This window comes from Scomber japonicus, chromosome 8 (assembly GCF_027409825.1).
Source record: "Scomber japonicus isolate fScoJap1 chromosome 8, fScoJap1.pri, whole genome shotgun sequence".
NCBI lineage: Eukaryota > Metazoa > Chordata > Actinopteri > Scombriformes > Scombridae > Scomber > Scomber japonicus.
The window spans coordinates 30,655,978-30,728,066 of NC_070585.1; the positions used below are offsets into that span (position 1 = coordinate 30,655,978).

The 72,089-nt window shown below is 38.4% G+C and overlaps 2 protein-coding genes and 1 long non-coding RNA gene across 3 annotated transcripts; 1 reads left to right on the forward strand and 2 right to left on the reverse strand.

The window, feature by feature from the left end:
* Positions 1-7,277: 7,277 nt before the first annotated feature.
* On the forward strand, positions 7,278-26,221 carry slc25a48 (solute carrier family 25 member 48). Its single transcript, XM_053324168.1, has 7 exons — positions 7,278-7,541; positions 10,832-10,875; positions 11,482-11,553; positions 12,596-12,848; positions 15,096-15,383; positions 19,683-19,816; positions 23,413-26,221. The coding sequence occupies exons 1-7, from the start codon at positions 7,487-7,489 to the stop codon at positions 23,515-23,517; spliced, it is 951 nt and encodes a 316-aa protein (XP_053180143.1). The 5' UTR covers positions 7,278-7,486; the 3' UTR covers positions 23,518-26,221.
* Positions 26,222-27,959: 1,738 nt separating this feature from the next.
* On the reverse strand, positions 27,960-32,629 carry LOC128363239 (uncharacterized). Its single transcript, XR_008321654.1, has 3 exons — positions 32,461-32,629; positions 32,278-32,360; positions 27,960-28,993 (listed from the first exon to the last, which is right to left on the reverse strand). It is a non-coding gene; the product is annotated as an uncharacterized LOC128363239 (long non-coding RNA).
* A 7,316-nt stretch (positions 32,630-39,945) lies between these two features.
* Positions 39,946-41,722, reverse strand: LOC128363234 (complexin-2). The gene is made up of 2 exons (XM_053324187.1): positions 41,552-41,722; positions 39,946-40,143 (listed from the first exon to the last, which is right to left on the reverse strand). The coding sequence occupies exons 1-2, from the start codon at positions 41,711-41,713 to the stop codon at positions 39,946-39,948; spliced, it is 360 nt and encodes a 119-aa protein (XP_053180162.1). The 5' UTR covers positions 41,714-41,722.
* Between the last annotated feature and the right edge of the window lie 30,367 nt (positions 41,723-72,089).

The window sequence follows — 72,089 nt, forward strand, 5'->3', positions numbered from 1 at the left end:
CTCACTTTTATACTCTATATATATTATTATATTATTAAATATTACTTGAATACTGAATTAGAAAATATCACTTTATTCATCTTCACTTTACCAACATGTTAAAAGTATCTCATTTTGAGTAAATAAAGAGGTTTTGTGTAAATATGGAGTTACTTTAAGTTGTAATCTACACATTTTTTATTTTAATTTGTTATGCATAGGAGAGAAAAAAATACATAATTCAATTAAGTGATGTAATACATGCAGGACATTGAAATAAGGAGAAGAGAGCAATAGGAGCCAATAAAACCCTTCAGGGCTTTTCAGGTGGCCCTCTGATTGTAATCTACATATGAAAGCAAAAACAAACGTGTCTTCCAGAGCAGCTTCAGCACTCCTGGTAATATATTCCTCAAGTCCGTGGAGGAATCGAAACCACTCTTTAATAATATATTCCCTCATTTAGTGTTTTCCTGATGGAGTTGGACAACCTGCGGGTGTTTAACAGAGTTGAGATCAGGTGATTGTGACCATATCACATCATTTATTCATCAAACTACTCAGACACTCCTCACACCTTGTATGGAAGCATCAGCATTTATTATCTTCCTCTTCTCTTTTATTCAGGTTTTATATGTAAAGTTTAGGAAACAGCAGGACGGCAGATTGTTCCCTGCTCAGGCAGATGTTGAGGAGCTGAGGAGCTTTTTCCTGAACTATCGCCAAAACACAGCTGGTGTCTTTAAGATATTGTGGCAGAATTTAAAGGATTAGATATTAGTTGGGTATTTGATATTATTCTAACTTTATTCAGTCCGTGTAAAAAATAAATATGTGTTCTGAGTTTGACATACCACAGAAAAGTGTGTTGTTAACCACCCTGCCAAATTTGAATGATTAAAAAAAATCGCCAAATATATGAAATTAGGCTTCAAAGTTGTGTAAAAATCAGCCTCTTTCTCTGCTCCCAAACGCTGTGGGCGTGGCCGCCGAGTCCACTGAAACCCCGCCCCCTACCAAGTGTCACCTGTCAATCAAAGTCACTACGTCGACCAGAAACATGGACGCTACGTCTGAGAGCTTTCTGCTGCAAGCTCGGTGGCTAGCTCAGCTGCTAGCTCGATGGCTAACTGGCTAACTGTAGATTGTAGTAGTAGTAGTGTGTACTGAATTTATTTATACCTCTACAGCAGCAGTGGCGGGTTTATGCTAATCACCGCTGTGTTACGTAACGCGGCACAAGTATTTAAAAAAAAACTTGTGCTCTCAACAGTTTTGTGCTTTATTAATTTTACTACTTGATGTATTGGTGTGAATAATGATGACACACCAACAAAGCATGGGAAATACATTTTACTAGTAAATAAATAAATGTTCTGAAACAAAGAAAGCAAAAGTGATTATCCAAGTTCAACTAGCTCTGGTGCAGGGTGAGATGCTTTACTGAGCGTTTTGGAGAGTGACATGAGACATGTTTGGCTTATTATGAAACTGTGGTGGCACAAATTAGACTATGCTAGGCCGCCACAGTCATTATAATTAATGACACTGGGCTCTATCTGAGGATCCTAATGGCCAAAAAGGCACATGCTATACCTGGCCAATAAGTCAGAGATGTGTGTAGGTGTGAGGCTGTTTAAAGGCTTTAAAGATGAGCTATAAGAATTTAAAATCAATGTGAAAAGACAAGTACATGATCTGGATCTGTGCAACCCTTCCTACAAGATCAGTTTTAAACTGCTCATTTATAGCCGTCTACAGTCTGCGTGAAACATTTTGAAATGTGATACAGAAACATACGAGACGAGGACACACACACACACACACTCGGAGTCACGCTGCCTATGTATAGATATGCAGGTTATCTGTCAGTATATATTGTTTTTACTTTGGGATGTTGTTGCTATGCACCCTTCATGTGGGGGCAGAAAAGAGTATGTTGCCCACTATCATTTTACCAGGACTTACAAATGCCTCTCTCTCTCTCTCTCTCTCTCTCTCTCTCTCTCTCTCTCTCTCTCTCTCTCTCTCACCTGACATCTATTCAGGTAGCCCGGCTTCACGGCTGCTGTCCATGGTGCTCGTGGACTCGCATGCTGCTTAATCAAGACAAGCAAGGCACAATAAGCAATATAATTACATGGAAAATAACACACACTGATAAATAGGCAGCTCAGTAACTAGTAAAGCTGCACACAGAATATTATAGTAGTGCTTTTTACTCACTCAGTTTTCTTTTTTTTTTTATTTAAGTTTAAGTTTAGTTTAGTTTTTAGCTAGTTTAACAAGTGATTAAGTAGTTTTAGTTTAGTTTTTATTTAGTTTTAGTTTTAGTTTGTTCAGGTTTTTTCAGTGCTAGTTTCACTTTTAGTCTTAGTTTTGGTGCTAAGCTAGTCTAAACACCTCCTGTATATATCTCTGCGCTGGGCAACTGAAGTGAAACTGATCTCCATCTTCTCATCTGACTCTGAGGAAACAAGCAGATGAGAAAGGAATCCCCCAAAATGTGAGACAGTTTCTTATCTAAACGGCAATGACTGCTACATTTCCTCTACATTAAAGTCACGTGAACTCAAGGCAACATTTCTGTAACACATCCTGACATAGTGCAGGAAATAACTCTGCCCGGTTGTCATGGTGATTTATGGATTCATGCAACTTGTCACCATACAGTAGTGCAGTTAATTCATTTCTACACAATAAAAAGTCACGTTTCTTTCATCACTTTCATCAGTTTTGCCTCCTCCTTTATATTTAAGGATCCATTCTTCCAGTTTACTTCCATTCTTCTGTTATTTCTATCCTACAGTATAAATGATGGTCTGTCTGTGGTAGCCGTGGTGATCCTGCAGCTCCACAGATCTATGTATAGCAGAACAGATGAGCTGTGGTGTACGTTTCCTCGCCATAATAAGGAAACCCCTCTAAATGCATAGTGTAAGGTTTCAGTGTGTAGGTTGATTTCTATTTACACTGTGATCCTGTTACAGAGACTTAACCCATCACCCATATGTATGTGTGCTATGTGTTGTATCTGAATCACTTTCACTATGTTTTCAAAATGACGGCAATGTTCACAGATATAATAATTTAATCTGTGCTTTTAAATGTTCATATATGTTAACCCATATATACTGTTCATATTCTGACTCATAATTAGTCTCTATGCCAATTCACTCATAAATGTTAGACATTCACAAATCACTATGTTTTGGTCCAGAAGAACATTTTATAGAATAAGACGAAATAAAACATGTTTGAATGGTGTTTTTTTTAATTTATTTATGCATTTGCATATGGAAATGTGTCTCAGCTGCACAGTCATTTTAAAACATGATGCACTTTATTTCTATTTTTGTATACTGTGGGTCACATTAGGAAAAGTCCAGCTAACAGAAATGTGTATATGGTGTTTTTACAACTCTGAAATGTAAAAATGGGCCCTGAACGTTCTGCGCTGTGGTTTAGGTCCAGAATACATGAATGACATGTTAGTAGAATATAAACCCAGTAGAGCTCTGAGATCTACTGACTCAGGTCAGATAGTTGAGCCCAGAGCTCTGAGATCTACTGACTCAGGTCAGATAGTTGAGCCCAGAGCTCTGAGATCTACTGACTCAAGTCAGATAGTTGAGCCCAGAGCTCTGAGATCTACTGACTCAGGTCAGATAGTTGAACCCAGAGCTCTGAGATCTACTGACTCAGGTCAGATAGTTGAACCCAGAGCTCTGAGCTCTACTGACTCAGGTCAGATAGTTGAGCCCAGAGTTCAAACTAAACATGATGAAGCAGCTTTTACACAACTGGAACAAACTACCAGCAGAACTGAAATCATGTTTAAATCCAGGTTAAAGACACTTCTCTTCTCCTGAGCTTATGATTGAGCTCTTTATTTTAAAGCACTTTACATTTTAATCTTTCATTTGCACTCTATGTCCTTTTAATGATTCTAAAGCTAATCATTATTTTATGCTGCAATCTTGTATTTAATGCTCTATTCTAGCATTTTATTTCTCTCTTTCTATGTTTCTGTACTTTGTTTTTATTATTGGTTTGGGGGGAGGGGGGGTTAGGGTTAGGGGTTAATTATATGTTTTAATGTTTCTCAAATTGCATGTTTTTCTGTTTTATGTAAAGCACATTGCGTTGCCATTGTGTATGAAATATACTATATAAATAAAACTGCCTTGTCTGAACAGTATGTAAGGGGTCAGTAAATGACTATAGGATAAATAAAGTCCTAATTTGACAGTACAACAATAGAATAAGCTGAAAAAATGTCTGGTTTAATCCACCGCAGATGTTAACAGTGTGTGTGTGTGTTTATATGCTATAGAATGACATCTCAGACTTTGACCAAAAAAGTCAAAACAGAAAGCAAAATGCAAGAAACTGTGTCAACCAACAGATAAAAAGCCTGTGGGAAAAAAAACACATCAGTCCTGTTTAACTGCCAGTTCTTCTGCATGATAGAGATTGTGCAGACTCCAGTGAGCGGAAACTTGGTTTGGACGCTACTGTACATGCATGACAATACTTCTATACTTCTATTTAAGTATGAAATTATATGTACTTCCACAGATAACCTTAGACTTTCAATAGTTTCCTAGAGAGCTGGGAGGATGATGGCTGCATTAAAATAGATTTCCAGATTATTAAAAAGGGAGGAGGAGGCACTTTGGGGAAAACATAGAAAACAGCCAACCTCTGTATTGTTGATGGCAAAGACCCAACAAAAAGCATGAATCAAAGAAATGTTCTGTTGGCAGTTAAAAGAGGGGATATTTCTTATTTCTTTGTTCTGAAGCAGAATAAAAGAAAAGATAGAAAAGGCGATGGGAAAGGAAGTATAGCAGCCACAAGATAAACAGCTGTTCATGGCAAGGGTTTTTTTTTTCACTTGTGTTTTTCTCTGGTAATTTTCCACAAAGTGTTAAAGTGTGCATCACCCGTTATCAGCGTCTTATCACAGGGTGGAGTTCAGTTAATGTAAATGAGTAGAGGAGTGGGAAGAGGAGGAGGAGGAAGAGGAGGAGGAGGAAGAGGAGGAGGAGGAGGATAACGACAGAGCATATCCTCTAAAAAACCTCTGAAACATTAACTTAGCAGACCAAGTATCATGATAGTAGGATCATGGAAAATTTTAAGCTTTTATATAGTTGGAGCTATATAGCTGCTTTAATGCAGTTCAAGGTCCAACATGAGACATAAAACTGACATTAAAGCCACACAATGTTTGTTTTATGCTATTTAAATGGTTATAATGATGAAATATGAATACAAATGTATATTAACTAAAGGAAATGTCTACTTAATGGGTCATAAGATTATTAAGAAGCCCTTATAAAATGTATTCGACTGTTCTGGGACTTTCTAAAACTATTGTTATAAACCACAGAACAGCAAAAGAACAATATTACAATAAAAACTGAACTGAAAGATGAGAATTAGTGGATAATAAAGCTGTTAAAAGTTTAAAGTTAAGTAATTTGACTCCTATTAACTACCAACTCCACCTCTGAGGTCGTCGTCTTGGTCAAGGACAGCCAAGGAAGGAAGGTTCCTGAGAGCAAATATAATACTTAACATATAATATCTAAACTGGAGTAAATGGAGGAGTCTCACACACACACACAAACACACACACACACACACACACACACACACACACACACACGCACACACACACACACACACGAGCAGAACAATGCATGCTAGGTTTAAGACTCAGGATAGTGTTGACAGTGACTGGCTTTACTGACCTGAGCTGCTTCATGTGTTATAAAAGTAAAAAAACTAAAACAATAAGAAGTCAGATAAATGTTAGTAAAGTCAAAAGTACAACATTTTCTTTGAAATACAGAGTGGTAAAGGTGAAAAAGATTCAAGTAAAGTACCTCAATACTCTATTTAAGGAGAGTATTTCAGTGACTGAGGCATTTATCAGCTCATCATGCAAAACTTAAAGCTCCTTCAGAAAACTATAATCTGTGTAATCTAATTTTAGAGACTCGTGCTGTGAAGTTTAACAATGTTCAAAAACTCCAGTGGAGATTTCAGACATACCAGAGATACCAAATATGTCAGGAATGTGTCCAAAATGATGCAGAAGACAGGAAGAATATTTCTATTTGTTGCCATAAAAAAATGAAATAGTTTAAATATGCGGTATCACTCGATGAATGTAATCTTGTAATCTTGTCTTTTTGTTACTATACTTCCACCACAGCTCAACAGGAAACACTAAGAGGGAATCTGATGCTAAAAAGACTGTAAATGTGTCAGATATCACTTGATATGACTAACTCACACTGCTGAAGCTCAATAGAAGCTTCATATTGCACTGAATGGATGTGGATTCTGGCCCTTATTTACATTGAAAGCACACCTGAAGGAGAGTGAGAGTAGTCAGCATGAACAGGAGGATTTTGGCAAGGGAAACATCTGTTAGTGTTCATATGGACACCTGACTGCTGTTTTAAGACACTTATAACTCATAAACCTATCCTAATAATCCTTTAATATATCATATAGTCTTACTATGACAAAGAATACAAAACTTTGGAAACCCTTCAACAAAACTAAGCTATTTCCAGCCAATAAAAGCAAGATGAGCAATTTTCCTGTTTTTCTTTTTTTTTCTCAACATCAGTTTAAACCAGAGCAAGCATTGATAAGCTTTTATCTACTTCTGTCCAGAAGACTGCTGGAAAGTTCCAGAAATATGGATTCAATTATCGAGTTTATCCACAACATGCAAAAATCAGATGAGTTTAAGTCAATTTGAAGTGTTGATGGAAGAATATAAGAACTATATTTTGCTTCCAGAGGTGAATGACATCCTTAAATATTTCTCCCATTGGCAAAGAGTTTGATTATTAAAAGAAAACAGATATGAGAAATGTAAATATGCACAGCTATATGTTAAAATACACCATAAAATATCATTAAACCCTGTATACAGTCTTCCACAGACAGGATTTAACCTCATATAGTAATAATAATAATACAGTGTGTGTGTGTGTGTGTGTGTGTGTGTGTGTGTGTGTGTGTGTGTGTGTGTGTGTATAGCCAGGGTTCACATTATCAGCAGCTTCCAGTTTACAGTAGAGTCTGTGTTCATGCCTGCTCTGCTTTACTCCTCATGGCTCATTTCCATGACTCTGTCTCTATAGGCTGTTGCGCCTTTTGGAGAGCTCCCACATGATTGGCCAGGAGAGCCATCCCGCAGATCTAAACCACGCTCCTATTGGCCATTTGCTCCAACCTGGTGTGTGTCCCTCTTATCATAGCAGACAGTCTGTAAGATCTCTTTTTCTTTACGCACAAACAGACCTGCCAGCTGCGCGCGCAAAGCTTCATAAGTCTTATTATCTGTTGTGTTTTTCCATACCTCGCTTTGACTTGAGTGTGTGTTTTTTTTTTTTTTAATATTTATTTATTTAATTCATTTTGGAGTCTGACTGATGAAGTTTGGACACCGGGAGCAGCTCTGAGTTAAAACAAGATGCAGTCCTCAAAGAGTTTTCGTTTGGATGATTTTATCGCAGGATGGATCGGCGGTGAGTGCCACAAAGTTATTACAAGCCTTTTTTATTCAGAGTGAGGCTCCCTGTTAGTGTTGTGTGGATCTGTGTGGAGGTTTTTCAGGGGGTTAGGGGGAGGTAGGAAGGGCAGGAGGGGGATAACTGCACTCAATGTCCTCTCAAATCTGCATGCTTGTTGTTTGTTTGGATTAAATCAGGTTTGCATTGAAGATTGAATAAATCAGAATATATGTTAAAAACGCGCACAGCTGCTTTGCTCGTGCTAGAAGTGATGTTTTGCAGAAAAAAAACTGCTGCGGACACATGCATCCAGATGCTGAGTAAACAATAGAGGGTCTGCAAAGAAATCACCCCCACCTCCCCTTACGCCTCCTTTCCCCTCACCATTGGAAAAACACTTCCACCTCCTGCTTTAACCTCTTAACTCAAACAAAGCATGGAGTTAAAGGTGTATCTTAGTAGTTCAATGAAGAGACAGACATTTAGAGGCTGTGGTTGCAGGTTTTGTTTAATTCAAATAAGAGGAAAAAAAAACGTTTTTTAAAGGGGATTCATGCATGCAGATCCCACCGCTAGGGGCGCTGTTGCAACATCAATTTTAGTTGCATAAACAACAAGTAGGCCTCCCTAACCCCTTTATACTGAGCTCATGTTGTTCTGTTTACTCATGCAGGATGGTCCAGTGGAAACAAAGGCTGAAGTGCTGCATGTGCAAGCCAAATTAACAAAAAAAAGGATGAGCTCAAACTGTTTTAAATAGACTAAAATATAAATAAAACACTGAAGTAATGATACTAAGAGATGAATCTGAAAGTGGTGCATTGTTAGAATAATCTGATGATGATGGTGTTTTTTGATGACAGTTGCAATCTTAAAATCAGAATATGTTTCACCAATCCTACAAAAAAAAAAGACCCATTCCTAAAGAAAAATAACAACAAAACACATAAAGCATCTTTCTCTGTGCTGTTGAGCCCCAGGGAGCCTCTAAAATGACCACAGAAAGCATCATGAAGCAATCCAGGCCAGATGCAGCCAAACTCAAAAGTTTCTAACCCCCAACACCCCCAAACTTCCTTCTTTCTTAAGAGTTTGAGGCTATGTTGGTTAAAAAAAAGAAATCAAACTCACACACAGTAATTATCTTGTTGTTCTTATCCGAGTCAATTAAAAAGGAATGTTTTAGGAATACATTGCAGGGAACCATTTAGAGGATGGTTTGAGGGCATAAAACAAAATGACGGAGAATGCAACTAGAAAACAGATCCAGTGTGTCCAATGTTACTTTTTCTCTCTGATGCTTTGCAGCAGTGCAGCCAATCAAGAAAAACATGAATAAAAAAAGTGTATTATTTAAAAGGATTGAAGTAAAATTCAGTATTAGATGAACACTTTGCATTTCAGCTGCAATTAACTGCACATATACAACAGTTTGAACCAAAGCTGCTCACTCAACTACAGAACTGATGAGCAAGATTGGAGATGTCTTTAAAAAAAACATTGTCTTTTCTTGCTTCACTACAGAGATTTAATATTTTAACACTGCAAACTAGACAAAGTTACACCCTAAAAACCATGCTGTGAGTGCTGTTGAGGGATTTAAGCAGCAAATGCAGAATAAAACTCTTCTTTTTTTTTCAATCTGTTGTTCCTCTAACTGTCACCAGAGGAAGTGAGTTGGTAAAATGTGTCACTGCATGTCAGCTGCTTTGTGTTAGTCATTCTTAACGGTTAATTTTGCTGAGCAAGTTTTAAAAATATCAAAAGCAAAACTATCATCAGGAAGGATTTGGGTCCTGCTTTAGTACTTATTTGTGAGGTTTTGTTTGGCAAAGTGCCCAGAGTCCAAATCTAGCTTTAATATTATCATTTAATTATTGATATTGAGAGCTGTATAGTGGTCTGTAGTCCTAAATAAATTAATAGACTATCACATTACTTAAAAAAACCCACAATAAATCTGCAACCAGGGAGTCAAAGATGTAGGTGTGTGTGTGTGTGTGTGTGTGTGTGGACCGTTACTTCAGGTATTTCCCCATCAGATATAGAAACAGGTGAGTTTCCTGTTCTCCCTGAAGAGGAAAGAGTAGGGTTGGGCAATTAATCGAAAAATAATCGAAACTGACATTTAGAAAGTCTAATCGACTTAATCTTGCTCATGTCAATTAATTGTGCTGTTCACTGTTGCCATGACAGCATTATTATTGAGTAAAATGTGCTTAATTTCCCTTTTTTAAGATTTGTTATTACATTGTTCTACTACAGTCGTCAATGCATGGAAATTAGACAGCACACTTACAGCAGGGCATAAACAATGAACTCCATGATACATAAATAATATACATGTGACTTGGATGCATGCATTAACTTATCTGCTCATGCTATCTGTATGACGTTTCCACCTGACCTATAATCCTGTTATCATCACATGACTACTAAGCAAAAAAACAACCTCTCCCATGAGATCTCGCTAATGTTAATCAATATTTCCTTCTAAGAATAAAAAATGCACACCAAAAAAATCAATATTAAGTCAGAAATGTGTTAAATCTATTGATAAGTGCAGGTGAATGTGCCTCATTTCTGACTAGTTTTTCTGGATGTTGTGTTTCAGGAAGCTGTTTATTTGATTAAAGTACAGAAGATAAAGATATTTACTTGTAATATTTTAATGTAATTTAATGTAATATAAGGACTTGTAAGAAGAATGTGTTACTATATTCAACAGTTTTTTGTATATCAATATGTGCTGGGTGCTTGTATTGTGACATAACTTACTAATTAGTAGTTGCTCACTGGCTATCCAGGCATTAATATACTGTATAAGCTCAGTGTGTGTGTGTGTGTGTGTGTGTGCTAGATGGGTACTGGAAAGTGACGGGACACCCACACAATGCACAGAGAGCGGAGGGAACAGGAGGCACAATGGCTCATTTTTGCCTCTGGGCCTCATGATTACAGCCCAGTTTGACCAGTATCCTGCTGCATCTTTATAATAAACTTCATCACAAACCATAAGAGAGGGAAAAAAGGACATAACATTGGTTTTAAAATGGAAAAAATGAGTCTAATCTTTGGGAAGATTTGAAGAATATGGGTTTTTTCTGTCACAATAACAAGTTTCAGTTGTCTATCAATGACAAATTCACAGTTATTGCAGCAAATGTAATATTTCAACAACCTTTCCTTTGCTTCTTCCACAGCAGTTTCACTTTAACATCATCTCTTTATTCGTCATCTGGTATTTCATGCATTCATTTCCCCCCCTCTTGTGTCTGTTTTTCTTTCCTCTCTTTTGGCTGCAGGAGCCTCCAGTGTTGTTGTGGGCCATCCATTGGACACAGTAAAGGTATTTCAGACCCACAGCATGATTTTACCTCACATGTCCCATCATTTATAACTGTGACTGATTAAAGTAGTTATATAAAAGAACAAAAATCTGCAGCTGAAAAGGTTCAAAGGTTTGGCACTTAGTCCTGTAAGAACAATCAAGGTCTAATTACCTTGTCGAACAGTTGATGATGTTATTCACTCTGAAAACATGTATCCATGTATTCTGCTGCATGAAGTTTTAAATGGGGAAGCTATGTAAGTTTTTGAGAAATATAGCATTAAGTGGTTTGTAATTTTATACTAAAAACATCTTCTAAAAACTTCAGAGTCTCTTCTATAAAGATTGGAATTCCAGATTAGCTCATTTTCTGTTTGCTTTCAATGTATCTTGCAGGCATTTGTTGTAGAAAGCAAGACGACAAAATCATTGTTTTATGCTATGTAAGAAGGTGTACTCACATTTTACTCTCCAGTAAAGAAGTAGATGTGTGAAGTTTGGTGTTTAGAGAAAGGATAATGATACTTAGTTCATCTGATGCTAACGGACAGATTAGAGCTACAGCAGCTTTCTATTCTGTTTGATTCATTTCTGTTGTGACACTGTTTGGTTTCTCTCCTGCAGACGCGGCTCCAGGCGGGGAAAGGCTATAAGAACACTTTACACTGCGTCCTCACCATCTACAGGAAGGAAACGGTAAACTTTCCAGCTTCAAACAATCCATCTCTTTGTGCTGAGAATAGTATGAATGTGTTCTTTCAATTCACTGTCGTCTGGAAGCTTTGTGCATATTCATACATTTGTTAGACTTTGGAGTCTAGTCCAAGACTATACTCGTCTTTCAATGGAAAATTTTATAGAATCTAGTCTTTAGATTAGTACCATAGTCTTAAACTGGACCTTTACATTTAACAAATCTGGGAATCCAACCCAGCCTTTTAAAAGATGTAAATGTACAACGTGGCTGCTGAGTTTTGTCTCAGTATGTTCACATCTTTTCTACATTTTTTCCGTAGATGCATTATATTCATCTCATTCCAACAACGTGATTTATGGCTTGCACATGTTTTTTTATACCCATGTTTTTTTTTAGCTTGCTTCAGCTTCTCAGCAGGAATCCTAGAAGTTGCATTTGACTAAATTGAGTTTGATCGGTTTGGAAAAGCTTAAAAAACAATGACAGATGACCAAATTGTCATAATTTGTGCAATATGAATGATTATAGTTTTGTTACATTGTGCAACATGTTTGATTCAAACTGCTTTAAGTTGGTGGGAAGTGAAGAAAAGTGTCCACTTGATCTGGTATTAGAGCGGTATGAATCTTTGTGGTGATAATTTTGTAACTTTTAGTCACACTAACCGCTCCAAACATGCATTGTCAGCCCAACACTCCCTGTCCGAAACCAAGGGCCTCCTCCACTCCAGTGGTCAGATGTCTTGTTATTCAGTAGACAGCTGTGTTTAAGTTTCAACATGTGTCTCCCAAATTCCCACCCCGCTAGGAGAGAATGTATTCTGCAAAGCAAAAATATTTGGCAGCAACTTCGGCTCATTTTTCAGTCTGTGCATTGTTGGCAGAAGGCGTCACTGAGTACACTCTGAGTTTAAAATATGCTCCTTTCAATCCAAGGTTTCACTCTCTTTCCCCCCCCCCCCACAAGGAAAACTCTTTATTTTTGAATTCATTACCACAGAAATGTAGTAACTGTATCCCAACCTGTCCTCTTGTTTCTCAGGCCATGGGGTTCTTTAAAGGCATGTCTTTCCCGCTGGCCAGCATAACAGTTTACAACTCTGTGGTGTTTGGCTTCTTCAGCAACGCACAGAGGTTCATAAGCAAGTATCGCTATGGCGACGGGCGGCATCCCTGTGGTATGCTGGACCTGACCGTGGCCAGCATGCTGACTGGATTGATGTCGGTGGGCCTGGGAGCCCCGGTGGATCTGGTCAAGATCAGACTGCAAATGCAGACGCAGACGGTTCTAGCAGGTAAATCAGGGTGTTTTTGTCCCCTTTTTTTGTGTGGTGTCTTTGATTTCTTTTTCCTCCTTGAAAGGTGAAAAAAAGAGAAACTGTTTTTGTTGTTTCTTTTGTTAACAATGTCTTTGCAAGCACAGTCTGTGCTGGCAGGCATATGTGTTGTTTTAATTTGTCTTTGGAAGCTCGAATAATGGTTAGATCTACAGGTTAATATTTAGGCAAATTAAAAATGATATGAAAAATATAGAAGAAAATATAGATATTAGTCAAAGCAGCAAAAAGAGGAAAAAAATGTGCTCCGTGTGAAGAAACATACTTGATGTGTTCAGTCGTCATCAGTCAGCCAATCAAACGATCAATCTTCATGAGGCAGTTCAAGGTCGATAAAGAGCCGGCTGTTAATGTGACCTGACTTCCTGACGCTGAGACTGAACAAACATCATTGACTGTTGAAAACTGTGTCAGTGTGTCTGGGTGATATTGCTGCATTCAGTGATTTTGAAACATTGAAACATTTCTACCGTATCGCGCTGTTTACTGTGAGAACAGCAAAGTCACTATTTGACATTTAGACTTCATCCACAAGTTGCAGTTTTGGTGCCAGACTGTCACCTAATGTATCCTCTCTAACACTCTTATGATTTAATTGAGTTACTGGAAGCAAATACCACTAATTCTAAAAAGCAATCATTTATATCAGAAACCTAAAGGCAACACTTCTTCTACATGTGAGATAGCCTAAATGTCTCTAAATGATTCTTTGAGGATTTTGTATTATTGCATCTACTTGTACGGCCATCAGTACTAAAGCTGAAGTACTGGAAGAACTCGAAGTAGGAGTTGAAATAGCAGCTCTGAATAAAGTTGAAGTGGAAGCAGCGAAAAAAGCTGAATTGTCTCATGAAATGAAATGAAAGCAGTAACAATGTTGTAGTGTCAGATGAAACGCAGGCGCTTGAAGTTGAAGTTGAAGTGGCAGTTATATTAAAAGTGCTGAAAGCAGCTGGAGTTTCAGTTGAAGTGCCCGTCAAAGCAAAGTTAAAGTGTTGAAGTGTCACTGACAAAAGAGTTGGAAGTGTCTTTTTTTTCTTCCAACAATTGGCGAAGCATTGATTAATATCTGACTCTCATCTAAAAATAATAGTTTCTTTGGCATGTTGATCATACTGAGCTCAACAGGAAACATTTAATAAGTGATAGACACCTTTCAAAACTGCGAGCCGAGCGTATTTGATAGTTGTGCTGTCTCAGTCTAACAGTAAAGCCATAAAACTGAGGTCACGGCAGTGTAATTGAAAGATGAACTTGCACGTGAAATCTTTTTATTTGTTTATGGCGGCCATTAAACTCACAGCCTTTTTGTTTTTGGCATGTGATAACTCACAACTTCCGTTAAGACTCATTTTAGTTCACACAATCCCTCTTGCCAGATTGTTTATATGATGGTGCAAAGTGCCAGAAGATTCAGTCGGTGTAAGGTAACAGTTTGATTTGATAATCCTGACAATAGCTGATTCATGGTTATATAAGAAACTGTTTTATTTCACAGTGGTTGTGAATGTGTGTTCATAATAGCAGGAAACATTAATAATGCCCCATATATTTTTTAATAAGTAAAGCTCGGCATTAACAAGTTCATAGTTGGTGGTCCCACTCCCAATGTGCAGGATTACAGATACTTCACAGTGTTTTAGACAATCTTTTTGCAAGCTCACCCAATCATCTCAGCTCGTCAAATGATCACAAACACTCACAAACTGGCTTCAATCATCATTTATATATTGTTTGAAGTTTTTTAAATTGAGGTTTATGGCAGTTACGGCAAAAAAACCCTGTCAGTAACACAAAATCAAAGTGGTTCTTTCACCGATTTTTAACAACCATACGAGCAGAAATCTATCAGAAGAGGAGACAGATTAGTTAATACACCAACAGGAGCAGGAAATTCAAGTCTTGATTTGTATAGCTCAATATCACAAATTTGCTGATTCAAATAAGGAAAAACCTCAAGAAGGGCTACAAAGGAAGCATATCTCTTTCAGGAAAGACGGATATGCAATACATGTTGTACAGAATACACCAAGAGAGTAAAATACATTATGGACCTTGAGCAATTTCCAGGTGCCACAAAAACAAATTAGACCTGAACCACACAACTTCCATCACACGTAACCATGAAACAAAGAGTTAAGCACTTTGGTTAAACATTGTATTGATATCACTGATCTTGTTTATTGTCCTCTCTACTCTCTACAGAGAACTTGCACCTCGCTGGAAACGTATCGAACGGCACCAACATCCCTCTGCGCTCCATCGACATCCCCAACCAGAGACTTTACCGTGGCCCCCTCCACTGCATCAGCAGCATCCTGCAGACCGAGGGCCTCCAAGGTTTATACAGGGGGGCCAGTGCCATGATCCTGAGAGACGTTCCTGGATACACGCTCTACTTCATCCCTTACGCCATCATCTGTGACCTGCTGAAGCCCGACGCAACGTCAAGCCCTCATCCATGTTCGATCTGGCTCGCTGGAGGACTGGCAGGTAAATGTGGCTTCATACTAAAGATATTTCTGTTGTGTTATGAGAGTTGGATTTGCCTTAAGTTGGGTTTTCAGCAGGCGGGGAGTTCCGGTCCTCTGAAATGAGGCCAACGGCGGAAGTAACTTAGAACTGCATTCTATCAAAAGGCCACCAGGGGGCGACCCTTTGGGGGCAAAATGACTTCCGTCTCTATACAAGTCAATGGAGAATTCACCAACTTCTCATTTGATTTCTAACCTCAGTAAACGTTTTCAAAATGTGTTTATGGTCTCAATCGCTAGTTTAAAGCCTTCTTCAATGCAGTATGATGTTCATTTGGGGCGGCTGTGGCTCAGGAGGTAGAGCGGTCGTCCTTCAATTGGAAGATTGGTGGTTCGATTCCCGGCTCCTCCAGTCCACATGTCGATGTGTCCTTGGGCAAGACACTTAACCCCTAATTGCTCCCGTTGCTGTGCCAACGGTGTATGAATGTGTATGAATGGTTAGATTCCCCCTGATGTGCAGGTTGGCACCCTGCGTGATAGCGAATGTGTGTGAAAGGGTGAATGACATGTATAATGTAAAGCGCTTTGAGTGGTCGCACAGACTAGAAAGGCGCTATATAAGTACAGTCCATTTACCATTTACCATTTGTGAAATTCTGGCCTCCCTGATTTTATATTTGACGATAAAGCAGGGTATGCATTAGGACGTGGCTACGTCCTGATTGACAGGTTGATTGCCCTATGTCCTCGAGATCCAGCCGTCGCAACCATAGCAACCTCCCCGCTCCGCCCATGGCTCTGCTCTGCCCATGGCCCCGCCTCATGCCCGTATAAGTAGAATCTGTGTTTTTATTTTTCCCAGCATGCACCTGAAATTTTCAAGATGGTGCTGCCTAGATTCAAAACTATTGGCTTCCGAGCAGCAGTCCACAAACCAATGGGTGACGTCACGGATGTTATGTCCATTTCTTTTATACGGTCTATGGTTTTCGGCAGTGTTGGGCTTCTGTTTAAGTGTAAGCCATTTTGTGCATAGTCTGCTGTTATGTGGTCAGGAATCCAAAAAAGGAACCTTCAGGAACATTGTGCACATAATGAAATATTACAGGCTGGCTTCTTAAATATGTGTGTGGAGGTTTGGTATTCACTGGTTACTTCCTCACCTATGGCTCATCAAGTTGAATGTCGGGTCATGGGGCAGGAACTGAGGAGCTGAGGATTAAATTGGTGGTTTTCCTCCTTTGGGTTGCATCCAGAAACCAGTTGCATAACTGTACTTCCCAAGTGATTAAACTTTTAACCTGTGCAGAGTAATGTAGTAAAACTTCCTTGAGATATATAAGTCACTGCTGATTTACCCAATTTGCTGATCTGTAGCTTTCTGAATTAGGTATATAGTTTGAGAAATGTTTGCAGTTGTTGTTCTTGGTGTCTCTGGGTTTCATGAGGGTTGTGGATTGACGTTTTTGAGGGGTGAGGAAGAACTACAGGCCATTTCAGCTGGGACTTCTAATCTCTACCTCATGGTAGCCAGTGAGCATGCAGCTCAAAAACAAAAATGTCTTGTTCTCTTTACTTGTATTGCAAACTAGCTACAGTGAAAAACGACATCCCAAAATATGAGTCCAGATGATGTTATGGGTATTTTATCCAGAATCTGAGCTGCAAGAAGCTCAGGTTCTGTGCAATGCATCCTGGTACATGTAGGCACTGCTGGCATGGCTCCACGAACAGAAAAACGTACTAATATGGCATGCACTGAGGAATTTATGGCTCCATTTGACTACATTTACCATCAACTCTGCACATCCTCATAAAATGCTAAAGTTTCCCTTTAATACATTGACGGAGTTGATGTGTGTTTCATTGCATTTAGAGTGTAAAATGTAAATTAATCATGATTGCATTCATTCTTGAAATCGCTCCATGGACTAAGCTTCCACAACATACCCGTTAAAATTGCCCTCTATGCAAACATACGATAGATGTCATCAGATTAAAGGGGTTTAATGTATGTGAAAGCTTATTGTTGAGCGTGCTTCTGAATGGATGAAATGATGAGTGCTTAAAAGACAATATCTGCTTGCATATTTTATCTATCTTCAGTAATAATCCTCTTGAATGGTGTAACGGTAGAGAGAGGGGCAAGACACAGTGCTTGTCAAACACAGGAATCAGAGTTGTACACACCAAAAGTGATAAATAGCTGCGTTAACAGTGGAAAAAAGACAGCTGGAGCGTTTGCTTTCTGTCTCTCCTCCACACAGCTGGTCAGTCACTGCATGAAAATGGGTGTGGATGTCAGATTATTATCTTTTGGAAAGAAGGATGCAGCCTCCTCAATTCTGACATATTACAGTTGTGAGTTAAAATAAGTTTGGTATCCGTTTGACCATCTGACAAACTCTTCTGATAGAGTATGCTGGCACCTTATATCTTCCTCTCCTACTTTAGTATGGCTCTCTTGTCCAGTCTGTTCAGCAAATGAGTTTACAGCACACTTCCAGCTAAATCAGTTTGGCAACAACTTTTTCCGATAAGGCACCAGAATACTAACTGAGAATCCAGGAACATTTGTGTCATGGGAATTTGTAAGTTTCAGTTCGCCCGAAATAGAAATTAAGGACATGAATGACCAGTTCCCCTGAAAGTCGACATAGTACATGAACACAACTACTCATATTTTTTAAAAGAAACAAAAACAAATTAGGTTTATTGTAGATTGGCAGTGTGGTGGCCAGTCTTTACACATTGCCAGTTCATTTTGGTCCTTCACCTGCTGCTTTGCCAATGAGAAAACACCAAATTAATTTAAATGAGAGTGTATATTCAGCCAAGACTGCACTTAAGCAATGCACAGTATATGCCCAGAAACTGACTGGTTTAGTATGAAATTATGTACTCTAATACAGATGTATTTTACTTGTAGAGTAAGCACTCTTTTACTTTTCCTTGTAGCTACAAACCGATTTGTTATCGTTTTACAACCCAGAGCAGTCTTGATCTGCTCAGTCTGTTTGTGCAGGCAAACCTTTTTATTGACGTCTGTGTGCTGTCTTTACTGCATGTGTGTCAGTTAATTTTATTGGTTAGCGAAACACACTGCAACAAATAAAAGTGACCTCAGCCCACCTGAATCAGGAGTGTTGCTGGTTTATTAGTGTGAAGGTCTCATTCAAGGACTGAATAATTACAAGCAATCGTAAACCAATCGTCATCTGTGAACACGTGGAGGCTCAAACTCTAGAAATCAGGATGCCGCAAACAGATTTTGGAAGTAAAATGTCCTCAAATTGCATTGAAATGTAGAGCAGGACATGGTGTGTGAACATACAGCCAACCACAGTTTGAGTTGTGTGTGCAGTGGATAAACACTGAAAGGCCTGTGGATCCTGATTTGGGATTTGTATGGTCCCAGAGGTGTTGAGTATACTTCCAGATGCAGATGCAATCATGTGTTTCTATCAATCATGTCAGTTTTGCAAGTTTAGTTTGCCATCAGGCCTGAATGTGACCCGTCAGCTGGTGCCAAACTGAACCATGCAACCTTAAAAACATCCAAAATAAACTGTGGCTGTTCTACAAGGGTACAAACTGTGGTATTTTAGAGCAGCCCTACTTATTAATACATGAGTCATCACACTCACAGAAAAGCTTATTAACTTCATAGTTTAAGCCTTTAATGCAGATGAGTTGGACACACTAACTTAACTTTTTTCCATTTTGATGGTCCCAGTCTCCAGATAATAGACTGACTTGTAGTATAAAATGTATCAGCTGAGAAACAACTTCAAATACCACTGCTGGCTTTTGTATTTTCACTTCAGTGCTGGTACTTTTCCACCTTGTTAGCGGTCAGAATGGATATATGGCTTCAAGGGTTTTATGAGGTCACCTAAATGCATCATTGGCTTTAGATGGTTTTGGTTTCTGTGAGGAACGATTCACAAATAAATTGGGACCTCTTTTTGGGGAAGTCTATAAATGACACACCATTTAAATAAAAGTTGTAAGTTTCCAGTGGAAATTTCCAACCATGAACCCAATTGTCTTATTTAGGGAAAAATAACAAACACTAACAAGCTTATTAAGATGATTCCTGACTTTCAGAGCATATATTTCATGTTATCTGCCATATCTTTGTACACAATAATGTACTTTAATATTCATATTTTGTTGCTGGATTGTGCCCCTGCTTAATATTCAATACCATTTGTACTTTTCCATGTTAGATTCCAGTTATCTGACTTTCTGAATCACCCAAGAATGCAGCTTTCATAGCAATGTGTCTCACATTTTTTCCCCTCTACTTCAGGGTCCATCTCTTGGGTCACTGCAACACCAGCTGACGTGGTGAAGAGTCGAATGCAGGCGGACGCTCAGCTGCAGAGGAAGTACAAGGGAATCTTACACTGCATCATCCACAGTTACAAGACAGAGGGAGCTCAGGTAAGCTGCATGATTTGACAACCTAGAGAAGAGTTAGTTTAGTCTTTTTACAGCAGCCATAAAAGAGCTTATCACAAATAACATCCTGTCAAGAATGAGTGATCTGCATTATGAGTGCCCCCCCCCCACACAGCTGATGTAGGGAAATCTAAACAATAATAGGGTTGATCTAATGAACGAATAGTGCATTGTGTTAAAAATGGGAGGTTTTTTTTGTTGCATATTGTCAAATCACAAAAAGCAGATGTATAGAAAATAGCAGAAGCAGCCCTCAATAAGGAAGCAAATATGTGCTCCAGATTTACAAAACCAAACAAGGAGCAAAACGACAGTTGAGGAAAAAGAAAAAAGAACAAAGGAAAACCATTCAGCATGTTAAATTTAGAGGTTTTATCAGCTTGTTTAACTAACAGCTGCTAAACAGGCTGTAAATGTCATCGTAAGTCTTCAACATGTCTTCTGAACTGAGCAGAAACACTTCTTTAATTTAATTTCTGTATTTTAAACAGTAGTGGGCAGTAACACCATTTATTATAATTTATCTTCTACAGTAACTAACCCCAGTAACACTCTACACTTGGGGGGTTGGCGTGCTCACTCCTACTGGGATTAATAGGGTGTTGATATCAGTGTGGTCTCTGACATCAGCCCACAGATACTCAGTAGGGGGAGAAATGTGACTTGCTGTAAATCCAAAGTTGTGTTGTAGCGTAGCCGGCTTGCTGACATTAGTCACATGCAGACACGCCTATATTCAGCAGTCACCTGAGGCCAGTTTACTCAAGAGTTGGAGGGTGTGTGAGTTGTGCAGCTGACGTCGAGACTGTTTCCAGCGTGCTTGTTAAATCACCTCATCTTCTATCTCTACATATTAGAGTCACTTTACACTTAAACATGTACTGAAATAAAACACTTAAGTGCTGCTGTTTATATGACATGACATCAAATTAATAAAAATCAGCATTTTAATGGGTTGAAAATGGCTTCACACATGATCTACTGTTTTAAGTCAGTCCTGAACCGTAACAAAGCCAAAGAGTTGATTCTTATCTATGTCATAAATTTTCAATAAAAAAGGGAAATGTTAACACCCTAATCGCTACATCCTGACAATCCCCCAGACATACACACATCTGAGAACCTCTCCTAACAGACCCGTTGGCTCAGATACCACACGGTTGCCACAGAAACAAAAGGACCATAAATGAGTTTCTAATAACGGTCAAAGCTCCAACGGACTCTATGTGTTTCCAGCAGCTGCTCATGACTGGTGAGCTCAAACTACCAGCTTTACATCACTCTTCATGCTACACTGAGCAGTGATCAGACAATGTCCCCTTATCTCCCATATGTCACACACACACACAGTAGCCATGTAGCTTTCCCCTGTCCAGATCTCTGCTGCATTCCTTAAATATGTCAGCGGTGACGAAACAAGCATAGTTTGTGTGTGTAATCACTATTTAAATATTAAAAGTTGTAAGTGTGGAGAATTATGAGTTGTTTAAAGGCAACTTTAAACAATGGATGGAGCCAACGGCTGAGGATTAAAGTAACAATCTATCTATCAAACTTTGTTTATACGGGACTTTTCATACAGTTTAATGTAGTGCGAAGCAGAAGAATCAATTTAAAAGAAAACCAACTAGTAATAATGCTATACTTTTGCTGCTGGTTAAAGTAAAGTTTTCAATGGGTAATGAACTGATTCAAAAGCCTGTAAATATACAAATGAAAGACTTCCCCAGGGTGTTGTAAATAAAACAGCTGGTGTCCTCGTTCAGATTTGAAACCCTAAGCAGTGTAACCGGGACGAGAGTCAAACTGCTTTCTGGGAACTTAAATACCCTGAAGTGTTGTGATCCACTTGCGTCTGTGGGTGAATGAAAGCTCAGCATCCAGACCAGCCTCCTCTGGTGAAGATCACATTACACCAATAACAGCCGGGGCATCACATCCACACACACTCACAGTATGAAACACACACACTTTAGATTCCCACTGATATGAGAGGAACAGATAAAAAGTTCAATTTAATTTGGAATAGTGTCATTTATGGCAAAAAATTGATTGTTTAAAAACTGATAAATAGAGTTACATTATGATAAAATATCTTATCCAGAGTTATGAAATAGTTTTGATCGATCAGCAGAAATAAGAGCATGATATAGCTGTAAACTGTTATATGAAACTACAGACAGCTGATTTCTGACCTTGTAAAGATTTAGTGGGGGTTATGTCAGGTGAACGGTTACGACATGATTGTCTTAATCATTTCCCAAATCAACACATCTGCTGCCAAAAGCAGCATCCTGACGTTAGGGTTCATAATGTTCTTGATGTCAAAGGTTGCAAAATGTAGACAAACTATTCAGGCTTCCAACAAGGAGAAGCGTCTATTTAACAAAACAGCCATGTGATCAATAACAGGAGGTCAGTCTCATTCCACGAACTTGGACTGGACTGCACATGTGAGATCAATGAGCCAGGTTATTACAGGATACTGTCCTCGAAAGCTAAATCAGATAGGACACTGTGTTCCCTGTGCACTGTGGGCTTTTTTTGGTTTAACATCAGACTATCTTTGAATAATGTTCTCTTTTTTGGTTTCGATAAAATGCAAATGAAATCCTAATGATAAAAAATTGTGCAATATCTGAGATTATAAGTTTGATACAGTAAGATAAAGTAAGAAAAGAAACCTCCAGCTGCAACTAATGATTATTTTCATTGTCGATTGACCTATCAATTATTTTCTCGATTAATCAATTAGATGTTTGGGTCAGAAATGATAAGTTGTGTCCAGACCAACAGTCTACAACCCAAAATATTCATTGAAGACTAAAGAAACAAGAACATGTTCAAATTGGCTCAAAAAGATAAATGTATTAGCAATTGGCAAAACAGTTAGCAATTAATATACTATTTAATATAATCGATTGACTAATTGTTGCAGCTCTTTTTGCAATTATTTCATTTCATCTTCAACTTGCAGTTTTTGAACTCAACGGTCACTTTCACCTGTTACAATGCCAGAAATCGATGACGCAAGACTGAAGTTAATGCCAAAAGTAACTTGCCAAATTATACTAAGCTGTTCTTTGGAACTTGGATGTCATTCATGATGTAAGAAAGGCATTACTCTGCAATTATGGATGGGTGGTTTCCTTTTCGTAGTCCATTAAGTCTAGGACCCAGTTTCAGGAGTCAAAGTCTTCCAGTTAAGCATTTCATATGATTATTGAGAAATATGCTCATGGAGAGTTAGATGCAAAGATTGATACCTTGTGCATCTGTTAAATATGAAACTAGAAGCAGGAAGTGATTATCTTAGCTTGGCTTAGCATTAAGAGTGGAAGAGGGGGAAACTGCTCTGCCCAAGGTTTAAAATGCGCCTACCAGATTATTTATTCTGTACATAAAAAAGGAAAGCACAAATGACAAGTGTGAAAAATAAGTTGTCCAAAAATAAATACACTACGGCTGTTATTTCATGTGTTTGATATAAGTGATGAACATTTATTATCTTAATTTTGTATGCAAGTCATAAACATCCGTCTAAATCTCTAAAACTCCCTGTATGTTTCTGTGTGCAGGTTTTCTTCCGTGGAGCATCAGTCAACGCTATTCGAGGCTTCCCGATGAGCGCCACCATGTTCCTGACTTATGAACTCTCCCTCAAGTTCTTCAGGGGTCTTTAGGACCAGAAACGATTGTTATGGTAAAAGGGACAACACTCAGTTTTTTGGCAAATGAGCACACAGAAAACAAACCTCAAGTTTACGCAAGTTTCTTCGAGACAGTTTTACTAGCTTAGTCAGCAGCTGTTTTGACTAAGTGACTTTTACCGTTAGCTTGTACGTTGAAATGAATACAGTGTAGCAGTGTTGGTATGCTTCTCTGTAGAGTGATCAAATACTTTAACTCAAATAATACAAATTAGGACACCACAGTCATCCACATGTTCCTGGGAAGATCATGTCCATGAAGACGAGGATCTATCCACGCGTATTTAGCATGTTGAGCTACTTCTCCCAAGTTTTAAAGTCCAAACTTTCGAAGGTTGACAACAGGAACAACATAATATATAAAGACAGATATTTGAGACTGGACTCAAACCAGGAACCTTAGCTATCGAAGTTTGTCCCTAAAAAGCACTTTTTATGCCAACGCATTTCCATATGATGTTTGTTGGCACTTAAACTTAACTAAGTGCTGAGAGATGGTACCTAGCTAGCTAGCATTAACTTGGAAGTAAAAAACAACAAAAAACAGAATATCTAATATAATGATAATGATATTCAGTATTTGTATTTTAATTTGTATTGTTTGTAAAGCTACATGTACAGATGATTTTAAATAGTAACCAAATTCTGGTTAGAAACTACATCAATCCCTCAATAATCTTTGTGTATTCTGTGATTATTAGTAAATCCACTAAATTAACTTTAAAAAGGGAAAAATGCAATAAAACTGTGTGGTTTTTGCGATAACTTAAGTTACTAAAGTTTAAATATTGCAGGTCAGCTATATAAAAAAAAAAAGTTTTAGTCAGCATCTCTGTTGCTAGCTTGTGCGTTAGTTCACTGTAGTTGAAAACGCCCATGTTCGTGCTGCCAACACCATAAGCATGATAAGCACGTGATAAGAGCAGCATGTGAAGGCAAATTCAAGAGAAAGTAGGTGCTCCTCGCCGCAGTTCGAAAGTGTTTGTGAGATTGAGGCTTGATCGTTTGACTTTGGCTGTTTTACACGGGAAGGTTGTGAGTATTGTGAAAGTTGCGAGCATCCTCTTGTTAGTTGTTTAGCTGCAAAATACTTCCTGACATAGTAAAACATAGCAAAGCACAATGATAACGAAGCTAAATGTAGATAAATGGGTGATTCTGGTGGAGCAGCTGAATATTTACTTGATGCCAATTTGCCAAAGAACTTTGTGTGTTTCTTTTTAAGGTAGTTTAATGGAAATTAGTTTATGGTGTGAGTTTGGGATCATTCTGTCCTGCAGCAGAACTTTACCAGGACAACAGTCACCTACTCACACACCTGCAGGTTTTTTCCTGAAAGACCATTATTCTCCTGTGTTCACGTGTGAGGAGGAAATACACAATCATATTTTATTACACAGTGTCACCCATTAAGCATTGATCTGCAAGTCCAAATAAGTTTAGACATCTGGATTTTTAAAAAATGTCAATTGTTTTTTCTAAACATTGAAACATTGACACATTGAAATGGTAATTTGAGTACTTTGGGAAGAACTTCCACATGTTAAACCAAACCAAACTAGTTGTCTGGATGTTATTTGACCTGCAAATCTTAAGATCAGTGCTTATTGGCCATTGATTACATGATTTTATATTCATTTATTAATAAGAAGGGAGCAGTGCACTTTTATCTGAGAAGAAATACAAATGCTAAAAGCTTGTGTAAAGGATGTGACATTTTCAACACAACTGTGAGTTTAACTTTAACATTTTTGTGGCCTTTTTTGCAGATCTGTTTCAGTTCGCTTTCAGTGTTGATTTCTTTTTTAGATCAATTTTAATTTTTTATTGTAAATAAATGATATACAAAGTTTTATTTTAAATGAAATTCTATAATAATTAGTGCTTTGGCAAGTTTTAATTTCATTTTTTGGGTATTTTTAATACTCTATAAGCTATAATGAATGTCAGGCTAGTCGCATTAGCAATGAATGTTTGTTTTATGGAAAAGTACAGTGTAGTGTTGAAAATGACTCACCCTTTTGTTCACAACATGAATTGTTGCCTTGCACATGGACTGTATGTGCATCCCATGTTACCGTCCACTTGTACATATATGTGTGTTTCTTATATTAAGAAAATTGAGTTTTACAAGTTAATTTTAACTTCACATAAACATGCTAACTTTGCTTATGCCACTGTTCAAATGCATGAATTCTGAGTCATTTCAGTACAGTTATATTATTGCTTTATTAAAGCCTGCAGCATAAATATAGAATCACTAACAACAGTTATACACCATTTACACTACTGCAATTAAGTTTCATTCCAAAGGGAGACATTCTTTAAAAAACATTTATTCAGTCAAACTCATTACTTTCATGGAAATAAAGCAAATTTGGGGGAAACACTTAAAATAGACATCATGTCAAAATCTTCCTGTATCAAAAAGTATTTTTTAAAGACACAAACATCTGCTATTTTTGAATATATTTACTAATTTGCCCCTGCACATCTTCCCAAAATTAATATTTCTAATTTTGAAATGAATATCTTCAAAGAAAGTTGTTTTATAGCTATATTTTCAATTTATATTGTTTTCTTGTCATGTAAATACTTGTAAATATATAAACTGCCATTCCAGATGGTGGAGACCCAGAAGTGTCTTATTGTGTACAAATAAAGATTTTAAGAAAGACGTCAGTGACCCTGCTGTTTCTCTACATCTGCTCTTCTCAGAACTCACGTGAATGTCATGTGAGAACCGCTGCATAAAGATAATGAGTTATGACCAGATAAACAACGTCTACGCACGTTACACTGGAGGTGTTGATTCTAATGAAAGTGAACCTGCCAGGAAGCTTGTGGTAGAAAAACAGGCTGACGTTGGCGCTGTGCCTGCAGACCACTGATAAGAGTCTGAAACTATGGTCAGTCATAACTACAGTGGACTATATGCTCTGTTTTGTACTGTAACCTAAACTTGTGATATTAAACAATGACCACTAGATGGCAGCATGTCACAAAGTGTTTTTTAGTGGTTTCAGGCTGGACATCCAATAGTATCAAATAAAATCTGCCTACAATAACATAATATCATTACTTAGCCTTTTTATATTGCATGTTTTAAATGTTAACTTTATTTTCTAATTTACACTTGTTCATTTTAACAGTTTAATTAAGTAATTTTTCTGGTATTTAATTGCAGAATATCTACTCCGGCTGTCTGGTGAGATGTAGGGAAGCTTTCTTTTCATGATTAGTCAGGGCACCAATTATGCAATTTATTATGTATCTATATAAAAATATAGATACATTTTACCACTAAATCCAAAACAAAGCAAACCCTATTGAGAAAATGCAGCCTCACAACATCTACTGGTGATCTCCGAAATGAAGCTGTTTCTGTTGTTATGTGTAGGCATCACAGTGTAACTCTGACCCATGAAGCTGTAACAAACAGAACAGCCTCCATACACAGTTAGATAACAACTCAGTGTACAAAATAATTTACATTGTTTTATTATTAATACATGTATAAGGTGGACAAATTATCAATATCTACAATACCTGTGGAAAACTACATTTTGATAACTTTGAAGCTTATGAGACTAACAACAAAAAACTTGACTTGAAGTTTCTTTTTTCGTGTTATTGAAGGTCTAACTAATCATGTTATAATTCATAATTAGTCTAAATTCTCTGAAGGTCTGACTTCTTGTCTATGATTTTGGGGCAAAACATTTTTCTAAGGGTTGGTATGTCACCAATTGCACTGCAGATATTATGTTTTTAGCTCTGTTAGTTAGCTGGATATCATACAACTTGACAGATTTAAATGATAGTTGTTGAAAGTCTAAGTTTTAAATATGGCTTGAAGACAAAATTGGACGACATACAAATGAAAAAAGGGGCCAGATAGTCACTGGTTGAACTACTGGTCTGACACTCAAATACTGCAAAATCCTCCACCCTTAAAAATCACGAGGATAAATGCAGTAAGACAAGTAAGAACTACATTTGCAAAGAGAAACTGTGATAACAAATAGTCTTTCAGTAACAAGTAAGACTGTTGTCCTAGTAATGACAATCTCAAGATTAAGTTCAGTCTCTTTAATCACCTCCACAGACGGTTGAGGACATGAGTAAGTCCAGCATGTTGGTATATGTGAGTTTACATACAGGTATGAATGGATGTTATCTGAAATGGAAAATAAAAATACACACACTAAAGTTATATTAAAATAAAAGTCCATGACTTGGTTATTAACCACGTCACTTGTTACAGGTGAGGTAAAATAACTGCCAATTCAGTTTAACACAAGCACAGTTAAATATGCAATATTTCAAATAGCCACCAGAGGGCACTACATATCTGATAGAAAATGCCCCATAATGTTTAAACCCAGGTGTCTATTTCCTCTATCTGTTGGGCATCAATAAGCGGAGTAGCTTTTCAGAAATATATTGATAAAATAACAGGACAGGAGTATTTTTGTAATAATACAAAATTCCTTTGAAAACTCTATTTTTATGATGCTTGCATAAAGTTTCTCCATATGATTTGTATATTGATATCACATTATAAAATTACTCATTCCATCATGGAAGATTTTATTTATATTTCCTACTCCTAACTTTCACTAACACAGACAAATTGACACTTTATAAACAATTGAGCTTAACAACAGTTAGATTATTTTTTTTTAATCACCAAATGTGTATTCACTGTAGACTACTGAGCTGTATAAAGGTGACTGTCTTTTTTTGTATATCATTATAAATGCCTGTATTCGGCTTGCAGTCACTACCAGTCACACTTGATGAATATGGGCTAAACAACGGGAGGAGAGAGCGCACTTTAAATGTAAATGAGGCTCTCGTGTTGACAGGCTTTCTGATCTGGAGGCCAACAGATCAGCAGCTGGGATTTGGTTTGAGGTTGGGTCAGGCCATAGATCAACTGGGGCTGTAAATTCTCACAGCACCTGGGAGGCTGGCTGTCCCCGTGTCTGACCTTTGATATGTTAATGTACTCGATTTTAATATTTCCAAGAGGGCCAACGGAGAAGCCGAAACCAGTACAGTCACAACGTGTCCTCAGTAGTACAGATACACCTCAAAATACCTGACAAAGAACGATTGCTCTGTTCTAATATGCAGCTAATTTTGACTAAAACGTATTTCAATCTGGAAAAAGACAACAGAAAAGATTCTTACTCCACTTTACTCCTATAATCTGCTCTTAAATTCACATCTCCAATTTTTGGTGACTGCTTAAAAACATCACTTTGCCTTCCTTCCTCCATTGTGAATCTCCTCTCTCTCTCTCTCAGCCTCCTCCGGACCCCCCTCTGTCCACTCCTGTTTCTTTTCCTCCCTTTTCCTCCTTCCTGCCGACATTTTAGGGGCTAAAATGTCTGTGATTTTCCTTCCTGGCTGTGTCCCCATGCAGCTGAGGTTCCCACCCCTGCACGCAAAATACAGAGTCCAACACAGAAACACACACACAGGACACATGCTGACTGATGGCTTCAGTTCAACTGTTGAGTGTGGATGCAGCAAAGTCTACAACAAATAATCTAACCAAACTGCAAATTTCATCATTTTCTCAACTCACCTTAAGATTAATTTTTTTTTAAAGATACTGGATTCCTTTTTTGTTTTGTTTAAGGATGGTGGTCCACCTGTCTTGTAGTAACATTAAACAACATGGCCGACTGTTGTCTATATTTTTCTTACTGTCAACAAATCTCAACTGCAGAGCAAAACCAACAATGAATGGACTTACTTACAGGACTGGACAGTACGACAAATACCTCTTATCCCAATATAGGTAATTTCATATACTGATAATGATCTATCCCGTTGTAGCACATTTTGCACGGGAGTTGAGTGTTACATTACTTTAAGTGAAATACAAACTATGCTAATGAAAAGCTAAGAAGTGTAACGAGCGAAATATGAAGCAATACAATTTTTTTCTCTCGTCACACAATATCATTGTATCACACAGGCCTACTTACAAGTATTGTGTATCCAAAGCCTGATACAGTTTATTCCTCTGTGTCTTAGACCTCCATTGTTGTCTAAAAACTATTAAAAACATGTCAATGAGCCATATCAATACATGAGGTGATATGTTCCCTCATCACAAAGAGTTTGGGCACATTCATTTGTTAAGAAATAGCTCCACAGACTAAAACAGCAACCACATTTTCAGTCTCTGGAGAGTAGTTCTGTGTGGAGCAGACGCCACTGAGCATGATCCATTTTTACAGAGAACTGAAAGAAAACGTGTGCTACAGATCAAAACGTTTTGACTCTGTACTACACTGTCGATTCCTCAAAAAATATTAAGTGATGTCTACCTTACATAGAACTACTCTGAAGACTGAAAACACGATCACTGTTATTAGATTATGAAGCAGTTTGTAACCACACTCTGCAACATTGTGGCTCACTGATGTGTTTTTAGTCATTTTGTGGTATACTACACAGAGGAATAAGATATATCAGACTTTGGATACACACACAATAAATTAAAGTTAAGTATTCTTTGTTGGTTTGGTTCTGCTTTTAATGTGATCCCCAGAAGATGATCCCGAATGATTTTGTTGATCCCTGAGCTTTTAGACCAGCACCTGCACTGGGTTAGATTTACCATCTGGAGAGAATAAGGCCAAGCTGAGTTGATAAAAGGAGAAAAAAACTAATCAAAATGTCTCTGGTTTCATATTTCAATGCACAAATGATACCAATGTTGCAGTGTTTACATGCTGTGAGTCCATTATACTGCAGTGAGATTTCATAAAAACCCAGGTGTTATTTTTACAATATATTTGTATTACATCAACAGGATACAAGGCCAATGTACTGTAACAAAAAGGATTCAATTGTTATCTCGAAGATGGTTATTCTGTATTGAGGCTCATATCCTAACTTACATTTCACATTTTCCAGTCTTTGCTTTGTTGCTTTGAGCAGAAACACTGGAAATATAATTATAGATATCCCTAGACACACACAATGCCTAAGCTTACAACCACACACACTATTATACAACCTCTCGTCTTGGCATTTACAGTTTCCCTGTTAGATGTGAGCGTTCGCTGAAATAAACAGCTAATCTCTCCCTCTCTCACTCTTTCTCTCCCTCTACATGTAAATGCATTGTGTTGAGTTTTCCTCAGGAGACAGAAATACACTAAACCACCTCTCAGCCGTCTGTCATTCAAACCCCTTAACGAGGAAAGTCTACTGGTCTCTGGAAATTACAAACAACCCACACACACACGCACACACTAATCTGTCAGGGAGTCTTTCATTCAGGATTAACAAGACTGTAAAAGAGCAAATCACCGCTGGTAATTCATCGGTTACAAAACACTAATGGCGGAGGCAGCAGCTTCGAGGAGGAGGAGGAGGGAGGTTTGAGGCGCTGGATGACTGCAACAACGAAAGAAGGCGGGTTTGTACTGGACGAACAGTGTGATTGTGTTGTATTGTGTTTAAATACTAAAGTTTTTTGTATTTCACCATTTATATATCCCTGTATTGACCATTAAGGCTTCAGTGTAGATTGTGGTGAAATGTGTCTATACTACCTGTAACAGTGAATGTCTTTACATCTCTACAAAACACAACAATGCAATAAAATCTAACAACATCCTCTCTGGCTACCACACTGTGTCAGTAAGATGGAAAACCTTTTAAAGTTCTTCTCTCTGAATTAAATCATCCAACTTTTATGAGCAATGTTTTCAGAGAAGATAAAGTTAACTTTTTATAACCCATCATTATTGATCATATTGACAAAATGTTCACTACACCAACATTTTCCATGTGGATATTACTTCTATATTGATGTATGATAACTAAATTTATACTAACAATAGTTCAAATGTAAAAGGTAATGAATGCTTTGAGAATTATGACCCAATTCTGCATTTGCCCAAAAACTCTATGACACTTTATAGCTATTGTCATCTGGACTTTGGTCAGGTGGACACGACTTCAAATTAAGTGTTGTTCCATATCTGCTTATTAATCTAACTATTTGATATAGTGAAATAAGTTAAAATAGTTCAACACCAGTATCTTAAATCTTGCCTTATAAGGAGGATAATAATTAAGACACAATGCTAGTTTATGAAAATAGGTAGAGTAAATTTACTCCAGTGAATAAATAAAATAGTCTAGCTTTTATTAAGCTTTCTCTTTAGTTTCTTTTTAACTTTTAATAAACTTTTCTCTTGTTCGCTCTTATTGTTATTCATTTAATTGTCTCTTATTCATTTTAATATTTTTAAACATTTTTATCATTCTCACTTTCTCTTGTATACTTTGTTCTCATTTCTTTCTTTGTGTTTTTTTATCCTTTATGTTATCCTTTGTCTACACTTTTCTCATTATCAGCTTGTCAATCAACTATGAACTATATCAACCTACGAAAGGTGGTATTTAAATAAAGCAAGATTCATTGAAAAATAAATGAATAAAACGAAACATGTATATCCTTTAAAATAAAACAACTCAACTTAAAATTGTCCCTTTTCGGTCTGTTAATACCGAGGCAGTGTTATATTTTGAGTTCAACGCATTTTCTTTAGTCCATAGGCTATTTTTTTTCCTTTTTGTAATTATTTAATTAAGTCAAGTTCAGTCAAGTCAATAAGTATTTCTTTTTCCAGTCAACGACATAGTGTCAGTTTAGTTAGGGGCTCACTATATTTTAGTTTTGAGTAAATTTACCTGTAATCCAGGTGTTGAATCAAGCAGCTCCTCCTCAACAGCAGTAGGCTACAGGTGATCGTAATTCCGCCTCCAGCTAACCTCTGTCAGATATACCATATACAAAAAAACAACCTGCATATCATAGAGTTTAAATTACCCAACATTACCTTTGGTTTACGTAAGCACAGAAAATAAACTCACCTGAGAATAATCATCAAAAACACCAAAGTCTGGTCCTCCGTCGCCCTCTTGAGAATAACATACTACTAAAATACAGAACCTCTGTCCTGAATAACTTCAACTTTTAGTCGTGGTAGTTGTAATTTAAGTAGTAAAACAACTTTTCCTTGTCATTCTAGTATTCGCTAGCTACCATATCTGACGCTGTTGTTTGTTTGTTTTTCTTCTGTGGTTTCCCCTTTGACCTCATTAAAGGAACCTCTCTGCAGTCGCCATCTAGCGGAAACTTTGAGAACTGCAGCTTCAACCCCACAACTCAATTTGACTGCTTTCTGCCAAATTGATGGTTGTTACACTTTTGTTTTATGTTGGCTACCACTTTTCTTATATCTTATGTTTGTTTTATCCTTTGTTTTATTTGTATGAGTTTGTATGAAACAATTGTACATTGTTCTTAATAATGATAAAGGCAGCTGAATCGCCAGTCAAATGTCTTTTAGAACAATCATAGTTATAGAGAAAAAAAAAATAAACTTAGCCTATGTTAAAACTTATGATTTTAGGCCCCAGGTAAATAAGAGGTTGAATATTACCAGTTATGTTTTATAAGGACAAATGTGCATATCATACTTGTAGGTCTATCCCTATGTATATATTTTAATTTTAACAATGTTGATTTTTCCATACATTAGGATAAACTATACAAAGACAATAAAGAGGGCAAAACCTACTCTGCCATAATTAGCACCTGGAATGCAACCTCACATTAGATTATAATGGTGCGCCCCCATGGCCCTGAAGTAAATGACTACTGTAAGCTAATTATACTATTACAATAATAGCAGGACATTATAACACTATAGCCGACACTATTTACACACATTTCTTGCACTTTTCCTTTTGTGCTTTTGGAAGTGAAACTACACTCAACTTAAAAACTTTACATTAAAAAAATACAGGCCAAAACTGATCAAATAGAAGCAATTTCTGGTACTCAAGCAAATGTAGACTACACAGGAATCGAAGTAGCATACAAACAAGTACAATAAAAACACAGGAAACTTTTTTTATAAACCTATTTTATTAGTGTTATGTATTTAATTTCCAAAAAGAATGATTCAATTCCATTGATGAGACAGTTTTACAGTGATTGGGCTCCACATAGAGTATATGACATGCAATTAAGGAAAAAATAGCATAAGAACTTGTATTTTACATTCTTAACCTCTGCACCCTGAAATTATTTTTACCCTGAATTAAAAAGAAAGACCCTCTTGATTCAATTATATGAACTTTTTTTTTATTTTTTTTTAGAAAAATCCATTCCTTTTCCAGTCATCTATACCTTTTCTTTTTATACACCTTTTATTCATTATTTCCCCATTTTCCTCCCATTTTTGTTGTTGCCAGTTCCTACTGTGTACCATGGTCCATGTCAATGCCAAATCCCATGCAGGGGACAGACCGTCATGTGTCTGACCATGTAGAGTCTAAAGCTGCTTCGCCGGACATTAAAGACAGCTAGCACACTGTACAGGACAAGGTCACATCTTTGCAAACCAGTAAACATTGCCAATTTTTTTTTCTTTTTTTTTTTTTTTTGTTTGGTTGGCACAATTGGCCAGACTAAAGGGACTGTTGCCAGGTGATGAATCCTGGTCTCGGCAGGTGTGGCTGAAGGTATTACCTCTAATCCCTTTCAACTTCATCGCATAGAAGGCCGGAGGACAGTAAAAAAATAAACGTAGTTGATATTGGTGAGTCCTTTGATGCCACAACGGTTGTCAATGTAACATTTTGACATATTCTAGTGCAAATGCCAAAAAGACTGGAATGTATTCAAATAGTGTCTCTTCACAGTAACAGTTGTGCTAAAAGCTAACAAGAGCTCACCAAAATCTCGACATCCACCGGAGGGAAGGTAATCTTGGTGATACAACAAGCTAAGTAACATGCTGTCCCGGTTACATTTTTTTCAACCGAGCGCGACTTCTACATCTACTGGCAGGAATCAGCAGGGCAGTTACAATAACAGTACGTTTACGTGAAAATGTTACCGAAGAGACAAATGTTATGACATCATCACAGCGTTCAGAGCAAATCAAATCCAGCCTTGTTTGGAGGTGAAGAAACGATAAAGTTTAAAGGAAAGTTTTTATCTTTAAATGTCCTCCATTTTAATTGCACCGTGCATTTAATTAAGTTATATTTAAAATGTAAACGTTCATGGCATGTCTTTTGCACACTGCCAGTATGGATTCTTTTTTTGTATACTAGTCATGAGAAATATCACTAAACCTAACGGCGAAGGTTTTTTTTTTGGAGGGAATGTACTGTGGTTTTCAATGGCAGTTCCAAGCCAGGCCTGTTTTGTCAGTTATGGGCTCCTGACAACAGAAGATGCTTTGATAATCCAGTCTTTCAGCTGCAAACTCTTACAGCCTGAGTACCCCCCCGAAACCATCCCATTGACCGACAATGGAAGTAGCCTTTGAGCTAAGACGTTTTAGAGAAAAACCAGCCAGGATTTGATGTAGCTGTTTAATGTCTTTGAGGCCTTTCATCTCAAAATCTACACTTGCAGTTTTCATCTCACTCATTCACGCACGTCTAAGTCTTTTCAACTGTTAAAAATATACACTTTTCTATATTCCAAGTAATCCTTATTGTTAACAACTCCTACTCAGGTTTAAAGAAACAACTCCTTGCTTTTACACTATTGTCTATCAAACCAAAAACTGATCTAAACTAAAAAAGCCACATGGGCGTCTTAGATCAACATGTCACTCCACAGTTTTTCCACACTGAAGTATCTCATGCAACCAGAATGAATTAAAACAACAACACGTCACACCAGGACAAGCACAGATGCGACAGATGAGTTACCACTAACCTCACATACAGATGACATGGTAATAGCCCTTTTCAAAGGCAATTCACACGCTGTGACGCCTCGAGACAAGTCCCACTGAGAGACAACTTTACATACAGAGGATGTATGGCTGTAGTTTCCATGAAGGGCCCATGAATTAAGAATAGTCCAGGATTTGTGTCCTGTTTTCCATTTCCAGCAAATGGAAATGAAAGCAAGGAAAGCAAGGCTGGAATAAGCTTAATTCATGCACTGTAGGTGAAACTGGCCTGACCTTCAGGTGCAGGAGGAAATGCGGGAATCCCTGTGTTGATGTACTAAATCCAATAAATCAACATGAATCTCCTCAGACAACTCAAGCAAAGCACACTACACTTAAATCCATCTCAATATCTGCACTCAAACCATTTTATGCAGCTAATCCTATAATGCAGTAATCGAAAATGGGTTGTTTGTTAACAATGATGAGCATTGCAACTGCAGGTTAGTCTCATATATAGAAACATGAGAATTTGAATGATGTCATCTACATTGAAATCAAAGTGGTAAAAATATTCTAGTACTATAGCTAGATTTTTCAAAAAAGTTAATATTTTAGTTACAGCATCTTTGTCTTTTTTTTAATTGCACGTCCCCCAGTTTCGTTCGAAAACCTTCAAGCCAGTTGTCAATCTGCTTATTTGATGTTTCAAGGCTGTGATCACATAGGATGATTTTTAGCTTTGCTGGCACAAGTTGGTGTGTCGATCGCTTTGAAAAATGACTGGTTCAGATCACTTTTATCTGGAAAATAAGATTGAACCAACAGGTGCAGTTTTATGTTTATATTGTTATCTGTCTGACTAAATATTTTCAGTACAGGAAGTGCAACACATAGTGGCCACTTTGCAAATGCATCATAGCACACTCTGGACGGGCCATACAGGCAGAATGAATAGTCAAGGTATGTGCCAATCCTAATGCTTTTATGGAGTGTTGCCAAACATTGACACAAAAATAGGGCAGTGGCACATCCTGTGAACATGCCAAGGTGTCACCAGTGAGTGGATTTACATGGAAAACAACAGGTTTCAGGCATACTTATTTCTACTGTGAGCTGACTGCATTTCATATGGCAAGCAAATTGAAAGTTTTCTGGCAATGCTCACAGAATAATTTTGTATTTGAGAAGAGGAACAAAGCTCCTGTCTGATCACAGCCTTAAATTACATCAAAACTCAATTATGTCAGCACACTAAGACAACAAAGAACATCCAACACCCAACAAGCCCATGACACAGCTGATCTCTCTGGATCCAATGCACAGATTCTGTTGCCTGGAGACTCTGACAGAAACAGGAAAATTGTCTATTTTTGTCTTTTGACATTTTGGTGTATTCTCTTCTTTTAACAAACATTTGCATGCTTAACATTTGAAAGGAATGTGTTAAGTATTCTTTCTTTTTTTTGAGACATGGTACAACTAGGGAGCCGCCCTAGCTTACCTGTGCACAAAATAGTTCAAGACACATTTACGTAGTATAAACTAGGACTATATGGATTAACAACATGGTGTCACATCACATACACGTAGAAAGACACACACATATAAACACACTCACATACAGTACACATGTAGTACATTGAGACAGTTAAAACAATGGCTTCTTTTTTCTACATACATTTTTCTTTTTGTGTATACATTAGTATACATGTTTAAAGATAAAAGAAGGTTGAGGAATTACAAACAGATATGCAAATATCTTTCTTTTTTTTACAGAAAACAAAGATGAGACAGTTAACTTTCAATGTTGAAATATTTTCTTTTTTAGAATTTTAAGTAATTATTGCAATCTAAACAATATGGCTTTGTCTAGTGAAAAGTCCTATCTGAGCTAGAAAATGAAAGAAAGAAAAACAAAACATGTTTTCATAGTGCTTATGACAACTTCATCATTAGTCTTATTAATTCTTAAAGATATTCTAATTTATAAACTCATGGAACAATGTATTAATCTTACATTGTCGCATAACTAACCAGTGAAAAGTCACCGGATCGTTTAGGAACAACCAACATGCTTTGTTTTACTGTTAAATGTCCATATATTAAGGTAGTTTCACTAAATAGAGATTGTTTCCATTTACAGTACATCTACTTAAATGCTATATAACAAATCACTATGATATTTTGTTGGATTAAGAGATGCAAGATGCAGAATATAGTCCGCTCTAAGTGAGCTCTTCAGGCAGTGAGATGCGACAACTCACAAACCAGTTTTCTCAGGCTCAGTCTACAGTTTAGTTATCTAGTTTTATTTAGCCATGGAATACTTTTGAGGAAGTAAGAGAGTATAATTTTAGTTTCGAGGTGGTCTTTGGAATGCATGCACACACTGAATAGGCTGCTGTGTTTCTCCTGCAGGCCTCGCACATATGATAAGTCCGGCATGCACTTCTTTGTTTTTGGCGGTGACGAAAGAAATAGTAAGGTCTCACCAGTATTTCTTTGGTCTCGATGTTGATGAATTCAAACTTCGGTCACGGAAACCATGCATTAAAAGATGAGGGGAAAGGTTAGCTCAGTTGGAATGTAAATTCGGCCGTGTTTACTACTGGCATTAAAAATGCATCTTGGGTGATACTATCAGTGGACAGCTCTAAGTACAGGTGTGATGCACTGAGGATGCATTGAGATCCAATCACTCAGACCACATTTGGAGGTGTATGCAATATGTCATGGTCCACAACTGACACCCTCTGCACAAGCGGAAGTACGTACTTATTTGTGTGCCAATGATGTCTTATTACAGTGTGGAATGACAAGAAGAAGCCACAACAGGCAAAATTGATTAATTGGCAACATTTCTAAATTCCTCTGCAGACTAGGTACCTCCGTTTTTAACCTCTGCAGGTTAAGAACAACAAGGCAAACGGAAATGATGTACGTGTTTATTTGCATATAGTGTGGAAGTGAGATCCGATCACAACTGATCATTCTAACGCTGAGTATGAGCAGATGTACTTAGAGCTGTTCACTTGTGATCAGATCACCCAAGACGCTTGTGATTGCCAGATGTGAGCAGGGCCTGTGTGAATTACATCGTAATTTCACAGTTGCATGAAAATAACTCGGCAGCACATTCACAAACAGCTAATTTAAGTAAAATTTAAGTAAAAAAAGACAGACATTGCCTGGCGTTTGCAATCACGTGTGAAGTGGTGAAAAAGAAAAGAATATCTGAATAAATACTTTAAATGAAGAGCCACTTCATAACAATCTGGTAACCCACTTTGAACCAGTCATGGATGACAGGAAATGACAACATGTACAGTACCGGCTACCCCCACTGTTTCCCAGTGGTCGATGTTTTGATTGTCTATGGGGACCACGCTACCAAAAATCATGACAACTTGGCTTGACCTTTATGCTGAGCTGTATTTGTTAACAAAATTGTGACCATTTTGAAAATGAGATTCTAAAAAGGTAAAAAGAGTTGTGTTTTCTTGCATGAATGACACCTTGAGTGAAGTAAACTATAGTCTAAAATCCCTTTTTGATTGAACATATGAAGATCTTAAATTGTACTTTTCCAGCATAATGGCAGTCTAACTAGCTGATAGGGAAAGAGAGTCTAGCGTTTGAAAAACTAGAGGCGGAAGTAGGACGAAAAAACTTTTTCTTCAGCAAACAGCTCTTCGGAAGCTCATAGCAGTGAATTACTTTTTTAAGAAGTTGGCTGGACTGTTAGGCCTTCAAAACATCAACATCAAGGATTTCCAAAAATGGTTGATATGAACAACAGCTTCTGGAAACCCCAGAAAATTCCGACAAGCAAACCTTATATCAAATACATTATTCCAAAAGTGTCCTATATTGTATGCCTATATGTTACCAACAACTGTACACCTGTTTCACTCAAAATGAAACCCTCATTTACAATTCCTCTGCTAGAGGAGATGATATGAAGGCACGTCCTAAAAACTGAAATGCTGATTTGTTTTTTGTTTTTTTTATATAAAGACCTCCATCAGGCTCATAAAAGTAGAAAACACCCACTGAAATAAAACGAAACATGCTCCATCTACTGGAAAACATGGAGGCAGTGCCATTTGGAAAAAAAACAACATAGTAGCAAGAGGACATGTTCCTAAGCGTCCACTGCCCTTCTTTAAAAGGGAATACTGTTCTCCATTGGTCACCACTGCCTGGCCACAGATGGTGGCCAACCAATGAAAATGTCTGATCTTGGTGGGTGTATAAATAACAGCAAGAAAAGGACACAAAAATACTAATTGTAAGAAATGTGCTAAGTGGCAGTTGAAAGGTTGAACGGCAATAGTGGCAAATAAAAGGGGAGAGATTGACGCAATTGTCGAGGAGTAGAAAAGAACAAAGTAAACATTTTCTAGAAAGGCAGTGTGTAGCCTCTAACAGTTTGGCAAGAACCCCCCACCCGAATCTTTATCTCAATCCCTACTTGCTTAAAAATACCCCAGCCAGTTCCCCCACCAGTCTTTCTTCTCCACATCCCTGCAACACTCAAAGTTCGCTCAACCCTTTCCACAAAGATCCCCTCCTCCCTTTTGCCCCCGCAGCCTAGCCCAGGCCAGACCGGACCCTGAATTTAGGGTTCGTTTGATTGGTGGTTTTTGTTTTACTTCTTGAACATATCCTGTAGAGGTCCGGGCAGAAACTTGAGGACAGTGTCGAGGATGCTCTCTTCATCTTCCTCGTCGTCGTCTCCGCAGCCCCGAGGGATCGCCTTCTTCGGACGTGTCAGTGACCCTTCGCAGGCTTGCTCCATAGCCGCTTTCTCCTCTGCCTCCTTCTCCTCCTTCTTCTTCAGTCCGTACTGAACAGACACAGAACAGGTGGTGAAAAGCAGGGGAAGAAAAGTAGGTTGAATGAGAAGTGCGGCACAGAAGTTAAACCTGCATTAACAGATCCTTGTTGTTTAGCAGAAACACATAGTGAACTCCGCTTTTAAGTTGATATATTGAACTTGTTGGCAACCTGTTGCTTATTTCCACATCCAACAGTTACATAGCAACATTAGCATTCATTTGGAGTCGTGTCTCTATCCACCTGCTGAATGTAAATCCAATATTCATTCTTTATTAGCTCTGTTTTTGCTCCTTACCAACTCCTGAGGGAAATATCCGGCTCTTTTGCTGCTAAATTGTTCCACTATGTTCATCAGCTAATCTACAGCTTTGCAGTGTGCTGAAACTCACTATAAGGCTCTGTAAAGCCTTGGGGAGCTGCAGAGCGGTTTATAATTCTCTGTAGGTTCATCACTACAAGCCATGATCATGAGATTACACACTGTTATTTGATAATAAATAACAATTATAGCCACTTTTATAGCCTTCAGGATTGAATAGCATCTTCTATATTAAAAGAAATAGCAGGAATGTAATATTACTAGTTCAAATGTTCTTTTAAATCAGACATCAATAAAACACTGAATGCTTGTGAACATGTTATGTTTGTTAGCATGTTAGAATAGCTGCACCAAAATAATGTTTATTTCATGTTTAAAGCATTGACAAGATGTTTTAACTTTGATTTTTTTAATTGATAGCAACTCTTTTAGCCTCTTTAAGCTCATCACTCTCATCAATCTTATTTCAAGCAGCAACAAGCAGGTGTTTTTAGCAAGCTCTTATAAAACACAGTACCAAGCACCAAACAACAGACCGATAAAACAGTTGTTTAGAAAGTGGAACATCTAGCAGCTAAAGAGTCAGGTATTTCCCTCAGGAGTTCATGGAGTCCAAACCAGAGCTAAAGGATGGTGAATATTTGACTCACATTCATCAGGTGGACACAAGCATCACTCCAATGGGATAATATTTTTTGCTCTGTGTGTTTTGAATGTGTCATTAGGTAGTTGTTGCGGCGGGTTAGGGTTAGGTTATGTTTTTGAGTTCCTCTGTTCCCTAGTAGCCATATTGATGAGCTTCTAACAGTCTCTCTAACCTAATACGTCTAAAGATGATGGTCTAAACATGCAGTGATGAGCTAAAAATTGATAAAATGTGGACAATGATGAGACTTCTGGTTGTGGTGTCTTCAACAGCAGCTCAACATGCTTTGACAACATTAACATTTTGATATCATGGGTATAATGCAATGTTGAAACACCCAATCATCAATCAGGTAATTCTTCATTTTAATGAGGCTATTTTTGAAGGAACATGTATTACTGATGCATTCGTGTCAGGATATAACATCAAACCAGGGCAGTGTGTCCGTACCTTGTCCCTAATGGTCTGTCGTACTTTTTCCCTCTCAGCCTCCATTTTGGTGTGTTTGGCCTTCCTCTCCTCCTCCTGCTGCCTGAGCGCCTCCTGCCGCTCCTCCTCCTTCTTGGCTGCATCTGGGTCCTTCTCCTCCTCTCCACCCAGCATCTTACCCATGTCTTTGGTGGCCCCTGGACAGAAAACAGAATGATAGAGGTAAGTCAGGACTGTTTTACAACATTTACGATCCTGAAAATAAATGCTGGGAGAAAAAATGAATACTGTTTGTCTTGAAAATGATCATTGAATGTTAAATATAAGCTCCAGTTAGACAGCTGGACATTCACTTTTGAATTCATATAGAGAACAAGGAATTGTTGTTCTTTCTGTAACATAAAAAGGTACAATGGTATTTGTTCTATACATATCTCTCATTAAGGTAGGTATAATAATTGATGTGGCAATAGGAGAATAGACGATCATTTCTTTTTAGTTAAGACTTTTTAACTGTTGCTTTCTGACAGTCCAGCCTTTCCCCAGAAGCGGGAAAGCCTCAGACTCTATTGATTGAAGTTTGAGATACCTTGTTTAATTTCAACAGACTATACAACTCAATAAAGCTGGTATTGCAATAAGTGTACGAGTATATTGATTCATTATTCAGAACTTTCTTAAATAACCAGTTCACCATGTTACAGTATCCTGAGATGATTTGAACAGTGTGGAGCAGCTGTGGGTATCGTTCTCAGATGTACAGTAGCTACTTCATTTCCTGCAGGCAGAGTTGGTTACCTAAAAGTTATGTAATCAAACTCAAGCGTTGGCTTTGTCCAAAGAACAAACATGAAAAGTCATTCCTCCTGTTTAAAATCAATTTTATGTTACATAAATCATAGGATAAAGTTTTTTTTCTCACTCACTTTTACTTCAGTCCTCCCTTTTTAACTTTTTAGCTGACAAAACCAAATTCATATATATAAGACATTCAAAACACTGCATGTACATTGACACTCATGTCTGCCATAAAACACTGTGCATAAGCAGTTTTGAGGATTATGTGACAACGGGGTTCCCTGAAAGTCCTCAAGACGTCTTGGAAAACAAGGAAGAAGAAAAAGAGCCAGCTGGGAAAGCTTCAAAGAACCACTGAGACAGAGGAAGACGTATTTTTCCATCCGGAGTCGGCCATCTGTCAGCACAACCTGTACCTCCACATCCAGGTATTAACCCTCATGTATGTGGTACATGTTTGTATTTAGTAACTACACTGAGTTTTATGTTTTGACCCACTAGTTCGGATTGTGAAGGAAATCTGATGAATTGTCATATAACAAGAAGAGGGCGCTGTTCTGTCACAGAAGAAAGACTTTAAGGATCAATTAGGCTCAAACCTCCTGCTGGTCAGAGGATGTATTGTATTTTCTGTCGTAAGTCAAAATAGTTGACAGAATATAACTATAAGTAGAGTCTTTCCCAGGGGTGTAAAATCAAGATGGCAGTGCAGTAGTGCTCTTGCCTTGGAACAAACTTTTAAATTAGGCCTTGTTGATCTAATATGAGCGGAGATTCAGTAACTGGATTGCTTTTAAATTTATTCAGAAGCAGATTTTGGTGAAATTAGTGAAAGTTTACATACAGAACCAGGGGCCTCAGGAGGGAGGTCTGCTGTTGGACCCTTCTTTAAAAGGATATTTTAGGTTTGCAGTGTTTTAAGACTGTCTTAAAACAGCAGCCGAACACTGAAAGAGGTTTTCCTCATTGTAGTCATTCCTCTTGTTCTCACTTTTCATGTAAGTGATTCCTTTACTGGATGTTTTGGGGTTAAAAGGCCTTGCACAAAGGCACCTCTGGTTCAGTTTCATTCTGCACTTTCTCCTCCTCTGCTTGCCTCTTTATCTGTGACAGAAGCTGCTATCTGGACGTGAAAGCGACTCCCTCAGGCCTATCGATACTGCTGTTGTTACCACAGTCTGATCGATAGTAAATACAGGACCACCTGAGAGTGTATGAATTATGGATCATCCAGCAGAGAGAAAACTTAATCTGGGTATTGATCTGCCTCTCAGGCGCTGGTGGAAGGAGAGCTTTCCTGGTGGCCTGGTTTGCCATCTAGAGCCAGAATACTGACCTAATATGTTTCACCACTGAGGAGATCATTGGCGGAAAGGCAAGGGTATAAACAATCGAAGGCTGTGTATTCTTGCAGTGCATTGAAGATTAAATGTCTTCAAACATAAATTATAACACTAGTATTTTAGCTGCTTGACATTTTTTTTATATCCAGCTATTGCTTTTATTGTAAAGTCATTAGTTCTCCACTGAGGCCCTGAATGTGTGTAGATGCCAAATACTTATTAAAGTTATTATCGTCTTGTTCCCTCTTTATTAATAATATACAGTAGATAATTCATGTTTTATAACTGGCTCTCTTTAGCGATCCACCCTAATGAAGGCAAGACAGCCAAAAACATTTAGTGAACATAGCATTATTTTTATTATATACAGATGATAAACCTGTTTAATTGAGGTAACAGCACAGCTTTAACTCTAGCTTATATATCATCCTCATGACAAACTTCATGTTGTTTTCCTCACTAGTGGTAAAAATCTTAGCGTGGCAAAGTTGTTAACTCGATAATTAAACAGTTTGTTAATTTAATTTGATTGAACTGGTGTTAATTGGATTTTTTTCTAGAATAGTCAATTTGTGACTGTGATGGGAATGAAATGAAAGAAACGAGAGCAGAGTGCTGTTATTAGTCTGGTTTCTCCACATATGTCAGAACATTAAGGGACTGAAAGTTACCTTTGCAAGCTAAAGTCATTAAACATGAATGGTTCCGTTATTGGCATTGATTACCAACCCTATCAACCTTCACAGATATATTGTGGTCATTTAGTATTATGTGGTAGTAAAAATCGGACTCACTGCCTCTTTAAGCACATAGGAGCCAAAGGGGAGCCTTTCTGAGCACCGGAGTAAATTACACTGAGGAAATGTGACTGTAAGGACTGTGCTGTTCCCTCTTGGGTTTGTGAATCCAGGGGTGGCCGGTCCCGTCGCTCTGCAGCAGACTCAAACAGTAGTCCTAATTGCCCTGCAGCACTGTGTGGTGGCAGCCAACCTCAGGATGACAAATTATCACTCAGCTGGTGGGATAGGGAGGGGGGGGGGGGGGGGCAATGAAATATTCCCTAGGACGCACAGGGGAGCCGGGTTAAGGTCAGGCCGTCCGCTGTGGGTGCTTCGTTGTGTTAAAACACTCAAACACACACCGTATGTGGTGAAAGTGTGTGCTTGTCACGTCACACAGTATTATGAGTAAAGACAAAGCGCACAAATGTATAAATGTTTCATGAAAAAAAAAATAGTTAAAAGTGACACAACATTCCTCATTTTTCAATTATTCTCAAAATTCTGCCTTTGTGTACTTTTTACTTTAACCCTCCTGTTGTCCTCGAGTCAAGGAAGGAAGGGAGGAAGAAGGAAGGAAGGATGGAAGGACAGACGGAAGGATGGAAGGAAGGAAGGAAGGAATGATGGAAGGACGGAAGGAAGGAAGGAAGGAAGGAAGGATGGAAGGGAGGAAGAAAGAAGGAGGAGGGAGGGAAGGAAGGAAGGAAGGAAGAAAGAAGGAGGGAAGGAATGATGGAAGGGAGGAAGGGAGCCCCAAATGTGTATTCATCCACCACTGAGCTTTCAGTATAGGGACTAATAGGCTTCGAGCTGAGATCCGCCAGACAGCCCACTAAAATCAGTACTGAAAGTTGGACTCATACAGAATATCAGTAGAGATCTTCAAGTCAGCCTGTGTGTATCTACATGTGCTGGAAACTATGTATAAATAGAATAAAATAAGAATAAAGACCTAAAATAAAGACCTCTGAGCCATAAATGAAGTGATCTTGGTAAACCAGAGGAAGACGAAAGGCTGCAGATAGTTAATGAAATGGAATCATAATTATAACTCCGCTCTCTAGAGGGGTAGATCATTTCCTCTTTGACCCATCTGTGTGTTTTACCCTTCACATGTTCCCTCCCCCCTATTTATCCATCTTTGTCCTTCTCATCTGTCCTCTACTGTTCAACACCCCCCCCCCCCCCATCGTCCTCCCGAGTCAAATTGACTCCATCTCTTTTGATTGTTCTTCGTCCTTCCTTACTCCTTTCCTTCCTTCCTTCCTTCTCTCCTTCCTTCATCCCTCCCTCCCTCCTTACTCCTTTCCTTCCTCCCTCCCTCCCTATTCCTTTCCTTCTTTCCTCCTTACTCCTTTCCTTCCTCCCTCCCTCCCTACTCCTCTCCTTCTTTCCTCCTTTCCTTCCTTCCTTCCTTCCTTGACCTGAGGACAACAGGAGGGTTAAAGTGATATTTTAGGCACAAATTTGATCATCTACAGACTTTCTCCTCTTTTATCATCCACTCCTCTCCATTTATTATCCTGTCTCCTCTTCAGTTTCATTACTTTTTCTTTTTTTTTTTTTTACCTCCTTCTTCATTTGATTCCTCTCATTTCTTTCCCTGCATTCAATTCTGTCATCAGATAACCATCAACACAACACTCTAGCATTGCTGCGAGGACTCATCCCTGTTTCCTTTGCTTTGTTTCTAATCCCTTCTCCCTCCTCGACCTCTCCCTCCTTCATCAGTCCATTAGAGGCTAGCTCACAGTTTGCTCCACAAACAAAAGGTGGGCAATTCAAGGCTAAGTGCTCTAACAGCCTCAGTCCTCTTTATTGTGCATTCAATCGCTCATTACTTTATTCAACGTTTCCCTGAGCCACGTCTCTTTTTTTTTCCTCGGGGGTTTTAATGCAAAACAAAAGCTCTCGAATTTGAAGAGGCAGAGATACGATGGCATGATGGTTACAGCAGCGCGCCTCTTCAAACGCTTTAACTGACACCGAAAACCCCCGTAGTTAGATTTGACTGATTTTGTAGATTTGGTTAAAGCTGATTAAGGAATAAAGAGTATAACGGTCTCTGCTGTATGTCAAGTAATATCAGCCGTGAGTAGAGAGTGAAACTTAATAATAATATATCCAACTGAGACAATTTTCGTTGAGTAGTTTTTAAAAAGTTGTAGCTGCTAAGAATGAAAATAACCTCTGCAGTGGTTGAAACTGAGATTTTACTACAGATGTCTGTGTTGTATTTCAAGAGTAAGACTAAAACATCAGCAGTATCTTGCACATATGGACTTTTCTGCTGCATGGTCTGAGTTAAAGCATCTGTGCATCATATTTTCTTAGATACCTACAATCATACAAATAGTTTAGGTTTTATTTGACCAGATTTGACCAGACTGTTCCTTCTCTTCCTTTCCTCCCTTCTACTTTCCTCCCTTCCTTCTTTTCTTCCTTCCTTCCTTCCTCCCTTCCTTCTTTCCTTCCTTTCTTTCTTCCTTCCTTCCTCCCTCCCTTCCATCCATCCGTCCGTCTTTCCTTCCTTCCTCCTTTCCTTCTTTCTTCCTCCCTTCAATCATTCCTTCCTCCCTTCCATCTTTCCTTCCTTCCTTCTTTCCATCCTTCTATCCTTCTTTCTTCCTCCCTTCCATCAATCCTTCTTCCTTCCTTCCTTCCATCTTTCCTTCCTTCTTTCATCAATCCTTCCCTCCTTCCTTCCTTCCTTCCTTCCTTCATTCCTTCTGTCTTCCCGTCTTTCCTTCCTTCCTCCTTTCCTTCTTTCTTCCTCCCTCCTTCCTTCCATCCTTCCTTCCCTCGAGAGTTAAAGTAAAAAGTACAATATTTCCCTCAGCAAAGTTTAAGTTAAAATGTCCTTAAAACTAATTGATGATTAATTAAAGTATAATCAGATTAGTAGTATAGTATAGTAGTATAAGTATAAGGTTAAGTTCTAGTGACTGTTGAACATCTCAGCCAGACAGTAGGAGAGGAGTATTTCTGAGTGAATCCTGTTAGTGTTGCTTGAACAGTAAATCTTCTCTGAATATGAAAAGGTTAAATAAACTGTATCATGACTGAGCTGAGGCCACAGAGCGAAGACAGCGTCTCTTCAACCAGAACATGTCACATAATATTTATCTGAGCATTTGCGAACCGCTGTGGCTCGCCCTCCCTGCTTGAAGGCTGATTTCTACTGTCTGGTGAGCAATGAGGGAGGCCAGGCTGAGAGATTTTAAACAGAGATAAAGACAATGTAAGAGCAAGAGAAAAAGAAGAAGAAGAAATGCAGGAAGGAGTTATAGGTTGCTATGGGAAATAAATAAATGAAGCCTCAAACCTGCAAAATATGTTTTTATGAGGAATGGAAGGAAACCTGAGAAGTTGTGATCGCCATAGCAACATTTGTCCACAGCCTCCAAGAAACAGTGGTGATGATGAACATTACTTGTTTGTGCCTTATAAAACTCAAAAGTGTGTTTCCTTTTGTTCTGATGAATTGTGTCTGATGAAAAGATATCTTTACTTCTCTGATTTGACCTCTGAACTTTGTACAAAGATGCCAAGTTATTAAACCAAAAAGATTTTTAGGACCAAAAAACACCAATCAAGAGAAAAGATTTTTTTTTTTTTTTTTTTTTGGTGGACATGGTCTGATTCTGCCGAAGGTTTATTTGCTTAAAGACATAAAATAAAAATAAGAAATAAAACATTTTCCAAGTTATAATCCTGTGTCCCTGTGTTAATTGTGGATTTATGAGGGAGTGTTTTTACATTAAATTCACCTTACTTTTTTTCTCTTATTGTGAAACTTTTCAATAGTTTCTTTAAGAAAATATTCTTGAAAATCAAGACCAATTGTCATGTATAGCTCTGTATCCGCTGAGCTCCTCCCACTTGTGTGCAATCCAATCAACTGTGAAGGATTTATTGAGATGAATTTATTCTTTTTTATTCAGTATTAAGTATTTGAACCTTTGCATTGATTTGCTGGTTTACATCCCACATAGGGGAAAAGACAGATAAATGGAAAATAATTGGCAAAGCTCTCTTTCTACTAAACAAACTTTATTATGACTATACCTTACTGGATATTAATGTCCATCTATAGACCCTTCACTGCCATTAATCCTTGTGCTGTTGTTTTTTTAACTCTTTCTGACATTGATGTATTAGTGTTTTTAGATTGTCTTTTATTTAATTAATCAAATCCCGTTCAAAGTGCCATTTTAAATTGTCAATTTATTTTACTTTGTCATGTTTAAAAGTCACTGCTACTGATGTAAGTTTTTTTTTAAAGAAAGTGAATCATGTTTTAAAAAAGGGAAGACAAAATAAGATCAGGCTCCAGTATACACCTTTTTTTCGGTCACAGAAAACAAAAGAGAATAAAAGAGAGATTAAATAATTTGTAAGAGAAACAGATAGAGATGAGGAAAGAATGATGATATATTAATTGTTTTGTTTATATATCTTATCACTTTTTCTCTTATCTTTGTTTTTTTTTTGTAAATGATTAGAAAAATAAAACTTACCTAACCTAACTATTTTACTGTGACTTCAAATCCAATCAGTGGGAACAATTCTAATTCACATATAGCTTTTCATGTAGTATTTATTAAAGTGGAAATCTAACTAAGGAAGAGCAAGTGTAAAAATAGAAACAGGGGGTAAAGACAGGAAGCTTAATAATGACAGAGGATGTGAGGATGGTTAGGAGGAACACAAGACAGAGGAAATTGGAGAGACGAGACATGGACCATTGACTTCCCCCTCCAGCCGGTCAGATGGATGGCGGTGCTGCTGGATAATTTGTAAGAGATGAGGAGGGGTTTGAAAAATGGACTTCATTTAAATAACGGATGACCTCCATTGCCAAATTACGCCCTCATAAGTCACATGAGTGCCTGAAAAATCGTTAGGGGCGGCTGGATAGTAACTCAGTTCAAGCCAAAACCTCCAAAACCTGTGTGTCCTATGTGTGTGGAGTCTCCGGTCAACTAATCAACCTGCCTGTGACTTCCTGTTATTGCATCATCCTCAAAAACAGGAAATTAAAGTGCGAGCTCGACCCACCTGCTGAGGACCAGCTTGTGCTGATCTCTCAGAGGTTATCCTAACATTATCTTTTATATGAGCTCTCTTATGAGAAAAAGGCGAGATGTTTATGTGTTTGATATCCTGGCAAAGGCGGAACATGGAGGGGGGACATATTGGGGATAAAATAAATGTGTTGATGGACACATTGGTCACATCTAATCACCAAAATAACACAATACTCATTTTTCACCTTATATATCCTCACTGCAAGGATTACATTAACTGTCTCTGGAAACTCCCTCGACAGTTTGATCATTTAAATAACCTCGACACACAGGAGACAGAAAAAGACTCAGGTATATTTAACATATAAAAAAGTCTGAACACAGCTGAGCCTCTATTCCCTCAGGCTGGATCATTTCATCTTCTTTCACCTCCTCAATTTGCTTCTTGTAGGCAAGACCTTCTGTCCTTTTCTTCAGATGCCATTTAGACTCAAAATGACACCAAATAAAAATACAGAGTCAACAAACTACAGAAGTGATATATGGTCATTTGAAACCCAAATTTCCCAAGAGAAACTATAAGCAATTCTGAGAAGGAGACAAATAAAACTAGCCAGGTTCTAGATGAGTGAACCAGTGATTCAGATACTGTGGGTTCAGGCTCATAGATGCTGTTTCAGTCCATCAGTCGTCAGGAAGCTAATGTCATGAAAAATAGTGAGAGAATAATTGTGGAAAATGTCGTTAATAAAAGATCAAACTATCATTGTGACAAATGTTAATTTTACTGATGATAGTGCCCAACAACCCAACTGGAAATGGGCTAATATGAGCACAATATCAGGTTGTATGAATCAAGTTAAACTAATTTAAGGAAGGAAGGAAGGAAGGAAGGAAAGAAGGAAGGAAGGAAAGGAGGGAGGAAGGAAGGAAAGAAGGGAGGAAGGAAGGAAAGAAAGGGGGAGGGAATGAAGGAATGAAAGAAGGAGGGAGGGAAGGAAGCAAAGAATGAGTGAGGGGGAAGGAAGGACAGAAGGAAGGAAGAAAGGGTCAATTTGACCCAGGAGGACGATACAAGGGTTAATTCACCTGGATTGACAAAAACTCAATAATTCATTTAGAGGTAAAAAGGTAGACACTAAAATGGAAAATGTGTTTAAAAGTCAGGAAGTCATTAGCTCAAACGTCATCATCGATCCAATAGTTATTGACATATTGGAGAGTAAAGTGTTGGACTGAAGCCAGCAGGTCAATCATCTCTTGCCAGAAACTACATCGGCTAAAAAGATTATATACAATAAATATAGCTTTAATGTCTATAAAAATGACTTGCTGCTTTATTTTAGTGTCTACACCAGGGTGTCAAAGTCATTTTCATTCAAGGGCCACATACAGACCAATTTGATCTCATGTGGGCCGGATTGTTAAAAAGATGGAAGGAAAGAAGGAAGGAAGGACATAAGAAGGGAAGGAAAGAAAGAAAGACAGGCAAAAGGAAGGAGGGAAGAAAGGTAGGAAAGAGAGACAGTGAAGGACCGACAGACAGAAGGAAGGAAGGGAGAAAGGAAGAAAGGAAGGAAGGACAGAAGGAAGAATGGAAGGAAGGACAGAAGGAAGAAAGGAAGGAAGGACAGATGGAAGGAAGGACAGAAGGAAGAAAGGAAGGAAGGAACGAAGAAAGGAAAAAAGGAATGTAGGAAGGACAGATGGAAAAGAGCACTGGATGGCAAGTGGGCCGAATCTCACCCCTCGGCGGGCCTTATCTGGCCCGCGGGCCGCATGTTTGACACCCCTGGTCCACACTGTGCAGTTCACAGCCTGCTCCATGGATCCACCATTGTTTCTACTGGCTCTGTAATTAGAAATGGGATTCATTAGTTTCTATATGTTGTGTTGGACTGATTAATCCAACACAAGCATAGAAAAACTGATGAATCCGATTTCTAATTATAGAAACCAGTAGAAACAATCTGAGGCCGACGGCTGAAATCTATACCTCCGTTTGTACCAATGAAACGTTGGGGAGATGTCCAACATCTAATCACATTACTGAGGCCCAGACTGGCTGTGTGTGTGTGTGTGTGTGTGTGTGTGTGTGTGTGTGTGTGTCAGGCTAAATTAGATAAAAGTTTGACGGCAGATAAACTGGACAGAGTGGACGGCTGTGTGTGTGTATGTGTGCATGTATACAAGTGTGTGTTGTGTCGTTTGTGCTTCACTCACATGTGTCTAAATGAAAAATCACTGCATGTGTGTTTGTGGTGATAACAAACACTGACAACAAATTCAGTCAGTCCAATTAGGTTTAGGTTTAGTGTTTCCTTCCCCACAAGCTGAGATTACATATATATGTGGTCTTTAGTGAGGATTACATTTTTTTTTTTTTTTTTTACAAGAATACAGTTTCCCTTACAAACCAACTACTCCAAGATGCATCAATAGTTTCCAGTATAAAGACAAGGAACAAAAAATTCCTTTGATGGTTTTGCTAATATTATAAATATTGATAGATAAAACTGTTTTAAAAAGCTTCATGAGCAGCAGTGAACATATCATGGACATATTTGCCCTCAGTTTTGCCTCTCAGGTTTCAACAAGACCTGCTCAAACCATTAAATCACCCAAGTGTTTGTATGTATTGGGGAAACACAACAAATGTAGAGTTTCAATGGAACCAATGGCCCTTTTGGTTTGGTTTGGTATCTTGATGATTCAATGCTTGGCTATCTTTTATACAATTAACTTCAGATTTAATTGTCTAATCTGTTTAAAGAAATCCTGACTCAATTGTTTTCCACCTACTTCTGAAACCATGGCTGAGTCCAATACAAAATCACTTTCTCTTCCAAATCAACTGCATATCCTTGTATCTAAGGGGGAAACATTTTATTTTACAGGTCTATGATTTCCGAAAAAACTATGTAGATTTGTACTAATTATACAGAAAATTGAGAAAATGTTCAACTGGTACACTTTAAATTAAATATGTGTGAAATTAGTTTAGAGGCAAGAATACGATTCAACATACATATAGAATAAGGGTTCTGAAAATATACAAATATCGATTGAAAATTTGCTTTCATAAACCTTAAATGTATAAAGTAAGTTACTGTTTCCACTATAATTAACAATATGAACAAGTAAAATAAAAGGTTACTTTTTTAGGCTGGTGCAAAATCACTTTAGTTGTGCCACCCGAGCCGTTTCTATGAGTGAGAAACACTGCAGAGGTTGCTGTTAGATTGATGCACTGACTCGCCCACCTAAACACAGCACCTCTACTGACAGGAGCACACTTCATCTCCAAATGGTCTCATGTGTATTTTGTGAGCACTTTTTGGTTGCTGTGTATGTGCTCATTTCTACATTTGTGTGTGTGTTTGTGTGTGTGTGTGCGCGTGTGTGTATGTGAGGCTGCTTGTATATATTCATGGACAGCCAGCTGTGTCCCAATGAAATAAATGCCAGTCTGCTTCAGGAGAAAAGGTCACGGCAATAGATGCTCTATGGGAGGTAAATTACAACACTCCAAGGATGGACAAAGAGGGGGAGGAGGTGGAAGGAGGGATGGAGGAGAGAACAGTGGAGGTAGTAGGTGGAAAATAGATGTTTGCTACACTCAGATCTGTACCAGCTATGGATGGAGGGAAGGATGGATGAAAGGGTGGGTTGGAATCAAAGGATGAGAATAAAGCCAGAAAGCACAAAAGGACAAAAGGGTGGATGGATGGATGGAAAATAGATTAAGAGAGGGAGGCAAATGGAAAAAGATGGAGGAGGGCGAATGGTATACCGAGCCTGTGAGAGAGAAGGAAGGGTAAATTAGGAAAGAGAGAGAGGGGTCCAGGAGTGGACAGCAAGGAAATTGCCCCATCCAAGACTAACAGCAGGTGGTGTATGAAGGTGGAGGGAATAAAGAATGGATGGAGGGAAGGCTGGACTACCAACAGGGCAAAATGGAAAACTGCCCAGAGGCCTAAAAAGCCCAGGTTTACTCAGGTTTATTTGGGTCTATATTATATGATTAGATTAGTAATGGAATTTTTTGTTAGAAAATTCCATTACTGGAGAGGGATCCTGTCAAAATCTAGCATGAAGACTTTAATTGCTTTTGTTTATATTGTAGTCATTTGTTGTTAAATGATTTTAGCATATAAAATATTACTGAATGTCAATCATTATTCCCTGAAAAAACAAAAAAACCTAAGGACTTTGAGTTTATGACCATGGAAAACCTGGATACCTGTGTATTTTTGGCTTTTTTGAGTTATAAATCTATCAAAATACATGTTGTTTCAAGCACAAGTATGTATAATGGGTTAGCTAACAACAATATTTTGCCCCAAGGCCCATATGAGCTTAATCCAGATCCAAATCAGACTTAGCCTCATTTTATTCGTACAAACTTGACCACAAACACACAGCACCTCCTGGTGGCTAAATAGCTGCCTAAACTAGAAGTCATTACCCTTGTTTACCAGACGCATGAAACACAGCCATTGATCAAGAATTGAACCTTTAAATATAACATACTTGTATCGCCCACTATGGTTGACGGACAACCTTAAAATATCCAGTTGCACTTGTTTCGAGTTGCTCAGGAAAGGGAAGCACACCTGCTCCAACTGAAGTTAAATAAAAAAAATGTTTTTCGTCTACTGCACGTACAGCATATATCTGTTCTGTAAACCACTTGCTATGTGTTCACCTTTAAGAAAACAAAGAGAAGTTTATACTGCATTCATTACATTTTTCATAATATTCATCTATGTAAGCTTGAAGCATTGTTTCCATCGAAGGCAGAGCAGCAAGTCACACTGAGCCTGATTGCATCCTGCTACACAACACAAGAGCCACAGACTCTGAACAACCCACATTAGCTTTCCTGCTAAAGTCTCCTTCTTATCTAAATGGACTCTACTTATATAGCGCCTTTCTAGTCTTTACGACCACTCAAAGCGCTTTACATTACGTCTCATTCACCCATTCACACACATTCATCCACTGATGGCAGGAGCTACCACGCAGGATGCCAACCCGCTCATCAGGAGGAAGTTAACCATTCATTCTCATTGACACACCGCTCTACCTCCTGAGCCACAGCCGCTAACTTCTATCTAACTCTAACAATCATGAACACGCACTTTGTCCTGCACCTTAGCTTGTTGAACTTGCCATCAAACAAAAGTGCACCGCTAACGTTTGCAGCTAACCCTGCAGCTAACCCTGCAGCTACAGCACATTAAAAATACCTGCAAATATCAAATGTCGTGTCAATAGGGCATTAAAACTAAAGGACAAGGATTAATCAGATGGGAGATGCATTGAGATGATAGTTTTCAACTGTGGCTTGAGCATAAAAAGCATGTAGAGTTGTCAGAAGTGACTTTGTTTCACTGCTTTTGGAAATGTATTGAAGAAAATCAGAGCTCCAAAGATACATTTACCAGCTTTCTGGGCTTTCAACCTGATCTCACAATCTTCCTCTGTAAATGATCTGGTTCAAGTGTCATCACATGACCTATAAGTGGATCTTCTGTCACGTGACCAATGACATGTAGGTCAAGTCATGATATTTCAGCAAGATGCAGTTGAAAGCTCAAAACGTTAGCAGGTGGAGCTTTATGTTTTCTTTCCATTTTCTTCCCAAAGAGAAGGAAAAGGTGTTTATTTTGAATTGAACTGCTTTTTTTACTTCTAAGATGAGTAAATTTGTTGCTCCATCGGTTGCTAAAATTGGCCCTGCATTTAATCTGGCCATACCTCAGGTCCCGACTACACCAGAAAGAAATACTGTGAGATTTCTTTTACACTTTTATACTTACAACCTCTTTCACCAGTTGATTTATTAGGGCTATTTTAGACTAAAAGCAGCTATCAAGTTAACAGCATTGGCACGCTCACTAGACAGAAAAGGAGATGAAAACACAGGAGAGAAGTGAAAAGGTGATTTAAGAGAAAGGCAGATTCGGGAGAGGAAACAGAGTGAGGGAATAAACCACGAAGGAATTGGAACCGTGAGGATTAAATGAAAACGTGGGGATGAGAGATGAATGAGGAAAAGGTAGGAGTAGGAACAAAAGAGTGATGGAGGATGAGAGAGAGTCAGGAGGATGGAGGAAGATAGAAAAAGGAGAGCAGGCTGAGCTATAGAGGAATAAATCTCGTTTAATACTTGCTTGTGGTCACTGAACTGATGAAACTAGATGAGAGGGTTGATTTAAGGAGGCATTGACCTCTGACCCTTGGGGGCCCATCACTTACAAGAATATTCACACAGCCTTTTTTATGTGGCTCTTATTGAATGAGTCCAATCTCAACCAATACACAAGTCACCTGTAATGCTAATGAAATCCAGGGCCAAAAATTCAATCATCTTGGCTGAATTTGCCACACCATCCTGGTAATTATTTCGAGTTCTTGAGGGAAATACTCCAACATTTGGATAATATGATTGATCTATCTCATCTGTGTACCCAGTATGGACAATTTGGGCTTTTCAGTCACTAGTTTCAGATATAAATGTTGACATTTTACCCATTTTAAAACAAGACAGACCAGACCAGGAGAGGATTAGAAAGTACGTATCTCCAATAACGCTGGACAAGCCTTCAAATGAGTTATTTCTGCATGAAAATACACACAGTGACTATTATCAAGTGGAGTTGTTCATGAGGAAAGGTTAATGACCTGTGATGTTAGTAATTATTTAAAAAATTCCTGGATATATGTCAAAAACCAATCAGTGTGGCCTTATTGGACCACCAAAGTATATGAACTGTAACTTGCCTCGCCTTTTTTTTTGGGTAGCCATTACTTTGTTGCAGCAGCCACAGTAGCAGCAGTACTTTGAGCTGAATGCTAACATGCTAATGTTTATCATGTAATGTTTTTTTATGTTTGACATCTTAGCTTAATATGTTAGTGTGCTAGAAACTACTGACAAAAAACACAGCCAAGGACAAGAAATACAATTTTTTTTCCACAGGTCTTTAGTGACAAAAAAAAAGTACCGGACATGTCGACTTGCTTGTGGCACTATAAGAAAAATTAGATGATCAACAAAGTCCTAAGGAGAACATAATATTCTGTACCAAAATTCATGTCAATGCATGAATGCATGTTGTGGGACAAAATGTGAGGCTCATGATGGATATAGAGGGAAGTTAAGCATGCACCATTGATATCCCTGGTTAAAATGCTAATCGCTCAATCGACAACACTAATTCAGTGGAACAAACCCAAGACACATGGTTACCAGACTCTAACCTAAATCATCAGACTATCTCCAGCAAAACCAAATCATAGTGACATGAATAAATTGTCATATCATTGACAGGTAAAGGTGCACATGGAAAATGGCTCCACAGTTGGGTACTTACCACCTAAAGCTTGTTTCATTACAAAATCCATGGTTGCTGCTGATTCGTATGGTTGATCTTCTCAAAGCCGAAGAGATCTGAGCATGTAGCCACCAAGCCTGGGATCACTGGGTGTTTCAATCCTTCTCACTTTCCCCTTTTTTCTGTCGTGATGCTGAGGCGTCTTTCAATGACTTACTGTGGGATGAAAGAGAGAAAAACATGAACAAATTTAACAAACAACATATGTAAGCTTGGTTTTAAACAGATGTTAAAGACCGTGTAAAGTGAATTCAGATATTTTCAGTATTTCAATATTATTTACAGTCTACAGTTAGCCAGTTAGCTGAGTTAGCCGCCGAGCTAGCCGCTGAGTTAGCAGCAGAAAGCTCTCAGACCTAGTGTCCATGTTTCTGGTAGAGGTGGTGACTTTGATTGACAGGGGCTTCAGCAAACTCTGCGGCCACGCCCACAGCATTTGGGAGCAGAGAAAGAGGCTGATTTTTACACAACTTTGAAGCCTCATTTCATATATTTGGCGATTTTTTTTTTAATCATTCAAATTTGGCAGGGTGGTTAACTACACATTTTTCTGTGGTATGTCAAACTCAGAACACATATTTATTCTTACTTTACACAGACTTTAAGCCATTTCATTTTACCAGCATAACAGAAGAGTCATTTGGCTTGGAATAAACAGAGATCCTTTTCCCCCTCATTTCCTAAAAAGCCTCACATCAGGGAGGCTGATGCAATTTCAGTATGTTGTCCAATAAATCAATTGACACACTAAATACAACAACAGATCTCCAATGTGTCCAGCTTTGAGAGTGTGAGACAGCGGATCACACCGATGTTAAAACAACAGATAATGGGGATCTTCTTAACAGTGTTTACCCCTGTGACAGGAATCCCATTCTGGCGAGCAGATAGATCAATGGCCATTTGCTCCAGGTCACTTAACCATATGTAACTCAATACTCAATGGATCAGTCAGATTCTGTTGCTCACTGCTCATAAATATTTCAAAGTGAATGAAACATTGTGGTTGTTTTCTGTTCAGATGACACACTTTTACACATCTACATCCGCAATGATGCAGATTGAGGAAATCAGCTTATATCGACACATAATATTGTACATAAAAACACACACTTGCATTATTTGGAAGGGAAATCTTCTCTGCAACAAAAAGATAGTCACATCCAAATTTTTTCTCATTAATATTTCATGAGTTATGACAATCGGAGTCAGTTTCATAAGATGCTTCCTGAATTTCCATCACAGTCTGTAATACAATCGCTTTGTGTATCGTTCTCATCGACTGCAAAAATGAACATGAAGTTTATTTACAGTGCAGTTTATGTGCAGTATTCAAGCAAAATGAACTCAGAGAGTGTCTTTTATTCAGAAAGCTACAAAGATTTGTTGATAAGTGGATTTTTACTTTGGTAATTGAATGAATTGAATGCCTTACAGCTCACATCTACAACTTAAAAGACGAAGTAGATTCACAGAACACAGTATACACTCTTATAAAACACTGCATTGTGAGTTTCACCTTCATTCTTTATAATGTTGTGGCTAAATTAAATGTTCAGTTTTGTGAAAGTGGTTTATTGAATCTAATCAAAGTGCTGTTAGTGTCTTCTCTGAGACTTCTGTTTAAGCCCTGTTATCTGCTTAAAGAGACTTAATGGTGATTCAATTAGCTAGTGTAACATCATACCATGTTCAAGTAAGGTATGGTCCATGAGATGTGACAATCAGGGAAGAATATGTGGTGAATTCTAGGTTTTTGGCTTTAAGTTTAACTTTGGATACACACATAATAATTGTAATTTTTTTTTATATTATGCATTTTATATTATAGTCCAGTTCCTTGTTGGTTTGCCTCTGCACATACGATTTGTTGAATAGAATAAAAAACTGCCAGCCTGATCCTTTAACCCTTAAACAGGCAGGAGTAAATAATACTATATATTACTACAGTAGTTATCTCATTTACACCTAAGTATAGCATTTCCACAAATATAATATATTTGGGATTTCATGAGTTGTATCTCCACAAGCATACGTTGCCTCTATTAAAGTATAAAAATGGTCATAATGGTACACAATTGAATGAGAAGTGATACATTATTGCTTTCCCTTGTCAGTAATAGTAGTTTCTAAACTGTTTTTATCATTTATATCAAAGTATGGGCCTAACACAAGCTTCAATTCTACCAATCTAGCCCTACTAATTCAATTCAATAACCACCTTAACCGATCATAACAGAGTGATTAAGAGTCTATCTCCTGGTGCACGTTGCCTATTTAAGGCTTAAAAATGGAAAAGAAAGATCTTAATTAAATTGGAAGAATATTTATTGCCTTCATATTTTATTAAAGAAGTTGGATTTTATATTATTTCCAGTATAGTTGGGTTTTTCTTGGAGCCAACCATCCAGTGTCCATTAGAGTAACTGCAGCTTCAAGCTTATCTGCACACTGAAGATGGTGCATTGTTGCCCCTGCATCTATTTGATAAACTGTTCTCCTGCACGAGTGTCAACGACAATGAAATCCTCCACATTTATTGCAGCCGGCGAACCAGAACACCATTTCCATTTTGAAGCACATCCCTCTCTCCCGCTCTCCTCCACCGAGCGCCCGGTGTCATTTTGCTACGCCAATATTTTTCGGAGCTGAATTGACCCGGGATGAGATGGGATGGGACGGGGCAGATTGAGCTGCGCAGCTTATTCTGGGAGGCAACAGGGGAGACGAGGCCGACTGGGATGAGAATCCATTTGTAACTGTGACCAAGTGCTTCAGGGGGTGACACACCTCATTTCCATACACACACACACACACACACACACACACACACACACACACACACACACACTCAAAATGAGAACACACACACAATTTCAATAACAGGGATGCAGATACACACTCACACATAATACAAGAAACACAAATGTGCACACTTTACCTACACACTTTACCTCGTGTGAGGAGAGTGAACTGCATCTGTACATAAATGTGTGTGTGTGTGTGTGTGTGTGTGTGTGTGTGTATGCATATAAAAATAGGTGCACACATGCATGACAGTAAACAACAGTGTCATTAATCTGAGTTTATGTCGGACTGCAGGAATAACTGTAGAATTTAAACCAATACTACACAAGGATGTACACACACACACACACACACACACACACACACACACACACACACACACACACACACACACACACACAGACAAACACACACACACACACACACACAGGATTTGTCAAGAGCCTTGAATAGAGGTGTGCATGTCCAAGCATCCGTGAATGAAAGGAGAGGATGGAGGGATTTTTTTTTTTTTTTAATTGAGCCAATATTAATAGAAAAATAATAGAGAAACATATTTACATGTTTAATGACTAAAATATATGGAAGAAGAACTTGTCTGTTTCGTATGAAGCAGCTTGTCTTCTCAGAAGGAAGGAAGGAAAGAAGGAAGGAAGGAAGGAAGGAAGGAAGGAAGGAAGGAAGGAAGGAAGGATGGATGGAAGGGAGGAAGGAAGAAGGAACGAAAGAGTGAAGGGTGGAAGGAAGGAAGGAAGAAGGAAGGAAGGATGGAACGAAGGAAGGAAGGAAGGAAGGGGGATGGAGGAGGGAAAGAAGGAAGGGAAGAAAGAGAGAAGGAGGGAGGAAGGAAGGAAAAAAAGGAACAGTCAAGAAGGTTAATAAAGACTTCAAAATTAAAGCCTTAAAATAGGACTTAAAAAAACACTTTGTGAGGTAAATCAAATAAGTTCCTTGTTATTTCAAGTTCTGTTAACAATGTGAAAAAAATAACATTAAAGAAATCAAAGATCTGATATGCCAGTTTAAGACTAAGATGAGCATGTCACTTCCTGTTTGAATGCAGATTGAAGTACGAGCAGTATTTAATATTTCCCTCAGAAACATCTCAGCCTCCTACACCTGAGCCTTCACTCAACAAGGTCAGGAGCCACAGACGCCCACGCTGCTTCAGCTATTGTACTAACAGAGTATATCTTCTTTTTTTTTTTATAACGCTTCATGCTGCTGCCAAACGAAGGGAAATATCGGTACATGATTATGAAGCCTTCTTAGCTGGTGGATAACAACTGAAGAATAGTAAGAGTGAAAACAGGCGGGAAAAAGAAAAGAAACTGATGAAATCCACCTTTTTATCATCATGTTGGGTTTTTTATTGTTACATTTTCAGATAATTATTAGAGACTAATGGGGTTTCTTGTATTTATCATTCTACTAAATTGTGCTGTGGTTTCAATTTGAGTCTACATTGGTTTTGTGTAGACTGTCTTACATCTTATATAAATACAAATACATCACAGTGTACAAGCTCTCTCTCTCTCTCTCTCTCTCTCTCTCTCTCTCTCTCTCTCTCTCTCTCTGTGTGTATGTACATATATACTATGTGTATGTGTGTGTGTGTGTGTGTATGTGTGTGTGTGTGTGTGTGTGTGTGTGTGTGTGTGTGTGTGTGTGTGTGTGTGTGTGTGTGTGTGTGTGTGTGTGTGTGTGTGTGTGTGTGTGTGTGGCCTCTGGTGTTTGTGGTCTGGCAGCAGAAAATTTCTCTTATCATTACAGAAACAGACTCAAGGACACACTAATGGAATAAAGGAAAGATGCAACTGTCAGAGAAGGACATCTGGAAGAAAGGCACACACACATGTACACACACACACACACACACACACACACACACACACACACACACACACTTGTGCATTGATGGCATTCAGTAAAAGTCATAATCCGTGACAATGAATGTTCGATTATGTTCGATCAGTGACTGAACCTGATCACCAGAGACGAGGTGACGCTTTCTGTCCTCAGAGTCAAAACTGAACCTGGAGAAGCAGCGTTCACGTGTTACGCTCAACATATCCGGATCAAACACCCAGAAGACTTTGAGGTCTGCTGCAGCTCTGTTCCTTTAAATCAAGGCTGAAGATGCTTCTGTTTGCTGCTTTTGATTCAATCAGATTTGGGTTTTTTTTTCATAAAAGTGTATTTCTTTTACATTTTGTCTTGATGTTTTTTATGTTTTAAGTAAAGCCTTGTATTTAAAACTTAACTTTACATAACAGTTTATTTAAGAGTAAAAGTGAGGAATCATTGATCCGTTTGGTCCGATCACACTTCCAAAGTCCAGAAGAGTTTTATCCTCATTCAAGTTAGCTAGAGGGTTAAACTAGAAATAGCCGGCTCTGTCAGCTGAAGTCACTAGTGCACTTCCTCCATGGGCTCAGTAATACAGAAGCAAAACAGAAGAGGAAGACAATGTTTCAGTTTCATGAGCCACTGAGCAGCTTTCATAGGAATGAATGTTACCAATCAGCTCCAACGCAAATCAATGGGTGACATCACACTTCACTACGTCCATCTTTACATACGATCTGGACATCTAACAAAGGTTTTGCCCAAAAAACAAACAAAATTTCTACAAAAATGTACAGACAAGGAAGGAAGGAAGGAAGGAAGGAAGGAAGGAAGGAAAGAAGGAAGGAAGGAAGGAAGGAAGGAAGGAAGAAAGGAGGGAGGAAGGAACGAGGGACGGGAAGAAGGAAGAAGGAAGGGAGGAAGGAAGGAAAAGAGGAAGGAAGGAAAGAAAGAGAGAAGGAGGGAGGGAGGAAGGACAGACTGAAGAAAGGGAGGAAGTAATTTTAAACTCTGCATTGCTTACAACAATGTTTGAAATAGTTTTTTTCTTCCCTGACTTTGTTGATCCAAAATAACAAAAAAATAAATAAATGCTCGATGTATTTGCACCATTTCTACTCTGTTTATGCAACTATTCATAACATAGTGACAGCCCTTATTTTTACCATCATGCCTAGTGTAGGACAGGATAGTTTGTGAAACCTTTATGTTCCAAAATGCTAATGTTTCAAATGTGTCTAATGCATTTAAAAAGAGAAAAGAAAGCAAATGGAAACATAGAAGTAATCTGTTGTTGCACTAATTGGAAATTGCACAATCCTGACATCTTTAACTACTAATTAGAAATTAATTTTAAAAATAACTGTTGTTGCCGTATTGTAATATCCTCTTAATATATATTCTTGATTTCAAGCTTCATAAAAAATTGAGCGTGACATATTTAAATCACTGCCCTGAGAGCAACACATTTATCTTCTTCTTCTTCATCCCTCTATCTATCTGCCAAACTGAAACCTCTCCAACACAACAGAAACAGGACAGCGCAATCTTAGAAACTCCTTCATCTGCCAACGACCGGAGCAATTCATCACGCCGTTATCGGGCTGAAATGGAGAAGCGTCACTCCACCTGCCTCCATTTAACATCCTCGTCAGAAACCAGAGGCCTGAACTGCAGGCTCGTTATGTAAGCTCTTATCAGTGGGCGGTTAGCGTTGGACTGGAAGCTGAAGCAGCTCTGCCGCATACTGAACTTCTCCACTGTGGTGATAGTGGAAAGGCTTTGAAACCTTACGTAACCCTCCCATTCACACAGGGCCAAATATACTATACAATCACTGACAACAGCACCCAAGGGCAACTCCTCAACCCCCCCTCCCTCCATCCCTCCCCTCCAATCTTCCATTCCCCAGCACCCAACCATCCTTTCTTCTTCTTCTTCTACTACTCCTTCTTTTTTTAATTTCATAATCCGGGCGCTGGCAGCGGTGCGTGACTCGGGATAATGTTATCAGGGCCGGGCAGGACCGAGCGCTGATCCTATCCAGTTAATTGGAAGTTGTTTCCTAGTTTCACGGCCGGAGACGGGGATGGGAGCGGCTCGTGGAAGAGGCGGACATGAGTCTGTCAATGGAACATGTTTATGACAGGCGAGGGAAATGTGTTAGAAGAAAGGGAAGAAAGGGAAAGGGGGGAAAAAAGGATACAAAAAGACTTAAATGTGTGTGATTTCAGCTCAGGGATGACAGGTCCATTAAAGGAGAGGCGCATACCCGATCCAGTATGCAATGTTTCTATTACTTTCTTATTTTCTAATGATGGGATAAACAACATATTGCTGTTGTCATACAAAAACCCATTACTCCAGTTATGCTGATGCTCATTTCTTTTGCTTTAAAGGATAAATCAGGTCTAAAAATCCTATAAAAAGGCCAAAAATCAACAGTATGTTAGTCTGACACAATTAAAATCTAATTTCTAATTGTCTAATTCTTTAAAAAGGCTCATGGACTTCCTGAAGCAGATGGAAACGTTTAGTAGATATTAATTAAACAGGATGAAATGCTATATTTGTTAGGGACTATTTTCAGCGGCGGATGAATCCACATTTGGTGCTCTAATGAGTATTTCTAGCTCATTGATGTGATTTTAAATAACGATATTATGATTTTTGGATACATGGACAATATAAAGGATCAATCAAATGTTGGTTTTGGTCTTTTAACAATAAGATAATATAGAACCAGACTTATATTTTATTTTTTACAGCTAAAGGTTATTTAATGCAGACCTTTCAAAACACCATTTACTTTAACCACATTATCAAATATTCATCAATATTAAAGCAGGTAGCACAACTCCTCTCTATTTGACTTTAAAACTTCTCAAAGCAGATAAATGGATGGCTACTCAAATAAGTTTCCTTAGTCTGCTAATTAATGTTCCTACTTTACAAAATGAATGGAAAGCAATGGAGGAGGAAGTAGCTTGTTTCCAGACCTCTGAACTGCTGCTGTCCATATTGTTTTAGTGATTCAGTTAGTCTGGTGTTGTCCTCGTTAGTATTTACCTGATCGGAAAACTAAACAAGCTGCAACTTTTCCCTATCTCTGAGACAAATTTCTCCCTGGCGGGGAGTTCTGGTCCTCTGAAATGAAGCCAACGCGGAAGTAACTTAGAACTGCATTCTATCAAAAGGCCACCAGGGGGCGACCGTCTCTATACAAGTCAATGGAGAATTCACCAACTTCTCACTTGATTTCTAACCTCAGTAAACGTTTTCAAAATGTGTTTATGGTCTCAATCGCTAGTTTAAAGCCTTCTTCAATGCAGTATGATGTTCATTTGGGACATTTTGGCCTCCCTTATTTTATATTTGACGATAAAGCAGGGTATTCATTAGGGCGTGACTACGTCCTGATTGACAGGTTGATTGCCCAATGTCCTCGAGATCCAGGCCTCGCAACCATAGCAACCTCCCATGGCTCCGCCTCATGTCCATATAAGTAGAATCCGTGTTTTAATTTTTCCCAGCATGCACCTGCAATTTTCAAGATGGCGCTGCCTAGATTCGAAACTATTGGCTTCCGAGCAGCAGTCCACAAACCAATAGGTGACGTCACGGATGTTACGTCCATTTCTTTTATACAGTCTATGGTGGAGACCAATAAAGTAACCTAACCTAATCAGAGCGCTGTAGGTGGGATTAAGAATAGCGACGTCCTCAATCTACGTTCTTGTGCAGAAAAACGGCAAAAATTTGGCTTGAAGCAGCTGTGCAGATTGTTGTAAGTCAGCTGACAAATCACCATGACACACATTAACTGCTCACGCTGCTGCTAGTGTGATGACTGACGGATAAGATGATTGTTTAGGGTGATGTAACAGAAAGCAGCTAACATGAACACAATATCAGACTGAATAATGATTGAAGTGATTTAGCCTGGTGTGGAATAGACAACACATTTTACAAAATCTATCATTTAGAGCGACAGAAAAATAATTAATCATTTCAGTAATTTTTTAAAGCAAAAATGTCAAATATTACTCAGTTCCAGAGTGAGTCACTTGTCATCTGTGCTGCTTTTCATCATCTTACTGTATGTGATAATAAATTAAATATTTTGGGGGATTTTTAACTGTTGGGCTAACAAACCAGATTATTAGAATACATCACCTTGGATTTTAGGCTTAGGTTTTATTTATATACAGTAGCACATTTCATACACAATGGCAACTCAATGTGCATTAAATATAAGATTGCAGCATAAAATAATAATTAGCTTTAAAATCATTAAAAGGACATAGAGTGCAAATGAAAGATTAAAATGTAAAGTGCTTTAAAAGAGCTCAATCATAAGCTCAGGAGAAGAGAAGAAGTGTTTTTAACAATTTCCACTGTTTTCAAATGTAAATAAAATGAAAATTAGTTGCGACTCAAGTGACAACAATTTCCTTAATGCACAAGGATCATCTGACCCTTTTTATCCCTCATGTTGAGCTGAGAGGATTTGAGGTTTTTAGCCTGTAATTCATGCATACATCCTGTATTATAACAGTCTGGTCAGTGGTGATGATTGCAAAGGTCCCACATCCTGCATCTGTGTTGCATTAGTGGCTGCAATGCATCGGTGACACACAGTGATCATCACAGAAATGAAGCCAATTACACGTCAACACTGCAAAAACTAAAATCTAGCTAAGTTACATCAAAGCAAAATATGCTTGTTCTTTGTCTGCCAAGATATTTCTTTTTACCGGACTGTTTCACTTGCTTTAACCCTCCTGTTGTCCTCGAGTCAAGGAAGGAAGGGAGGGAGGGAGAGAGGAGAGGAGAGGAAAGAAGGAAGGGAGGAAAGGAAAGGAAAGAAGGAAGGGATGGAGGGAGGGAGGAAGGAAGGACGGGATGAAGGAAGGACAGAAGGAAGGAAGAAAGGGGGAAGGAAGGGAGGAACGGTGGAAGGAAGGAAGGAAAGGAGCGAGGAAAGGAAAGAAGGAAGGGAGGGAAGAAAGGAAAGAAGAAAGGAAAGAAGAAAGGAAAGAAGAAAGGAAAGAAGGAAGGAAGGAAGGAAGGAGGGAGGGAGGAAAGGAATGGAGGAAGGGAGGATGAAAGGAAGGAGGGATGGAGAAAAAAAGCAAGGAGGGAGGAAGGAAGGACAGAAGGAAGGAAGAAAGGGTGATGGAGGAAGGAAAGAAGGAGGAAGGAAGGGGATGGAGAAAGGAAAGAAGGAAGGAAGGAAGGAAGGAACAGTCAATTTGACTCAGGAGGACCACACAAAGGTTAAGCCGAGTTTTTGCAGTGAAGATGAAAGTCCTTCTGATATTTCCATTAAACCTTAGCCTCCTCTTTAACCCCAGACGCTCAGAAAGATCAAGATGAATGTTTAGTAAACAGGAAGTAAACATCTAATGAGCTCTGAAGTGCTGAGAACGTCTCTTTTTGGAGAAGAATCAGTCACGGAAGATAAATTACAGGTGAAAAACACACTGCTGTCCCCTTTAACCAGTTTCAAAGGACAGATGTTAAGAACAAAAGTCATTTGAAGCGGTCGGCACACACACACACACACACACACACACACACATACACACACACACACAGACACACACTGCCTCCAGCTAGCCTTTCACCCTGTGCTTGATGAGCTGACCCATGGGGACACTCGGTCAGACCTGAATGGGAAAATCGATACGGAGAGCCGGACGAATGAACCAAGATGGATTCCTGACAGGAGCTGTTTTTCCAGCAGGTTAGCGAGATGCCAGCTGGACGCTCCGTCTCTATCTGTCAGCAGTTAGGGAACATAATACTCTGCTAGATGACACTAATCATCACATTTGAGGCTTTTGATTAATATCTTATACTGTACTCAAACATATACTGTCTTGTTTTATCTATCCTGTACTATTAAAGCTATTAATTCATAATGTAATACTTTTTAATTGTATTTAAATGTCTTTTCATATTGTCTTGTGCTGCTTTACATTCTGTCTTACCTTAAACAGTACTACAATAATAAGTACTATAGTAGATCAAACATGTTTTTACTTGTTAATTAATTGTAACTTTGCCTTTTAGATTTAAATTTAATGTCATGTATAGTCTGATTTTATTTATTTTAGTCTTCTTTATTGTTTTGTGGATTATCTGAAACTGACTCGTTAAACAAAAATGGTTTCACTCTTGGTAAAACAATACTGTCATTTAATAGTATAACTTTTACATTTTTTATATATATATATCTTACTTTCTACATCAGTGTTTTGGGGCGTTATACATCACAAATATCTCTCCTATTGTCTCAAAATGTCCAAACTATTTGCCTTTCTTTTTAAAAACCTACATACAGAAACTTGACCTAAAACTAGAATTTAAATGAGTTCCTTTTTTTTTTTTTTTTTGGTGAACATATTTTATCTTTTTCTGTTCCCATTGTCAGTCATTATTAGGACACACTGGTTTTTAAATAGACCAAATTTTATGATTGCCCCAAAAACCTGCTTTTCATCGAACAAGACTTTATACATCTTTACAGTAGTTATTTAACCTTCGTGTCGTCTTCCCGGGTCAAATTGACCCCATCTATTTTTACTGTTCCGTCCGTCCTTCCTTCCTTCCTTCCTTCCTTCCTTCCTTCCTTCCTTCCTTCCTTCTCTCTTTCTTTCCTCCCCCCTACCTTCCCCCTTCTTTCTTTCCTCTGTCCTTTCTTCCTCTTTTCCTTTCTTCCCTTCCTTCCTTCTCTCCTTCCTTCCTACCTTCCTTCCTCCTTTCCTTCTTTCTTCCTTCCTCCCTCCTTTCCTTACTTCTTCCTCCCTCCCTCCTTTCCTTCCTTCTTCCTCCCTTCCTCCCTCCTTTCCTTCCTTCTTTCCTTCCTTCTTCCTCCATTCCTTCCTTCCTTCCTCCTTTCCTCCCTCCTTTCCTTCCTTCTTCCTCCCTCCCTTCCTTGACTCGAGGACAACAGGAGGGTTAATGGAAAACAATTAGATTTTAAGTACATTGCAGTAGTTCTCAAACTGGTTTAAGAGCCAGATATTAAGTTAAATTAACCCGATTCAGATTTATTCAGACAGCAAAACATGTAAAGTACTAAATTGTGTAAAAGAAGCAAAGACAAATGCATCATGGGTATTCATCTGGGTTGAATTTGTGGAGGTACGGTTCAGTTTGGACACAGCTGCAGGGGAGAAATGGTTGCCAAGGGTTACTTTAATATGCATAAGTCTTACCTGTCATCTAATTACTCTTTCTCCTTTTTATGTAGAAGTGTGTTTGACATGGCAAAGAAAAGAAACACATACTGGAGCCAGAGGAGGACGGCCCACCAGCGCTGCATGGATTATAATTGTATATTGATTCTTAGTGTGGAAGTGAGAGGAGGAGTATAGAGTGAAAAATGTGTTCATGTTGTAAAAAGTGTGTGTGTGTGTGTGTGTGTGTGTGTGTGTGTGTGTGTGTGTGTGTGTGTGGTCAATATAAAGGATGACCCAAAGCTTTGAGGTAACACTGACACCTGTTACAGCTCTTTTTGTCTTTCATTTAAAACAGGGGTGACAAACATGCGGCCCGCGGGCCAGGACCGGCCCATCTAGGGGTGCAATCCGGCCCACTTTCCTTCCATCTGTCCTTCCTCTCTTTCTTCCTTCTGTCTTTCCTCTCTACTGTCCCCTTTTCTTTTCTTCCTTCCTTCCTTCCTTCCTTCCTTCCTTCCTTCTGTCCTTCCTCTCTACCGTCCCCTTTTACTTTCTTCATTCATTCCTTCCTTCTGTCCTTCCTTCCATCCTTCCATCGGTCCTTCCATCCTTCCATCTGTCCATTATACCTTTCTTACTTCTGTTCTTCCTTCCTTCCTTTTGCCTGTCCTCCCTTTCTTCCGTCTGTCCTTTCTTCCTTTTTCCTGTCCTTCCTTCCTTCCTTCCTTCCCTCCATCTCTTTAATGATCTGGCCCACGTGAGATTAAATTGGTCTGTATGTGGCCCTTGAATGAAAATTAGTTTGACACCTCTGATTTAAAAAGTTTGAGAACCAATGTTTTGCTGTATTCTTTAGTTTTCGATCAGTCTAAAGGTTTGTCGCAAGAATTGTTTAGTAATTGTAAAAGATGCATTTAGTCTGGGTAATTTCTGTGTGAATTTATTATCTATATCTGCAGTTTGAGGTTTAAAATTCACTGAAAAATCTCAACCTAACAGATAAATATGTGATGGAAGAGACAATTCTTTATCCCCAATGCAAACTACAGTATATTGAAAATGTTTAGCTTACTTTAAAATCTGTTAAAACCTGTATAGTGTGTGTAAAGCAAAATGAGTCAAAGTCTAATGTGTAAGAAATTTGGTTCAAACCAAAGAAAGCCAACAGGAGAGTTAAGGTTAGACTTGTAAACACACACATACATACATTTTTTTCCATTTTGTTTACTCTGAATGAAATAACGTTATTCAATGCAGAACATTCACGATGGAAATGTCACCAAAGATGGAAAATACAATTTTTGAGACAAAAGTAAATGAATTAATGATGAGCTGCTAACGTCGCGCCTCGCTCTCAGATCTGCACGGCAGCGACTTCACCGCCCGACTGACCGACAGCATTACTTATTCATATGACTTTGGGATGATAAATTATTCCCTCAGTACAGGCTCCAAGGCAGAGGAGGGCTACATGACTCCATTTAATTTCTCTTCTTTAAAAGTGACTGAATGTCCTCGAGTCAAGGAAGGAAGGGAGGCAGAAGGAAGGAAGGACAGAGGAAGGGAGGATGGAAGGAAGAAGGGAGGAAGAAGGAAGGAAGGAAGGATGGAAGGGAGGAAGAAGGAAGGATGGATGGATGGAAGGGAGGATGAATGAAGGAAGGGAGGAAGGGAGAAGGAAGGAAGGATGGAAAGGAGGAAGAAGGAAGGATGGAAGGATGGAAAGGAGGAAGACGGAAGGAAGGAAGGATGGAAGGGAGGAAGAAGGAAGGAAGGAAGGAAGGACAGAAGGATGGAAGGGAGAAAGGATGGAAGGGAGGAAGAAGGAAGGGAGGATGGAAGGGAGGAAGAAGGAAGGAAGGAAGGACAGAAGGATGGAAGGGAGAAAGGATGGAAGGGAGGAAGAAGGAAGGGAGGATGGAAGGAAGGAAGAAGGGAGGAAGAATGAAGGAAGGGAGGATGGATGGAAGGGAGGAAGAAGGAAGGAAGGATGGAAGGGAGGAAGAAGGAAGGAATATATATATATATATATATATATGTATATGTAGCTAAATTAAATAATTGAACTGGTTATATCACCATAAATGTGTTTTTTCTGCTTTTTGTTCTTTGTCTTCTCATTTGTTTGTTTGCCTGGTGCTGTGTTGTGTTGTGCCTTTTGACATTTTGTCAGCTTAGTCATATTTCTGTTTTTTTTTTTTAGTTTTTTTCTGTGGAAGTTTGATGGTGGGAGGACGCTTGTGGGAGTACGCAGGGAGGTGGATGCTGCTTCTGTGTTCGTGCTTTCATAGTGTCTCAGGTTAAAATAACAAACAATTAAAAACCATTGCCAAGGGCTAATTTTAGGATTGATTAAATAAATAATGTTTTGTGAGGTCTTAATATATATACACTGTAAATTCTGACAATGGTGAAACTGCTTAAATACTGTTTTGGAGGTTAAAACTTTGGTTTGTAATCTTACACACTGCTGAAAAGCTGATCACCACTCTCAATACTGCTAATTAATACTATTTACTGCTGACTGCAATAAGGCTGTGCAATGACAGGATGTAACCGTATGTGGGTATACTTGGGCAGTATTGTATGTATTTTATGCTTTATGTATAGTATTTATTGATTATCTTTTTCTTTCATTTTTATTTATTTTGGTGAGGACTGTCATTGTACTTGTGACAATGACAATAAAGGATCTATCTATCTATCTATTCATCCATCCATCCATCCATCCATCTATCTACAATCATCTTAGCACCATTATTTTCTACTGGAATTAATTACAACTCCCATTAAATTTAAATAAAACAAATTCAAGAATGTGTTTCTGTTTTCTGTGTTTTAGACCAACAAAGGATCTAATATTATAGGTCTACAGATAATAAATACTGAGGAGAGCAAGCCTTACGTGAGAACAATCTACAAAGTTCGCCACAGTGCTTTATAATAGAGCAGCAGATGTAGACTTCCTGAAGTCACTGATAGTTCCTGCACATGTGGTTTAATACTACAATAAACTCTCCGAGTAGGAAAGCAACTGATGTAGATGTTTACATTGCAGCCAAACAATCTCATGTTGTAGGTAGATGAACGAAGGTAGATCAATCTTATCAATGGCTCCCCTACTAATGAAGAAAACTACTCGATGGAAAGCTAATTACAGAATCTAAATACATTACAGGGCCATTGCTGACAAAATGCCAACAGAAATAGCATCAAAAACAGTGTTTGATTTGTTGAAAATGTTAATGACTGCAACTTTAACATAAATGAGCCTGATTATAAATATGTTTGGTACTGAAATTATGAACATAATCAAAAGGGAATTCACTTTTATGAAGCTGGAAATGCATTTAAAAT

Excerpts from the sequence above, each read along its gene's own strand:
- slc25a48 (XM_053324168.1), top strand. The coding sequence starts at position 7,487 with ATGCAGTCCTCAAAGAGTTTTCGTTTGGATGATTTTATCGCAGGATGG. Across the intron at positions 7,542-10,831 it reads TATCGCAGGATGGATCGGCG|GAGCCTCCAGTGTTGTTGTG; the intron begins GTGAGTGCCACA and ends TTTTGGCTGCAG. Across the intron at positions 12,849-15,095 it reads GACGCAGACGGTTCTAGCAG|AGAACTTGCACCTCGCTGGA; the intron begins GTAAATCAGGGT and ends TACTCTCTACAG.
- LOC128363234 (XM_053324187.1), bottom strand. The coding sequence starts at position 41,713 with ATGGGTAAGATGCTGGGTGGAGAGGAGGAGAAGGACCCAGATGCAGCC. Across the intron at positions 40,144-41,551 it reads GACAGACCATTAGGGACAAG|TACGGACTGAAGAAGAAGGA; the intron begins GTACGGACACAC and ends GTGTCTGTTCAG.